At 38.2% G+C, this 72089-nt stretch overlaps 1 protein-coding gene across 1 annotated transcript; it reads right to left on the bottom strand.

Annotated features, from left to right (window-relative positions):
- Positions 1–17691: 17691 nt before the first annotated feature.
- On the bottom strand, positions 17692–67637 carry SI (sucrase-isomaltase). Its single transcript, XM_074153923.1, has 47 exons — positions 67514–67637; positions 65979–66052; positions 62629–62749; positions 62427–62536; positions 61593–61744; positions 58805–58976; positions 57360–57459; positions 56655–56767; positions 55711–55836; positions 54724–54855; positions 54430–54549; positions 53510–53623; positions 51859–51943; positions 51118–51235; positions 50557–50728; positions 49753–49869; positions 49068–49222; positions 48415–48499; positions 47109–47165; positions 46358–46482; positions 45877–45965; positions 43129–43178; positions 41573–41743; positions 40487–40636; positions 38853–39059; positions 37871–38025; positions 36451–36619; positions 35469–35565; positions 35245–35357; positions 35035–35160; positions 34098–34226; positions 33891–33998; positions 33545–33607; positions 33154–33288; positions 32549–32633; positions 31481–31619; positions 27383–27516; positions 26884–26918; positions 26676–26792; positions 25141–25289; positions 24084–24168; positions 23932–23988; positions 23240–23364; positions 22868–22956; positions 21325–21374; positions 19021–19191; positions 17692–17754 (listed from the first exon to the last, which is right to left on the bottom strand). Exons 1-47 carry the CDS (start codon positions 67635–67637, stop codon positions 17692–17694), a joined length of 5433 nt encoding a protein of 1810 aa, XP_074010024.1.
- Positions 67638–72089: the final 4452 nt, after the last annotated feature.

Raw genomic sequence — 72089 nt, 5'->3', positions numbered from 1 at the left:
GTCAGCATAATAAGCCTGCATAGATCTCTTGATCACGTAACTCAATGTTCCTGTAAGTAGATGGTTATTCCAAGGTCTACATTTCTTCTCGTGATGCTGCTTCAAACTGCGAGTTTAACCTTTTTATGAGATTGAGTTTAGGTTTATTTTACTAATTTATTCACTGATTTTCTAGCCTGCTCAGATCACTTGGCTGCTACCTTGCCTCTCACTAATTGGCCAGGAGAACTGCTCAACTCTTCATATCAGGGACTGCCCAGGAAGCCTTTCTTCAAGGGTTATGGGCAATTGACGGAGGATCTTCAGCCCTGCAAATGATGTTTCATCAACATTTACCTGCACATATTAGAAACACCCGAGGACAGCCAGGCTGGGATGGATTTTGCAATAGGGGGTAAGTGCAGTTCCCCACTTGTGTACATAAGGGATTTGAAGGATTGATGCAATAATATGTGAAAACTGTTGGGGTTTGTTGTTGTTTGGTGGGCTTATGTGTGACTTTTTTTCTCCCCCCCCCCCCCCCTATTTTTAGTGGTCACTGATGTTTGCAGTTATTTATTAACTTTGTAGAAGTTATTTGGAAAAGAAAAGTGAGAAAGGGCTAGACTAACTCAGGGTAGGCTACTGCTTAGCCTGGGCTTGGGAGTTATTAAGGGAGAATGGTGGAATGATTTTTTCCTCTTCCTTTGCCAGTGGAAAATACCATTAAACTAAAAGTGGAAATTTCCCACAAGAAAGAAAAGGAAGTTTTTTGGAAAAGGCTGGTGGAGGCGGAGGGATGTGTTATGTCCATCCAGAGAAGCTAAACCAACTTGTCACTATCAAGTGCACTTGGTTTGCATTGATTCCTGTAGAAAGGTTTGTCTCTGCTCTTAAATTAGACAATAATTTTGTTGTGGATGGTTTTGCCGTTAGGCTGTCAAATGAGACAAGTGAAATGGCGTTTGCTGTTTTCTGTTCTGATTGCCCTCTGTGGTTAATTCTGTTCAGTCATTTTCTAATAAGTATAAATTTTGAAGAGAAGGCAATCTCTGACTTGATACAGGCATATTTTTAGATACACTCAGATTGAAATTGGTTATTTGGTCTGTGCTCCCTTCTGCTGAGGAAGGCTCTGATACAGCCATGTACCCTCTCTGACTGCGGGCACATGTTCTCAGTGATCCTGATCCATCCCCTGGAGGCCCATGACACTGATTTCTCCTAAGCCAAGCTCAATCAGACTTCACTTTCTCAGTGACATCGGTCTTTGCTCATCAGTTCACCCATTCACCACAGCCACTGAGTAGCCTCGTGGGAATTCAGCCCTGTACGGGGAAATAACCTTTGTGGAAAAAGCAGTGGCTGCTGGAAGGTAGATAGGAAATTGTTATCTTGGGTGGACTTCTCTCTGATCAAAGGCATCTCCAGTTTTAAGCAGCACTTTGTACCTTTTATGCTTTGTTTGGTGAGCATTTCACCATTAACTTGTGTAAACACGCATGAAAGTCAAGAAGAGATTTTTCTTTTTAAGATGTCTCAGATGCTGCAGTAACACGTAAAGGTTAATGCTGAAGGAAATGGATGGTGTTCACCAGTCCATAAATAAACCAGTTGCTCCTGACTTTCAGAGCTATTTTAATACTATCTAAACAAGAAAAAAAAATGCTTAAGATATATTTGTTAATATTATAGCATTATAATATCAGGTTATAGAAATGAACAGAAACAATTCAGGTTTTGCCCATTATTTCTCAAAATCAGACAAGGTCTAGTTAAAAAATACCAGATACTGTAAATCTGCAGTTCAACAGCAGAAGACTGTCCACTAAGGACATCACAGGCACTACAATAAATGTTTGAAACCCAGGTTTTTGGTTTGTTTGAACAAAATTATAGACAAATAAAGATAAAAAGGAATTTTACTATTTACTCTTTTAAGTATTAGTGGTAAAATCCTTGAAAGTGTAGCTCAGTTCTCAGACTAATGTCAGGAGTACAGGTCCTTTTTCAATATCTTGTAGTAATACTCTACCTGTTTCATTAATAAGTTCCAGGATGTCACATTTATTACATTCTTCTCCATTTTCCCCAACTTCTTATTTTTATCTTCAAAAATGAGTGCGCTGGGAGGACTTTCAGAGCTGGAGATCTTCTTACGGTAAAACTGCTAACAACAAATGTGTTGGCAGGGCCTAGTAACATTCAAAATACACTTTTTAGAGGTTTGGGATAGACTTGCATCTAACGGGGGCTGTTGGAGTGAACAGCACTCTGTTTCCTCCTGCTGCTGGATGGCAATTTTGGAGGATGATCTGGGAGATTCCCAGCTCCACATTTCCACAGGAATTCCAGGACAGTCACACGAGGAAACAGTTTCATGTAACTCGTTTGGGTCTGAAATACCTGAGGTCAAATGCCAAGTTTCTGGATTTTTCTCCCAAACACAAGTCTTGGAGGTGGTTTCTGTTCCGAATTGTAGTGTCCTGAATCCAGAGTCCTTTGAGCGGCTGAGTGATGTCTTTAACATATTACTCTTCCCAACTTCCCATCTTGAAGTTATTTCCAACTTGTCTGTAATGTATGCAGCCCTGCTAAGCTGTTAAATAAGAAAGAAGCTGCAGAGCAGTAGAAATATTTAAATTGTTGCCTTTTCTGATTCTCTCGCTGCTGTCTAATGGGCCTTCAAATGTGCCTTCATTGTTTCTCCAAGCACATTGTGCCGCGAGCCCTTGCAGATAGATTTCTTCTGCTTCCAGAACTCATCTCTGCGCCCTTCCCGAGATCAAAATGAATGCTTATTCCAAACAAATAAACAGGCAGCGTTTTCTGACAGACGGTATTCACTAGAGTAATATCATAATGTATTTCTTTTGATGTGTTTGTTTCCCAAGTTGTCAATTAGCTGGGAAGAAAGTGTCACTCTCCCTCCACCATCTTTATTTCTGTGACCAGATCTTTTTTGGTACATCATTTGTCAAAATGTCAGCTGTGTAAGCTTGCTGGGGGTTTTTATGTGTCTGAAAATATTCTTAAAAGATTTTCTTTCATTATCTAGTGTACATTTAAACCAAACGCTTTTGAAGTAATGTTGTTAGGCTTTGGAAACTTCTGAAGTTGACAACAAAAAAGACAACTGGGAAGTTGAAATTCTTTGGTATCAACAATAATGTGGGGTTTTTTCCCCGATTGTTAGAACGTGTGACTTGGAATTTAAAAAAAAAAAAAAAAAAAAAAAAATTTCCTGTTTTTCCTATTTTTCCACAGTACTACATACAAACTTTTTTTTCTCCCCCGGTTTGTAGCTCTTTGGGTGCAGGGCAGTGCTGCTCCCCTTCTCATGGCCTCAGAGGTGCTGTTTCTCAGCCACATCCCTCCTGGCTGCCCTGGGAGCTGCAGGCACGGAGGGATGGATGTAGGGTGCCCTCGGGATTTCTGGACGCTCCACTTGGGCTGAACCTCCTCAACTCACTTATTGTACTGTGTCTATGCTCTTCCAGTAGGATGGCAATAAAAGCTTTAATTGTACCTGAAAGTTAAACCAAATCACCAGTCGGTCACCTTGTACTAAAAACTCATTTTATTTCATGGGTCCTGTTAAAATTAAATATTTATAAGGTACCCATAAAGTAAATAAGAATAAAAGTGTGATACTTGCAGTAAAGGGACTGAGGGATTAAAGTTTCTCAGCAGCATTTTCTCACCGTATACAGCAGTTCTCTCTGCTGTTTGGCTGCAGCTTGTTTGAGAACTGCTGCGGATTTGCTGCAGCACAACCGTATTTTCATTTACAGCAAATACCCAACACTCTCTCCAGTGAGCACCTAAGCACGATGATGATGATGTTCTCATACACGTATTGCAATAAGTGTACAGCTGCTACTTTTTACTTTAGTGAAACAAACTGAAGAGTTGTTCTTTATATTTAATTTTATCCAAAAAAGATCAAAAATGTTTAAAAAAATTATAAAATAGCAGGCTACAGGAAATTAAGTATTTATTTTGTTATCATTCTTGAAGGTACTTGTGAAAATATTAAAAATGTAGTATTTTAAACCTTGCTACTACGGATGTACTGATTTATTAAATTTTGTGATTATTTAAAATTATCTCAAAAAAACCCAGAGGAAGCACACTGCTTATATCCATACATCTACACAGCTGAACAGGTAGCTGGACAGATATGTATGTGAATACAGGGCATGTAGATAGCTGTGGGTTTTCTAAGCATAAATATCCATAAAAACAAATACACATAATCTCTAAATGTGTTAACTTTTTACAAAGTCACTATAGTATGAAAATAGTGTTCTTCACAGATGCTGGAAAGAACATTTTGATATGTTATATTTTTTATTATATACATTATATATTAAAAAAAGAGAAAAGCGGTATCTTTTGTCAAGTAACTAAGTATTTTCCTGTTGACAGAATCAGTTCTGCAGAATGTATAGATGCACGTCTGTGGTTGTAAATATTAATAGACACGTCCTATATAGGTATATGCAATACATGAATGTGAAAGCCACATTTCTAGCAGCTGAAAATATTTCCTTTCTGGGATGTTGTTTCTACACAACTGCAACAACAAAAAGAATATTATGATTCATTACCCAATATGTAAAAGAACTTCAAATCAATCTATGATGGATTTATATATAGCCTCAAAGTTTGACATTTTCAATGCGTAGTCATTTAAAAAAAATTCTTCTTTTGGTTTTGTTCCCCCTTTATTTAAGGAAAAAATAATTTCCTTTTTGACCCCTATATGTATCTGTGTTCTCATAAATATGCTTTATGGTACGGTCGAAAATATATTCCTTATCTAACATCTATTAGTAATAAATAACAAAATCTCAGAGGAATTATCTAGCAGTAGGTAGAGAATTCCAGCTTTTGTTCTTCTCTTGCAAGGAAGTATTGAATAGAAGGAAAGTATGAATTACCTCTCCAGAACTGTAATGGAAGACTCAATAAGAAATGCATTAAAATGCATTATGAGAGGCAAAAAGCCTGACCCAAAATTCTTCTCATAAGATATTAATGAATGGTTCTATTTTCTAGGTACTGAGAGAGTATTTAAATAATCGCTCTGGTCATGCATGTGGCACTGCCAACGAAAGCCTGCACTGGCTGATGGAAATATTCATTTTTTGAAAGTCATAAAAGCATAAAAATGTCTGAAGAAATATCAAAAACTTAAGCTTTTTGGCAGGGCATAAGATACATCCGGTAAGGGGAATGCTGATCTGAAAGGTGTTTTCGGTATGAAGATGAGAAACAACAAACTTTGAGAAACAGTCAGAATAATCCACAGGTAGAAAAGGCATGGACAACATCTTCTGGGAGGTTTTTTTAAGTGTAATTCCAGAGATTTCAGTGAAGTCCTACCTGATTTATACCCTGTGAGAAAATACGAGTCTGAAAAATGCTGAGAAAATGCCAAGGCATTTTTATTGATCCCATGAAAGTCTTACATTAACACCAGGGAAATTTAACTTGTGAGGCTTTAGTTTGGATATTAGGAAAAATTTCTTCACCAAAAGGGTTATCGAATATTGGAACAGGCTGCCCAGGGAAGGGATTGAGTCACCATCCCTGGAGGTATTTAAGAGTTGTGTAGGCATGGTGCTGAGGGACATGGTTTAGTGGTGGATTTGGCAGTGTTAGTTTAATGGTTGGACTTGATGATCTTAAAAGTCTTTTCCAGCCTAAACAATTCTATAGTTCTATGTCATGTCAACAAAGTAGTGTAATACTTGTGTGGATCAGTAATAATACTGATATATTTGTATATCAGTGTGGGATATATATGTGTGTGTGTGTCTGTGTGTATGCATAATAGTTTTAAATTATTTGCAAATTAGTTTTTTAATGGAAGCATCAAAGCAAAATAAAATGCACTGAGACTTAGGTTGTCTCATTAGTTTGAACTATGCAAATGTTTGTTTTCTCTGGTGGACATAATAGCCAGTGCTATAAATTATTCTAGTATGTTGAATCTCACTGTGCTGGAGTCTATTTTGGGGTTAGTTAGTTATCCGTGATCAGCGGATCCACACCAGAATCATCTACGTCCTTACTGGTTTGGCTGCTTGATGCCAGGAGGAGCTGTATGTGATTCTCTGCACCTCTGGGTACTCATCCTGGTACCTCCAGCTAGCGGGGACACCTGCCAAGTGCATCTGCGGTAGGTGACCCACCACCCAGGCAGGGCTGTCACCTTCCAGGAACCAACCCGGTCAGTGCCAGCCCCCAACCCTGCCCACACATGGTGGAGATACAAGAGATCCCCCTTATCAACATGCTTGTCTTGTCCTGTTTCTGGGGCATGCGCATAGTTGGGAGAAAAAGTATTAACTAGCCTATTTTTTTTGTCTTCGAGAATAAAAAAAAATCTGATGTATTCTTCAAGCTCCCTGTTATAAAATAATATACAGGGACTCGCAGCCTGGTTCACCTTAGCACATAACTTTTGTTTAAAATGAGCCCGGCTAAATCATGTTTACAAGCGTATCTCCAGGTGTAAAAATCACTGGGTCATGTAAAATATTTTAACTATGGGTATTTTTATAACTGCAAATCAACATTCCTCACACTCTCCTGCAGTTTTTACAGGCTTCAGTTGTATAGGCAGATTTTTCTGACAGAAATGTCACCCCGCACTGACATACTTGAGCAATGTTAGTATACTTGATTCATATTTAAAGCACACCATAAAACATTACCTGAGCACAGAGGTGTCGCCCCAGTGAAATAAGGCATGTGAACTGGCAGTCGCTTGAGCTTTTGTTGCACAATAGAACCAGCCTAAAGATGCTTGAAAAAAGGATTTAATTGAACTTCGCAGTCCCAGACTCTCCCGAGTCTCATCTCACTTACCCTCTCCACAGTATTATTTATCGTGTATTTTTAGTTTCAGTGAGATGGTCCTTCTTTATGGTCATTTTGGTAATGTCCTTCAGTTTCAGAAATAATTTCATTTCTAATTATTTTATTGAAACCATTCCTTTTTGCTTTATTCACTAGGTGCTGCTATGCAGAACATGCTGAGCTGAAAAGAGCTTGAAAGAAGCTGAGGGTCCTGAGAAACCCTGATGGTGAGGAACCAGCACAGCTTTCCTTGGTGGCAACCAGCCTCACCCTAATGCCAGCTCTGTCACCATCATTCATTAATGTTGTTGTTTCCTTGTGAACTTGCCACTCAATAGAGAGAAAATCAGGTTAATCTATGGAGAAATAGTCTCAAATTGAACCAAACTGTTGGATTATTTCAGTAGAAGAACTTTTTCTCCATGTTCATATTTCAAAGTCTGAAAACTTAGAAGCAAGCCTCTGTGTTACTGCTGCATTCACAAATAAATGCACAGGGAATAAATTGTCCGTGGGGGAAATGGAAGATGCATACAGAGAGAGGGCTGGTATCTCCAGCTAAATTCAATGTACCTTTTGAAATGAAGCATGTAGCTTTGCCTGTAACAAATTCAGTGTTAAAATACACCGTGAACCAAGGCTCTAGTCGATAGTTTTGTTCTACGTCATTGCGTCCTTCCAGGTATCTTGTCCTTACATGCAACTCTCTGATTTTCTGAGCGACCGCTCCCGATGTGGAAGGATTCGTGAGTAATTTTATAATCAGCTTTTTATTTATTTCTATATGCGCATAAGGTGAGAAAATATTTACTCTTCATTTGGGATATGATAGTGAAAGAAGTGGGGTGGGATGTGCGATGAAAAAGGGTATTTCAAAAGAAAAAGAGAAAAACCCAACCTTTGTACGTGCGCCAAGTCTGCAAGTGCCATATGAATTATAAATCACTTAGATCTGTATAGTTTGAAACTATTTGGGGAAAAGGGGATTGATAACTGTTCACTAGTCCATGCATTATGAATACAGAAATTCAATTCTCTGTTCTGAATTCATTTGGTGACATGTATTAATGAGGAAGATTGTTACCTGCATCTATCCTGAAGCAAGAAATTATTTAATGCAAACACTTAAACCAAGATAATAATAGTTTAGAACATTCTAAGTCATGCAATGTTCAGAGTAAAGAAAAACAGAGCATGCTACAATTTTTAATGTTAATTTTTGATCTATGTTAATTTAAAAAAAATTACTATTATTTGTGTAACCACATGTTCTTTTGAGTGATGCTATTAATGTGAGAGGATTTGATGATATATTTGCAAGCATGTATGTTGTGAAATGGAATATTTAAAATCTGTTATCAGCAGCTCTCTGTAGGTGCTTGACAGGGGTAGTTTAGGATTGGTGCCTACATCAAAAGTGACGTGACTAAGTGACAAAGCAGGTTGTGTGTTGCCTTATTCCAAAAGTTCTGTTTGAGCAATTTAAGAGCTGTTTTTTGCCCCCTCTCGGTGCTGGCAGTCGTCATCCAGTCACTTGTGTAGGAGAAGCTTTGCAGATAAAGGCTGCTGAAAGACAAAACAACCCACTTGTCACTTGTTCCCCTCCTGCATCACCGGGGATCGTTTGCATGATCAGAGAGAGGTGGAAAAGAGAGACATCAGCAGGTATAATGCTGGAAAAAGTGCAGATCCAATTAAACAGTACGTCATCGTTTTCTTTTTAGTTGTTATTGCTGATTTATTTTATCTTGGGGTTTCTGAATCCTGGCAGGGAAGTGGGTGTCTGTCGCCTGGAGGGAGTAACCCCCCAGCACCGACAGAGCGGGACGCTTTGTCCCTCCGTTCTCCCAGGAGAGAGCGATCCCTCCCGGCCCTGCCCAGCCTCCTGCCCGAGGGGGTGCACAGTCCTGGGGGGTCCATCTCCAAGGGCGATGGGAGAATGGAGGAGGGAGGTAGATCTAGTAAGTGACCATGGAGTGGTCTGGGCAAAGTCCATCATGGACAAATTGACTTTTCAAACGTAATCTGGAATATCAACATTAGATTCAGGGTTTCTATATATATTTTTTGTTTTTGTTTTAAATACTGACTTTAATTTAAAACTGTACAAATGTCCTACAGTATTGTATCCCAGCTCTCTATAATGGTTATATTCAAAAACAAAAGGACAAACAAAGTGACTGAAACCATGCCGGGGGTGGGGGGAAGCTACTTCACCTACAAGAATTGTGTTTTGATTTATAGGGTGCTGTTATGCAAGAGTTATGGGAGAAGTGGGACAAGGATAACAAGAAGGGGGAAGTTATCCAAGAGTTCAAAGGTAGGCAGCTGATCAAAGGTTAAATACAAGAAAAGGAATTATTCTATTCAAGTTAAAGATAGAACATTGTAACCTAAATAGATGTTTAGCTTCAATTAAAACTCTTGGAAAAGGCTTTTGTGCTGTGGGTAAGTTCTCAAAGTCAGGCAAACTTTTTTTTTTTTTTTTTTTTTATTGCTTGAAATGTTGTATAGGAAGAGAGTGAGAGATTAGGCTATCACTGAAGGATGGGATATCTCAATTTTCATTTCAAAATGTTTCTAGTTATAAAAGGTAGAGGGCAGAACCGATTAGATCCATTTAAAATTGCAGTGTGTAGAGGTGGCATGGAAATATTTCGTTTTCTAAAGTTAGAGATGGAATAGGTAGAACCCGTAAAAGCATTTTCTCAAGCCTGATAGCAGCACAGAGCGCTGAACAGAAGGCAAAGGCTGGCAGTGAAAATGAGAAAAGGAGGAGCTGCAGGAGAGATTAGCTCAATTGTGAGAGGTATTTCATTAAAGGAATCAGATGAAACTTGTAGAGGAAGCAAGAGCTGCCTGGTATGAAAAATAACAAAACATGCTTCGTGAGCGTCACTGCCGGCTGCAAGGGAAAATGAACCTGGGAATATTGGACAGCAACAAATTAATCTGAGAGCTTGTATATGCAGTGCAGAAAATTCCATTTTCTTTTCATTCATTATTTAATGGGAGGGAAATGTATAATTTTGAAACATCAGAAAAACCTTCGGCTGACGCCCTGCTGTAAGAAAGCGTTTAGCTGTGGTGCAACCTTTGGAAGTCAGGGCTCATGCATCCCAGGGATGGGGCTGCCCGGTGTTTCCAAACACGGGCCATCTGCCGGACCCACCTTTCTGAAGAGGTGGGGGGGGGGCGTTGGGGCCAAGACAGCCCCGGGGGGAAGGGCTGGGGAGCGGGGCTGCGAAGGAATATAATGTTATTACCCAAGGAGAGATTATTTAGTGGCGTTAATACAGGAGGAAAACCTTTCCCTTTCCCTGGCTCTGATTTGCTTTACCCTTTGGCAGCGTCTGGGTCAGCTCCTGCTGCCAGGTCCCTTCTTGGCATCGCTCATCCCCAGCGAGTGACAACAGGGAGGGAGTGGAGCGCCTGAATTCCCAACGCGGTGGGTGACAGTGTCACGATTCAACAGCAAACCCACGTGTGTTTCCTCACAGGACGGATCCTCCCGGAGCTGTTTTTTTCTGTCTGCTGTAATCTGAACGCCCCAGCACAAATGATAAGGTACAGGTGTCGGGATGTCGCGAGGAATTGTGTAGATCAAATAGGAGACAACAGAGAGGAGAAGAGATGTTGCAGCTGTTATTTTAAATGAACGTACTGAGTTGTGCAGTCTTTTCAGAGGCAGAAAGTGTCATTACAGATAACATTTATTAAGTATATATCTGACAGTATATTGTTAAGAAAAGCTATTTTCACACGAATCTGTTAAAAATAATAACTGATAAAATTAAATATATTAGTGAAAGCAATAACAAAATGAACGAAGCAAAGTGATTGGGCTTGACAAAGAGCCCAACTGTCTGAAATTTCCATGTCAGAAATTACAATCGCGAGTCACAGTGTGTTACTCTCAATTACATTCATATTCATGAGAAAATAACACAAGCCATCAAAGTTTTGTAATTTTTAGGCAGCAGCTCTTCTGGATTCAGAACATCACATCGTACTCTTCAGCCCTGTAGTTTTCTCCAAATATCAAAACCAGGTACAAGGTTATATTTTTTAACTGGCTGTTTCAACATGACTTGGACTGTCCTTGTGTCACCTTGTACAGGAACAATCCCCAGATTCAAGGAATCTGGGTTTTAAACTGAAAGAGAGGGTAGATTTAGATTAGATATTAGGAAGAAATTCTTTACTGTGAGGGTGGTGAGACACTGGCCCATGTTGCCCAGAGAAGCTGTGGATGGCCCATCCCTGGAGATGTTCAAGGCCAGGCTGGATGGGGCTTTGAGCAACCTGCTCTAGTGGTAGGTGTTCCTGCCCATGGCAGGGGGGTTGGAACTGGATGATCTTCAAGGTCCTTTCCAACTCTAACCATTCTATGATTCTGTGAATTAGAAGTCTGTTGTATCAACACTTGCACACAGCTGATTTAATTCCAGCTCCCTTCGCTGTCTCCTGACGAGCCCTTGGGTTGGATAGTCGGATCTACAGAGAAGTTGAACATTTCCTACGTTGCGCAGCAGATCCTCCAGCTCAGCTCTTCCTGAGACAGCAAAGAAAGCCACGGACCTGGAGGGACTAGGAGGTAATTTATGGCAAATAATGTTTTTAACAAATACTTTTTGGCCATCCTGGATGAATGTCACTTTTATTTGCCTTTCCTGCACCAAGTGCTCAATGCAAATTGCTGCAATTTTTAAAAATAGCTGGAATATATTAGTATCAGCTGCTTTATGGCCTGACCCTGAATATGGGGGTATTTCAGTGGGAGTAAATGGTGCAGTGTATCCGCCTGAAAGGTCTCATGAGATTATTAAAAAGGAACCACTGGTCAGAGAGCATTCCTAAATTGCTTATTACGTAATTATTATAATGTGCATAATGCCTCATATGCATTAAAAATTCAACTTAAATGACTCTGAATTTGAAAATAACCATATAATACGTTAAAAACCCACTTATTTTACATAATAGAATTTAAAATATTAATAATTTAAAGAATATATATATAGTGTGTGTAAGTGTATAATCTTATACATGCACTTGTTAATTATATATGTGTAGCATATACCAAATGTGTATTTAAATACTTAACCTTTCCTCATAGGATAATTTGAAGTGTTACTTCCTATTGGATTAAATTTTAAAGTTTCAATTTCAATTCATCATCATTCAAAAATTCATAGCAATTCCTGACCCAATATATTCATATTGCTAATAGCAGTGGAAACACCATCAAGCTTGACTTAATCCTCAGAACAACATGAGATTAGTATTTTCAGCAAATGTAAAGAGGAACATGCAAATTCTTCATTGCTGGTGTAGCTCCTTACCAAAATTTCCTGGTTTAGCTAAAGAAAAACCAAAAAGTGCTTAGCAATATGGTTTAGTGATGGTTTTTGTCAGTGTTATGTTGACGGTTGGATGTGATGATCTGAAAGGTCCCTTCCAACCTAGACAATTCCGTGATTCTATGATTCGACAAAAAACCTTGCATTATTATAAAAAAGAATGAAAATGTTTCTATTAGTGCCCGTCAAAGAAACTGAGAGAATCTTTAAGACACATAACCGTGTGAGTTTTCTCACCACCTCGAGATAAGTGAAATGTAAGGAAGGAAGAGAGAGCTCCTCATCCTGAAGGGGGGGTGGGAGGAGCTCCTTGTGCTGGTGCAGTGAAGACATTTGAAAACTTTACACCCCCCTCCACACTACCCCAAATGATGAATTTCCATCACTTTTCACAAGGCAGACCAAGCTCCTACTGTGTTGCCAGATGTTGCCATCCAGCTGTTACTCCCAGGCTCCAAGGAAAAATCCAATTAACTGCGTGTGTGTGGCAGCTTCATTAGAACAAGCACAGCCAAGTGTGACACGGTTTTTGTCTATTACATCAACGGAATAGTAATTTCAGGGCCACCAATGTCTCTTTAGCACCACGATATCTGCTCCTGTTCGACAGAGACACTCCACCCCAGGCAGCCCATCCACTCACTCGTATACTCACCGAGACAAGTCCTTCGGAGTAAGTCAGTCATCATTTGGAAACCCTTTGGTGTCACACTGGAGGCAAATCTGAGCCAATTCTTTATAATTTTCTTCCCACACCAGTTAGTGCTGTTTTTCTTGTAAGTTGGCATAAGTGGATGCTTCTTGCTAGCAGTGAAAGAGCTGCTTTCACAACACAATGGTTGCATGGAGGAAGATCTAAGCCAAGGGAGGAGATCTTGTATCGAGCAGCTCACTGCTAATATGCTTCACCCGCAACACGAGATGGGAGGAAGGACAATCTCACGGCAGCGTCTTCCAAAAGGCAAAAAATGTAAGCATCCCCATTACATTTTAGTCCACAAGAACCAGAAATATTTATAAAATCCAATATTTATGTAGCATACACTATAGGAAAGCTACTGCTGGTATCTGTCATCTTCCCAGATAGCAGTAATATCAGGTGTGATATTGCAGGAATTAACCCTGCGGCCTGGAGACCTGGGTCCTGACCCAGAATCATCCTGGAAGCACCCAATATTTCATTATCCTTTCCGTAGGTTTCTGAGTCAGACTCTGTTTAAAGTAAGTCGCCCTCTGGTTATTACAGAGCGCTCCTCTGAAAATGTCCTCCAGCTACTCGTCAGGCAAGGATGTAATTTAGAGAGCTGTCACCTTGAGAGCGCTTGTCACGTTATGGTTGCTGGAAAGAAAGCTCCCAGCTGTTTCCAGGCTTGTGCTTTGTATGTTGTATTATTGAAGGATTCTTGGGTTCTTCCACTTTCCAAGCATGAGGAAGGTAATTAGATCTGAATAGTACATGTTGCTACAACCATGTAACCGTATTTAAAATACAAAGATAAACTACTAGTCATGGAGGAGACTGTGAGGAGGTCTGATATACTCGCTATTTGAGAAACTGGAAGGAAAAGGAGTGAAATGAAACCCCAATTTTGCAGTTTCTCTGCTTTCTCTCTCTTTAAGAGCAAAAGCAGAGCTGTCTTAGCAGGGGATGCAGAGGTTAGGTGGGAAGTCATCAAAAAACCTCACCTCACCTTGGCCTTAAAACCCAAACATGTCAACATGACCCATTTCAGCAGAGCATGTTCTCCTGCGGGTCGGCTGCATGGGCTCAGCGCACAAGGGCAAACACGGTGGTTGCTTGGCCAGCTGATGAATTAATAATAATTGGGTATGAAATGCTTCTGTTCTGCGAGGTATTGAAGGTTGTGCTACTTGTCATTGGAAATGTAATTTCTTCTTGAGGGGTGGTGGGGTTATGGAGCTGGCCTCCAGCAGGCCCCTCGCTGGCTGCCCGATGGCCTTGTGCTCAGGCCAGGGCACAGCTCTGGCTTGTACGGCACCTTCTCTGGTGCAGTGATAAATAACCGCAACATTAACCGTTCGTTATGTGGGTAAAAAAATTTTTGATTTTACAGCAGTCAGGATTATCTGCTAGTACTGGAAAAACTGTCATCTGGAGGGGGATCCATTGGGCGTTCCTCTGTATCAGCTGCTCGCCAACAGCGGTTACACATTTGTCCATCTTGCAGAAGCACGTTGGCCAGAGCTGGGGGGGATCTGCACAACCACCGTTGGGCTTTAAGTGCAATTGCTGTATGTTGCTCAGTTTCCCAAGTCCTTCGCGTGCTGAGGTTAGAGCAACAGGAATGCCAAAGTTTCTGTTTGATTACAGCTCCTAATTACACAGCTAGGAGAGAGAGTTTCACAAAGTTCATTAACTTGTTACTTGACTTTGGTTTAATCTCTAAGCTGTGGTCTTGGTCTGCAGTAATGGATTCAAAGGCCATTTTTTCTCTGGTAAATGAAGCTGGACCCGTGCTGGGACCCATGCCAGGGGCAGGGGACACACACAGGGTTTAAAAGAAAGAGACCTAATCTTTCAGGAGTCGATCCAAAGCCCACAGAAGGAAACTCACTGATTCCCATGAGGTTTGGATTTGCTCTGGGATGGGCTGCTTAAAACTCGAACATTTTTTCTAGAAAAAAAAGTACACTCGTAATGTCCGGTTTGCATCTGGCTGTTCTCCAGCGCAGTTCCCCTGAAACCTCAACGTTATTAAAATTTTTTAAAAGTCTCAGTAAAAGGGAACCCTGAAATAAAAGATTTTTATATACGCATGTGTGTGTATATATATGTATATATACATATATTACCTTTATGTATGTATATATTATGGATAAATAGATGTGTATATACATATTTCTGTATCATATTGTATATATGCACATCACTATATATACACAGTATATAAAATGGTCATATAGATACACTTAAATATATACTTATGTATAAATACACACACCCTCAAACTATCTCTCTCTCTCTCTCTCTCTCTCTCAAAAAGGCAGATTCCAGCTGTACAGACGGCATGAAGAATCCTGCTGAGAATGGTTGGTGTTAAGCTTCCAGTTTGTTAAGGAATTAAAAATGCAAGATGACTCATTAAGAAGTGCCCTTTAAAAAGTGCCCTTTCCTTTTGTTCATCCCTCTGTGCAATAATGCAGGTGGAGAATGGACACTGGCTCACTGCAAGGACCTCCCTCGCCTGGTGTCCCACCACGGCCACACTCAGACCAGGACAGGTTCCGGGGGGGTTTTTTGGACGCACCCACCTCATCCCCAGCAGCCTGTCGGGTCTTCGGCACGATGCAGCTGCCTACGGGGGCCAACCCACAACCTAATGTAACTCTGGTATTTTAATGCTAGGGAAAAATTAGCCAAAAATTTTAATATACCAAACAAATTTATGACTTTTCACAGGTACTGTATTCTTTGGATTTATTTTTTAAGAATGGACAGGACAGCAGCCAATAAAGTTCAAAAAAAGGATAGTGAAAGCAGAACTTTATGGCTTTCGGGGAAGGTATTGTGCCTTCAGTGAGAGTTTTCTGGTGCGATGGGCAGCAGGATTGCATCAAACTTCTGGGTGCTGTTACGCTATTTTATGAGTACTTACTTTAAGTGCTAAAACGTCAAACTACGCAGAGAGTGATAATCAAAAAATCCTCTCCTCAACACAAGGACTATGTTTGTTGTTGCTCACTTAATTCTGTTGAAAACTACCCCACTACTCAGCACGGCTCGTGCCATTTTAATGCAGGAGATGTGTCACAACACGTGCACATACCTGACCCAAAGAGAAGCATTGCATGAAGAGCTACTATGGACCTGAGAAAAATGCCACCCGGTTCAGCGTGTACCTTCTGTGGTCTCCAGCTGAGGACGGCGATGCTGCGCAGATACTTCAGAAATGAGCCCTGGGCCAGGCTCAGCCGTGGGCGCTTGTAAAAGCTGCAGGAGGGGATGCTCCTTTCCCGGGCCCTTTGGAAGAGACACCGCAGGGAGCACCTGGTGGCCGAGGCTTCTCTGAAGCTGTGATTTCTCAGTCTGTACAAGTTCCTCATAAATTATTATCTTGGGGACTCGGTAAAAGCCTTCCCCTGTGGCTGAAACACGGGTAGTTCAGCTGACATGCTGAGTCTCTCAAAGCCAAGAAAACACAACAGTGATGTTCCCCAAATAAAGCTAATAAGAAAAATGATGAAAATAAGCCCTTGGAGCCTTTGGCTGTACCTACCCTTTCACATGTCAGTCGGGTGGGTGCAAAGTGGTAGGACATAACGTGTGAGGAAATGGGCAGAAGGCTTGGTGACCTGCCACCACCCCTTTCTGCAGCGATGGGACACGTCCTTGCACCTCCTTACTTACCCAGCTGGTCATCGCTAGCTCTGGGGACACAGCGCAGTTTGTTCCTTTGGACAAAAATATTTCTCAGAACTTTAGGCCTAAATGATCATCTTCTCTGGATTGCCCATTTCATTATTACTTTACGGGGAGGTTTCAGTAAATTCAGCCCTATAATTACACTGATCTGCCTGTGAGATGTTGGCTACTTAGCTGTTTTACTGCAAAATTTTAAAGCAGAGAGGAATCCTTTAAATGAATCTTAAGCGCAGTCACTGGAGATTACTACTACCTCTGACAGCAGTTTACCCCATCAAATTTAACTGTAAACATGCTTTACCAATCTGTTTAGGTCATATGCTGCACTCTTGGGATACAAAAAGTCTTTAACATGAATTACTATTATAGTAAACATACCACAACATTTCCTTCAGTGAAATAAGCACTTAGAGACCAACATTCATTAGTTAAACTTGAAAGTTCAGGTTTAATTTTACAACTTTAGATCAAAACACTGGGGAACACAAATGCCTGGCTGAAGTCATGCAAAAAAACCACCCCTTAAAATTACTTTTGCAAGTATCAGTATTTTATAGATCAACAACTTGAAACATCATTTCATGCTAAATCAGTAATCTGAAAACATTTACTTTTACTTTGTTTAGCCTTAAACACTTCTCTGTAGTAGTGACTTACATAGGGTATAATTAAAATTAAGGTGAAAGTTAAATATAGGCAGATTTATGGCCACAAATCCATGCAGGTAACACTAACTGTATCTCTTTTTTCTTTTTTTTTAACAAAATTTGTCATGCATTAAGTCAGCCAGAGATTCTACTCTGAGAAAACACAGAGTTTTCCTCTCAGTTTCGAAAGACGAAGTTACACTGAAGTGCCACTCTTTAAAATAGAGATTTTGCATCCCACAGAGACCCTGTAGTTCACCTTCGACAACACTGAAATGTGACTGCTTTATACACATAATACCTCGATATGAACTAACTAGCATGTCTTTAGAGTAAAAAGTATTCTAAGATGACAAAGAGGCACTTTTCCAGTTGAAAAATTGAAAGACAGTTCTAAAATAATGAGGAAATTCAGCAGTATGGCCAATGTTGATCTGCAGGCATTTTAGCTCCACTGCACAGTGTACTCTTTCCCTAATTCAAGTTGAAGCCCGGAAATTTTCAGGACCTGTGAAAAAAAACAAACAAAATGAACAATTATTAACTCTGCCCTGAAGATCCACTGCTTTTTTCTGTCTTCAATAGAGAATATTGTGGCTACTCATTTTAGGTTACAGGAATGTATTACTCTTCCTTTGCTTTTGTGTTTGTGTCACTATAAACATAGTTTAAGCAGCATAGGCTTGGGATGTCTGATGATGAGGCTGTGGTCCTTTCCCTTCATTCAGAGGCCCTTTTAGATCTGAGATTCCTTGTATTTTAAAAAAGAAAGGATTTTTTTTTTAAAAAAGGGAAACTTGGAAAATATTGTAATTCAGCTGTGCATATGAATTCTTGTGGTTTTTTTTTTTTTCCATCCAAAAGTCAAGAGCAGAATGAAATACATTTTTAACAATTACATTTTTAACTCCTATTTTTGGTTATGTACAGAACTTATATAGTTCTGGCTTTCCACTGAAAGACAGGAAGAACTAAGACTCGGTAGAATACTGAGTTTTGAAGGAAGGGTAGTAAGATCCCAGTAACAGAAGAGGTCAAGGAGTCTCCCTCTGCCCAAAAGCTGGCAAAACTCGATGCCTCGGCAGTTCTGTTCATGTTTGAAAGATGCTCCATAGGAGTAATGCCTTGAATGGCAATACAATTATATACATTTATTTAAGCTGCCTTTAGGAGGGCTGTCTGGGGAGGCAGGAGGGGAGGAACGTCCTGGACAGGCAGATGGAAACCCTGGTGCTCTGAAGGTGGAAGGTGCACCGATAACTTTAGATAAAGTGGGATTTGACTCGTACATGTAGGTGCCCTGTGCTGCAGTGCCTCCCGCCAAAATGGGACATGACAGAATAAGAAACGGTGGGAGGCAAACAGAGCTGAGAAATGAAAACGTTGTCGGACAAGACTGACAACAACGGGGTCATGGAGAGACTATGAAAATACTTGTAGTTGCTTTTCCTTTCTTCAAATCTCACAGGTTACCAGTCAGCTATTAGGAAGAGTGGAAACCAAGAACGGACCAAAATCCATCACTTTTCCAATGTCAGAAGTGGTTTGGGTTCCTTGACAGTAATTTCTGTGCTTAAAAACTCTGTCACACTTACTGCACACTATTTGCTTTATATTAAACAGTGCATTATCTAGTCATTACCTGATAGTAGCTTATGTATCTTGCTGAAATATATTTTAATATATGGTATTACAGCTGAGACCTGACTCTCCAGAGGTTTCAGAGCAGATATGCAGTTGTGAAGGTCGCATTACACTGCAAATGGCATCTCACCTTCTTGGTGCTATCGTAGTTCATAGTGTGAGGTGATTCAATTGGCCCGCTGTTCTGAGATACGGTCACCTTCTGAACGCTGGTGGGCACCCCCAGGACTTTAATTTCAGTAAACATTAAGTCATTCGGATCAGTGTAACCATGATGCAAAACCTTGATATCTAAAACACTCTGAAAGGAAAACGAAAAAAAAACATAATTGGAGATTGTCATAAGACTGGTACAAGCCCGCTTGAGCTTTTCACTTTCTTTCCTCACTTGCTTTTTAATTTTTTTTTTTAAATATGTGACTGCTGTTATTTATTTTCCAAATGTTGAAGACTTCAATTTTCTTCACCTTGTTAATCTGGCTAGATCCTGGGCTCTGCTGTGTTTTTAATTGGCACTCAGCTAGTGGATGTGAGGATCGAAGCAAGGAGATGCTCTTAACCCCTGACACGGGCAGCAAGTGCAGCATGGACAAACCCTCTGACACCGCCTTGTCTCCTGGCTTCCATGAGGCCTGATCCAGGCTCTGCTCTCCTGCTTTATGCCCTCCTAGAACAGCTCCTCCGCCCCCATCATCTCCCTCAGCTCTCACAGATTCCCTCTTTTTTCCAGTTGCTGTGATTTTAATTAGATTATGGGCACACTGTTTCTTTCAGGTGTGCCCAGGTCCAGTAGGTCTCCAGAGAGCAAATGGTGTGTTGAGCAGCCCAGAGACGGTGCCTGCTGGTTCACAGCCCGACTGTGATGCCATGCAATTGTGCTATGATATAATTCTGCGTATTTAGTGCTTAGAGGGTGTTACTTTTAGTGTATTTTTCACTGTTGGTTGATTCAACACCTCTTTAATTACACTTTTCCTTACCAACTTTCTGTAAGAGCAGGAAAAGGTGTATTTATTTTATAATCTCCTTGCAATTGCAAATGCTGAATATTAGCAAAACAAACTTCTTTTCCTTAGCAATTAACATTCAATTATTTGACAAAGACAGAATTAAATGAGAAGAAAGAACAGTGTGGATAAAATTAGAAGACATTCTGGCACCCTGGAAAGCTAATGAAATAACAGTGTATTTTCTATTACAATACAAAAAGCATTTCTTTTAAACCAAAAGTCCATATAATTACAGTCTCATTTAATTCCAGATACACAACTGGTTAAGATTGAAATCGAAACCTGACATCCTGGAAATGCCAGTACTTAAAATAAACACTCGTGTTCATTGATTTCGTTAGCCAGGAATGCATGCCGGGTTTTTTGTGCTGAGGAATAAAGAGAAAAAGGAATCCTGAGCTGAGGCAGTGACTCTGCACTGGCCGCTGTGCAGAGCTGTGGCTGGGACTAAGCTGCTTTCCCTGCTCTGCCATCAGCTGCCCCTCACAGGCATGGACATGGCAGCAAAACCCAACTTCTCCAACGGGATGCGAGAGATTTCTATGAAATACACTGGCTGGTGTCAACGCGCCCATCCTAGGACTGAGACTCAAGTTTATGGCTCAGCCACAAACATGTCTCTGGTTTGTCATTGATGGGAGCACGTGAGTAGGACTCATGAATGGGGCAGGTCCTGTTCTCCCTCTTTGACATTTTAGAGAGTGATTTCTTTTGTGGTTGCTGAAAGCTGTGAATTCCACTACTTCCTCCCAGAACTAAGATTGCACACAATAAATACATTCTACGATGAATATGGACAAATGCGCTACTAACAGGAATGCCCTCCTTCTAACCGGTGAACTTTTCTTTCTTTTTGGAGCAGCAACATAGCTTGATCCTTATTAGGAAGGAACAGCAAGGAGGACCCTGAACTTGCAAAATGGATCCTGAAGTATTTTATGTGCCCATTCTTGAGAAGAAACCCAGATCCTTTGCTGGGCAGAGGTATATCTCTGTAGCTGTCAGCCAGGGTCAAAGCCTCCTGTCTGCAACCTCCAGCTTCTTTCTCACCAGCAAGGGCTGGTTTTCCTGGCACAGCTGTTCTGACCCATCTACATGCTCCAGATGTTCTGCATTGATACGTCCTTTCATGTCATAGAAATCATTTATGAAATATAATTCTCAAAGTACAAATTTATCAGAAATTACAATGCCATAAATATACACCCTATTTAACAATACACTGAAACTGATATCTTCAGAATCATTCTTTAATTTGTTCTTAACATGATTTAATCATATTACTTGTAATCTATTAGATCGTGAGCGCAAATTAATGTTATGGTGGGATAACTAGACATTAGGAAGTCCCAAATTAAAATACTTATAGTTATAATAATAAGCACCTAAAGTGATTATTCAGTAACTATGATAGCATTACATACCTGATTAGCTGTAAATGATGTTAGCAGATACACACCATCTTCATATGCATCTGTTAAAAAGAAAGAATAAAAAAAAAAGCATTTGTTACTCCACTTAGTTAACACATTATCAAAATTTCAATTCAAGAATTCTCTCCATATATTATACACAAATATATGGTATGTCTATCTGTACATAAATAAAGAACAGCTCTTTATTTCCAGAAGACACATGCTTTTAGACATAGAATACTTTCTTATAAGACTGTCTGCTATTTAAATGAGGCCAAAATAAGAACATTTTAGAGGTAAGATACAAAAGAAGGCAAACAACCAGCATTAGGAAGAGCAAGGGTGTTAAGACCAGCAAGAGAAAAATGTTTCTCACTGGAGAAGGCATGGGAGTTGTTTCCCACACCCACCTCTGTTCACTGTCCAATTACACATGACCATGATAGACATTGATGCTGCTTTGAAATCACTGTTGTATATTTTATCAATCCTATAATTCAGCACTAAATGCACTCAAAAGTAGTTCTGATAATCACAAGCGTTGTAGGTTCTTGCCTTTCTGCACTGCCAAAAAGAGATCACAGGCATCCTGGTGAGATGCACCTTGTAATCTGTGCTGATTTCACTTATCATCAGACTTCCAGAAACACAGCCATCACTTCTGAATTCCAGTGCTAACAGGCAGTAGTGGGCTATGGGAAGCACCTCAAAATACAATAACACCATCCTGCAAACTTCCCTAGACATCATTATGCAAAATAACACCATTTTCTGCATTACTTGCAGTGATCTCAGGTGATGGCTTATTGCTATTACAAGGGTAATACACTCTGAGTGAAAAGGATAAGTGACTTAAGTATCTCTTATCTGAAGACAATTAAAATTTACTCATGTTGAGGAAATTAGTTAAAACTTTCCACATAATCTATGCTTTTGGTTCCCATAGGTTTGAGAACAAATCTTTGTTATCTGTGTTGCCTTAGGTCCAGGGCACAATTTCATTTAAACAACATATTAATCCCATAAATCATAGCTTTATGCTGTTTAAATCAGGAAAATAATGCTAATCTGAAGGTTTAAGTTCAGTTTTGTCTCTGAAGGCATGTTCAGATACGTCCTCCAGAAATGTGATTGCTTTGGCCAGAGTCCATCAGTTCCATCTGCTCCTATTGCTCCTCCTTGAACATCCCACCCTACACTGAGGATTTCTAAGGCAGAAGGAACCACCAGCACTTCTTTTCCAAAGTGATGGAAAAGTGATGCAGTTTCTTACAGCTCAGTTTCCACTTTGACAACTGTGTTAGTGTTATAAACTGGAGGCAGAAAAGCTCAAAACTCAGCTACTGAGCATTATTTGCTTTTCAAGGACTGCTGTAATTTGTTTCATCTCTCCCCAGTTCATATCCTTGGGTTTTTTCTTGTCTGTTTTCATTTGGGCTTTTAATATCTCCAAGAGTGGAGGCTCCACAGCCTCTCCGGGCAACCTCCTGCAGTGCTCAACCATCCTCAGAGCAAAAAAGGATTTTATGAAGGCGAGAAGCATCATACATACCAATGCGAACCCCATCGTCCCAATAAAGCTGTCCTTCTGCAAATAGAGCGTCACTCAAAGCTACAGTGAGTCCCATCGGGTTTTTCCGGCTATGGAAAACAGAATAATGTGTCCTCAATTTCCTCAGCTAATCACATTTCATATTTATCAAATGTTAGAAACTTTATAAGAAATACTGTTTGCCACTCAATTGATCTCCCGTACTCATCTTCCTAAGACCATACTATATTCTAAGGAGACTGTTAGGAGGTAACCAAAAAGGAGAACCAGCCATAAAGTTCCAGTGCTCTCATACATATAGCTTCTCTGAGGACTGGCGGTATTTATATGTAATTGTGCAAAACCAAATTTTAAATTTTCAGTTAATTTTACCTGTAAAAAGTTGTATTAGCAGGACTTTGCCAAGCAAGGATGTATCCACCTCGGATATGCAGGTTAATGTGGTCCAATGGAGCTGGTAAAAGTTTGAATTGTGCCCTAACGCCAATATCTTCATCCTATTTATGAAAAAAATGAAAATTGTCTGCTACTGAATTGCCCTCTTTTTACAGGGTTTTTTAGAATTAAATGATCCTTTTTTGCTAGACAGGTTAATTAAGAGTTGTTAATGCAAGAGTACCTACATAATATTTTTAAGAGAAACACTGTAATTCTGTATCTATAAGAGATTGGCTTGACCACAGCTGAACGAAAGGGGCCAGTCAGGTGAAATGCAAACTTGTGATGTCTGCTCTTCCTATTAGCAAAGCTTTTCTTATTTTCTTATTTCCAACATTCCTTGCAAAGACATTGTAAGACAAAGTTAATAGAAGAACTTCAAATTAATGGTATTATTTCACCTTTTAATTTACCCTAACTGTGTTAACCCTATATTGTTACACAGGATTCAAGGAGTTTTTTATCAGCTAAGATGATGTTATGTTGCTAAGAACTGATACCAAATGCAAGTATGTAAAAGGGAGAGAGAGGGTTCACACCTCACCACCCCTCTCAGCGCACCCTGCTGCTGTCTGACCAGCACTGTGAAGAAGACATATAACATATAATTTTTAAAAATTACTTACTGTGTAGTAATCGTACCAGCGGGCATTGGGTAAGTAAGCATTCACTGCAACAGCGTTCTGGAATTAAACATACATGTTTTAGGTATCCTAAATCAAAAAATGAATTTTAGCTAAAGTGACTTAAATATTTACATAAGTGCTTAAAAATATACCTGATGCATCACAGGGCTGATGAGCAGCGCAGGCCCCCAAAGGAACTGCTCATATATTTCCCAGGTTGTTCTGTCTTCCACAAACCTGCAAGTTAACAGAATAATGACTAGACGTTGGGTGGCATACTTTTCCAAAGTGTTCCTTTATGTTATTTTTGTCAGTAATTGAATCTACTATTCCTGGTAGCTACTATTTCCTTATCTTTATTCCAGAATTAATAATTCATAGATCAATTAATGCTTGCCAGGAATGCATAAAGATCCTAATGTGAAAATCATTAGAGGAATGCAAGCTATTACTTAGCTTTCTTTTTTTGCTATTTCTTTGCGTTTGCTTTGCAGTGTATTTAGATCACCAAACCCAGAAGATCCATTGTGCTTGGCTGGTATTAGCAATAGTAAGATTAGGTTGTGGACAGACTGGGAACCACTTTCTAATTTGTACCACTTTTTTCTTAGACAGTTGCTTTGAAAAAAGCAAGTCAATACATGCAAACAACTCAGTGTTCCTCAGCCAAGATATGCATGTAGATAGTAGACCACATCTTTTAATAGAAGGAGTTAAAGCTTTTGCAGGTACTGCCCCTCCTGACCAGGAACAAAGAAGGCTTTATGTGTCTAACAACATTAAAAAATATCAGCTTGGACACACATACAAAAAAAAAAAACATTTTCCCCTACAAAACTTGCATGATTTGTGGCAGAATTCACATATTTGGGGGTGGGGGGGGTGAGTGATTCTATGTATGCCCAGCATGAGATGAAACTTTTTCATTTCTTGCTCTTAAAGAGGTTAAGGGTGAGCTTTAAAATTTAAGTCTTACTCCTAGAGAAGCAAATATTCAATTATGTAAAGTGGAAAAATGAAATTGGAAAAATGAAAAATGGAAAAATAGTGCTGTTCAAGTAAGACTTGATATTGAAAGCTTGTCTTCTCATCTTGAGCTTTTTTTTTTTTAAATAAAAATTGCTATAACTAATAGAAAATTTTGTTGTTAGGAGGATCGTAAGTTTTAATGGAAATTCCTGATAAGGAGAGCAAAGGAGTCATACGTACTCATGGAGCATGGGGCGGACCACAGTGCTGCCATGGGCATGCGCATCATACATTAATGTGTAGAGATAAGGTAACAAGGTGTATCTTATATTCAACACATTCCTGGAAATGTCCTCAAATGTTGAGTTCCAGGAAACAGGATCTTGCCTCTGAAAGAGAAGAGACAGCTGTTAGTCATCCTGGATTGTTTTGGTCGAAAAAGCTAAAACAAAGAAACAAATAAAAGAAAAAAATTTGCTAATGTTCACAAGACACTTCATATTTAGCATGTCTTGTCTTTCATTTTATGTTTCTCTTCAGGCTTCATATAACCTATTAACACTAGTAACTACCAAACGCACATCAAAATCTACATAGCAAGACAAAGCCAAGGAAATTTCTCCTCCAAACTGGACCACCTTCATTAATTTATTCTTCAATTAAGGAGTGTCACTACAAACAGTAGGTATCACTGTCAGCCCTAAGGAGGGAACTAGACAAAGGGAAGGTGAGAAAAACCTGTGGGGGAGTACTGTAAAAAATGTCTAATGCAAAGTGCCCCGAAGGTGTGACACATCCCAATCCACATAATTTATTATCCCTCTTTTCTGCAGGGCAGCTCTCAGGACCTGCAAGAAGAGACCGAAGCACTAATGACTGATCTCAGGGAGCACTTCCCATCTTTATTAAATGTATTGAACAATACCTTGGCAAATTGGGTAAGACTGGAAGCAACAAGATAACCCTGCATCTGCATTTTTAAAGGCTTTAAAAGTCCTATCGAAAGGTGTGCCGCTGCAAGATAAAGCACACACTTTTTGAAAAGGAGACTTTAATCAATTAGATATATACCATATAAATAGCTCTACTCTGCTAGACCTGAAGCTTTCACTGGAGTAGAAGTGCTGTTTCTTTTTTTTTTTTTATTTTTCCAGTTATCGTGTTTTACAGCTTTCTACAATATAGTCCTTAGCCAGCACAGACCTACATTTAGGCCATTATTTTCCTTTACTCTTTAAAGAAATACAGTATCTGATGGTGGCAAATGTGCAAAGCACAGAAATTGCCGAGTCTTACTCCAGAATCTTATTACACTGTTCCATTTTCTCATTTGTTGTATAATTATGGACAATTAGGGCTGAGAGTACCAAGGTCAGTTTTGCTCCTTTCAGTACGCTTGCCGTGAAAGTGCTCTATTTTAGTCTTTCTGGTGTAGTGCGTTCAAATAAAAATGGCATACAGGGAAAAAATATGTAGGATTTTGATTCAGTCAAAGTGAACTTAGAATATGCTTCCTTCAAGCGGTCTGAATCCCAGAGCAGCTGCTCTCTGGGCATAAAACTTCCCAGGTGAGGGGGAGGCTCACTGCAGAGCTAGTATATAAATAAAGACAATTTTTATTTGATAAAGAGACAAACATGTTCTTTTCTTGTCCATTTCGTTTGGAATGTACTGGTTTTTTTGAGCCAGGCCAGCTTGTATGATGTTCTGGCTCATCTCTACACGTGTTTTGCAAAACCTCAGCTCCTAACAACCATTAAAAAATTGCGACTCACCCTTGTTCCTTTCTCATTGTGATTCCTCGAATATGGGTAAAATGCACCCAGCTGCATCCAGCGAAGACACAGCTCATACTCTGAGTCTTTGAAGAAGCCACAGATATCAGCTCCTGTCTGAAAGTTTAAAAACAATCCAATTAGAATACTATAAATTGTGGTACAGCATCAAGATAATGAAATGTAAGGTAATAACTCATTAACTTACATAAGATATTCCAAAGAGACTGAACTCCATCATACCTGAAAGGAAGAATAATTCAACATTACTAGCTGGGTTTTTTCCCCCTTTGGTATGCTAATAGTTACATAGATAATACATATTGTAATGCTGAATGAGAATTGACGCGCGGAAACAAACCCTAAAAAAAAAAAACCAAAAAAACCCCACCAAACACAAACCCCACATTTTTTCTAATGTGTCATGTTTTTCTCCTACAGAAAGAGGTGGGAGCTTGTTGGTCAGGAGCAAAGAAAGAAATGAGTAGCAGGACACAGGGCATGAAGGTGGCAAGTCCCAAAGAAATAAAAGAGCTCCCAGCACCCGGTGTAAAACTGAAGTGAAAAAAAAAAAAAAAAGCATTTTAGTTGTGGAACTAAAGGGCTTATTTCAGATAAAACCACATGAATACTAAAAGCAATTAGGTAAAGAAAAAGAAATAACTGCACACAGTAAATTGAATACAGATCCTTTTCCTTCTACATACCAATAACAGATTTAGTGAGCTGATCCCAAGCTGCAGTGTTATCACCAAGCCAGTGTCCTGCCCATTTTCCGCTACTGGGGTATGTGGAACGGGTGATAACAATCCCACGCTCCCTGGTGGCATTCTGCAAAGCACTGACATTGAAAATAGACACAAAAAACCCAAATTACTCGAGAAATACTGCACGAGAACTTATTACATAAGATTCTCTTTGAAAATAAACATAAGTGCTTATATTTTCATAGTGAAGGGCAGCCTTGCTGTATACATAACTATGCATACATCCAATCCAGATGTGCTTTTTATGGGAATTCAGTCTGATCCACACATACACAGGAAGTTAGCAGTGTCAGTCAACCTGTCGCTGGAAAGAGAAGTGGCAAAACAAGGAGGTGCTAAAATACAGATTTCCAGCTCAAACTAATTGCTGTGTGGGAAAATACAAATGTAGCCCAACTTGCACATTTTCTAAGGATTTCACAATGCGGTCCAGGGCACATCATTCCTTTCATAAAGTACATGGAAACTTGCAGTAACAGTTGAAAATAATTTAACAGAACTCATATCAAAAAGATCATAAGGGAGAAAATAGAGGTGACAGGATTGTTGGGCTCTAGTTGCCAAAAAGATATTGGAACAAAAGTCATGGATCTGTAGTGACTTCAGAAACAGCAAACTAACGTGGTATTAATATAAAATGACCAATGGATTTGTCTACAAGCAAAGATAGTAAATCAGTGTTTTTTTCAGCTCAGGGGAGGTAACAGGCCTCACAGATAAGGAGTCACTACCAATGTGTGTGACCGTGTGACCACCTTGGCATCAGCTGACCCCTTGGTCTGATCACATTTAGCTTCCTCATAAGCAGAAGAGATTTTTGACCAGAGGTTAGTAATTTTTGAGGGTGTTGGTACTTCTCTTTCCCAAATTAGGGAAAAAAACCTCCAGGGTGGGAAACATACAGGCACTTGGGTTTAGGGGATAGAAGCCAGCATCAGGCAAGGACTGTCATGGACTTTTCAAGATGCGCTGGCACTAAAACCCAATAGCCTTACTCAGGACCATTGCTGTTGGGAAGGGAGACTGTGACTTGCCAATGATTCAGAAGAGCTCCTGAGGCCCTCAAGGTTCGAGCATGAATGATTTCGATGGAGAACCGAGTCACCAATTAGTCGCATTCCCTCAAATAATTTTAAAAAGCCAATAATTTTCTTAAATAAAGCTTTTTCCATTGTGACAAAAGTATCTGCAAAGGTAACCAAGTAAGCTTTAGGGGAAAAAATAAATAATCAGCTGAGTACAGGGGAATTTGTACTTTCTCGTTGCTCATCTAAGGGTACGAGCACCTTTCCCTGCAGCATTTGCTGTTGGTCTGTGCTATGTGACTGGGATGGATGCTTTACTGCTCCACTTTCCTAGAACAAGTCCTTTGCAGGAACATTCCTTTGCAGAATGTATGATTCACATATTGTGAATCATTACAACAAAATACCAAATCACAATACTAGTTAGAAAGCTACACTGATTAACTCACAGTGCTCTCCACTGCCAGCCCCACAGTAATTGCCTAAACAGTTGCTTCAGCAAGGCACTACTTACTTATTTTTCTACAGGATTTGCAGCTTTTGTGACACTATAATTACAGCAAAAATACACAAGTCACTTAAATTACCGTAGCAATTAAACTAGACTAATGTGCTGTAATTATTTCTTCCAAGCAAACAGTAAGTTTCCTAGTATCTTTTATTTCTTTGTAACGTGCTGTCAAACATTTTCAGCCTCTGCCTGGTTTACCCCACTTCAACGATGCTTTGGAAACTACAGCTAAAATGTCAAATGTAAAGGAATTGTATGTCGCGTGTAGAACTGCTCAAGGATGAGCACGGCCCGAGTGTTTTGCTGACTTGAGGTGCCAGCTCTGCTTCAGGACTGAGTCACAGCTGTATCCATGAAAAGTGATTACTCACATCACAGAGCCTGAATTTACCTCCCAACGGTTACTACACTCCCTAGTGAGGGTTCTGGCTTTCGCGTCTATGCAAAAGGCTCATTAGGAAAGAATAGCGTTAAGCCAATATCCAGAACCTTCCTCTGTCTAATGTATGGAGAACTGAAATTACATCATTACGTAAAAAATTGCAGTTCAGTTTTAAGTTATGGGCTTTTGTGAGTTTTGTGTTCAAAACTCACAAATCTCCTTGGATGGTTTAGGATTAGAAAAAATAATTATTACAATATGCCTTCAATTGCACAATTACTCCATCAATGAGTGCCGAATATTAAATTGGAAGCTGATATATATATAGATATATACATATATTTTTAAACTCACATTTTTCTATAAATTTCACGTGTAAGAATATACGTATAAACTGTGCAATTTATCATAGATGTCTCTGTTACGGTACCTCTCAAAACAGAAGGAAATATTTCACTACATCTCAGTTCATACCTAATACACAGAAAGGACAGCAATATCCCTTTTACAGCTCAATTATTGTCTGCTTACACTGCCCAAATCACATGTGATTTGGCTGACACGAGAGGTATCAGACGTTCCTTCCTGTCCTGTCAGCAATTTTGCTCCTGCCTTGACTGGCAGAGCTGCGATGGCACGTTGCCAAATATAACATCCACTCAGTCACAAATTCAAGCAGCCCTGACATTTTCTTTCTTTATGGTAATATCAAAGTTACCAAGGGCTTTAAGGTCATTATGGCTTATAAGGAAACACGGTTTCCTTGCTTACTCGTTGAATTGGAAATGAAAGAGCACAGATATATTATCATTAGATCAGACGTTATCTAAAGCAGGCTGGGGTACTATTCAGAAAGGAACAGATAACAACGTCTGCCAGGGAACTGAGAAAATAAACTCTTAAATGTAAAGCCTTATGCACACCCTTTGCATTTAAAAGCCACTGTTTTCTCTTTTTCACTACTACTAAATTTTTTTTCAATAGAGGACATAGGGGAGCCCTTCTTAAATTAACATTGTTACAAAACTATATTCATTTTTCCTCAGTAGATATAGAGCATAAGGTGAAAACAAGATCAATCCTAGGAGTAACCCAGGCTATCCCAGCAAAACCTAGAAACAAAAAGTATTTTATTTTTTAATTACAGTAATTATGTGAGACTATCATTGAGTAATTACTGTTCCCAACAGCTGCTTAAAATGTTCAGACCTGTTCTCCATTCTGCCTTGGGAATGAATACCTGAGTGGCATCTTTTGACTGACTTCTGTCATCTACGATGCAGAGCATTGCCCTGGGACAGCCCTGGTGCCTGTCTTGTAATAGAAATATCTGCTGCAAAGGCAACATGTTGTGTTTGAACGTGTTGGGAGAAGGAAACGCTCAATGGTGAGTAACCACATCAAAATTCAACTCTATGAGAAACAGCGTCATGGCACCATAAAACAGGTCAGCAATTTTGCTCACACAGCATAACGTTTATATGGATGAAGCCCAGAACTGGTATTCCAGGCATTGCTCCCCAGCCAGGTGAACAGTACGTTTCTTTAGTATCAGACTTGGGTAAACTGTCTTGAAAACGGACTTTGAAAATTGTGTCTGCTCAGGGTCAGGGATTTTAAAGCTGCTAAACTGAAAATAAAGACTTTGCCTACTTGTGCTGAGACAGTCAGTGATGCAGCTGCAGACATGCTCAAGCAGGTGTGAGTTTTTATCTTCTAGCCAGATCCAATCTCAGAAGGTATTTATTGCAGTGGAACCATGGAAGCACAGCTTCAGCTCAGGCCTCCACAGACCCACCTCACCTTCTCCTGCACATCCTTTCCAGCAGCTCAGGTTCACACCGCCCTGCGTGCACCAGGAGCGAGGTCACTGTGGTCACTGAGCAGTGACGGGATGAAGTAATACCAACTGCAAGAGCTCTGGCACTGTTGGTCAAACTTCTGACCACCAAATTCCACTTCTGGCCAAAGTGAAAAATCAATGATAGTAAGATAAAGAAAAAGATTTCTCAGGCATGTTAAATAAACTAGTGAAAGTTTTGGCCATAACAAAGTAGAAACAGAATATTCATCTGCAACATATTTTGGAAACATAAACAAAGAATGCAAATGTCACTTACTCTAGGGTAGGTTTTGTTTGTGACCATCCATAAAGACTGTGGACATCATAGTGTCTAACTGGGGTACCATCTGCAAGGTATTGTTGACCTTCCATGCACGGTGTTTTGAAAGCTAATCCTTCTGACCGGTATCCCAAATCTAACAGGAAGGGAAGAAAATATTAATTTTTAATAACGAACAATGCAATAATCTTAGTTACTTTTTCTTAATTTTCATAATCTCTTTGGCATTCACTCTTTTTTAGACATATTTACTATGATTTTCTTATTTATAATTATAAAAATTTCATTTCCAAAATGGAATATTTGGAATGAATGGAAATGAAATATTGTTCCTGTCCAGGCATCTCTGTGTGTGTGTGTGTTACTAGCTCTGTTACAGACGCTCTTGCTGAAGAGGCTCAAAAAGTAAATAGATTTTATGCAAATTCAGAAGATATTGCAAATCATTATAAACATTGTCATAACATCCATATAAACAGAAAAATGGCTGTGGCAGAAGGTGCGGTCTGAGTTTGCATATTAACTTTCTGAAAATTCCTGAGAAACTATTCTTAATAACTGAAGACAACTCTAAGCAACATGTGAATGCTAATAAAACATTAATAAATAGTTGCTAATTAATACTACTTTACAGCAGTACTTAAGTAAAGCCAAGCTAAGAAAGCTATTTCAAGTATTTGACTGTACAGCAATATGGTAATGAGAGGAGACACAAGAATATTTTCTAAATTTTAAATTAATTACATTACTCAGCTGAGAAAACTGCAAAACAGTTCTCCCCCATGCATAAAGCAAAGCACCTAGATGTAAAATAGGTATCAAAATCCACATGCAGACAAGTAGCTCAAAATAACTTTATTTTTAAAAAGTGCCATGCCGTTACTGCTCGCACTGAAACAGATGGAGTTGAAATGCACCCATAATCTCAGGAATAAAGGGCCACTTTCAGTTAGGAGTTGTGGTTTTATAAACATAACTTTAGGCATTTACGCCACATATACCATATAAGAAATTACGTAGTAACCAGAATGACTTAGAACTGTTTTAAAGAGTGATCAGACTTACAAGGTATGTATGGTGGCATATTTAGGAGGTCATTTCTACACCCACCAATGGCGCCATTCATAAAAGCTGCCGGTTCATTCATGTCCTAAAAAGATAATAGAGCAAAAACCTGATGGCATTTGCTACACATTTATAAAACACACTTAATTCTTAATGACAAACAAGCAGCATTGTAGAAATCCTCAGGAGCCCTTGCAGGTACAGTCTCAGGCTGCCATTTTATGTGTTCTTGACCCGTTCATGTGTGACACAGTGCCAACAGGGGGACAGGGAGCCCCAAAATGCTTCAAGGGAAGAACAGCAAGTCTGGACTCTGTTTCCCCAAGCAAACAGTGTCGCAGTGGAGGAAGAAGGTCATGCTACACCAAGGCAGTGCAGGTGTACAACCTAGAGCCAAAGTGGTGCCTTTGGCTGGGGGCTCAGGTTCTGCCTGGTGCTCTGCTTGCACCTCCTGCCGGGTTTTTTATTTTACTTAATGGCAATTTAACACCGGATACCCTCTGAGCTGCAACAGCAGTACATACACTGTGAAATGTGGTGCACTCCGCTAGTGTCTGGCCAAGGAAAAAAATTAATTCAGAAATCAAATGCATTGCTGCACTTACAATCCACAGGCCATCAAACTTGATGCTTCTCAAGGAGTTGGTGGGATTGTTGTAGAACTCCAGGATTTCTCTCTTCCACCACTCCACTGTGGAATTGCGGAAGAAGTCTGGGAAAGCAGCATGTGCCCCATAGAGCTGTAAAAATAGTAGGAAATCAAAACAGATACAGGATTGAAAGCAACCTCTTGTTAAAATGTTGGAATTTGTTTAAAAAAATTAAAAAAAAAAAATTACTTGTTCCCTAACTTTTTTATCTCTATTAGAAAGGCTAGCCAGTTTCTGCACCTTATCCCCCCCACTAGAATTATCAACTAGTTTGCTGCTATTTTCCTTAATTAATGTGCTGCTCTGTCTATATTTGAGTCCATAACCAAAGCGTATCAGCATTTACCTGTATTTGGGTTTGCTCAGGCAGTGACTCATTGACTTGTACATTGGGAAGAAATGGCCAGACCTAATAGGACAAAGGAAATTTTAAAATAATCAAACCACATTGAATATAAACTGAGCATCAGCAACAGACAGATATAACCATTCTTCCCCGATACCTATGTGAAAGACAATAGAAACTAAAGACAATTCAGTTTATAGCATTTATTCAATGTGTCATTTACAGCCAGGCATGAATATACCATTAGCAGAGTTTCCCCCTATGGCTAGCACTGAAGTCTAGGCTGACATGTTGTTCGCTTGGATACACAGTGCCTCTGCTGTCATCAGCTTTTTAAGAACAGTACCTTGGAATAGATGATGTCATTGGTATTGGGCCATTTTATGAAGACGTCGTCCTGCACACCTCTTGAGAAGGTAGGATAATTGGTTTCATTTCCAGAGATGGATGGATCCTACAATAAACACATTTACCCAAGTTTAGAAATGCTGTTGTATATATGCTGCATACTGCAATGATATATTGGAATTTAAAAGCAGCATTCAAAACTGACCAGGATAATGATAAATCTCATTCCTTCTCCTTTTATTCTGTTAACTAGAGCAGGTAACCCAGCAAAGCGTGTGCCAATGGTGAAGTCCAGTTGCCTTTCCATGTGGTCAATATCTACATATTGGACATCCTGCAGTTCACAAAAACAATTAATGTAAAACAAATTTTTCCTTTTTTCCCAAATACATATTTATTGAAAATCTGCTAAAATAAGTAAACTACTGAACTTTTGAACTGTAAAATTGGAAGTAGTTGTAAATTTAAGGTAAAGCTATTAAATGGATATTACATAACCTGTTAACAAGTCCAATACAAAATAAACCTTTCAATACTGCATCTAGTCTGAGGGTGGAAATTAGTACATGATAGACAAGAAAGTCCTGGATTTATACATATGTGAATGTACACAGAAACTGCCCATCTGTTACCATATCTATAAGGAAACAGTGGAAACAGTGGTTCTGCATTGAAACGGTAATGTTAATTACATTTAAAATGAAGTCACATTAGTTTTACAGTATAATTTTTTTAGATCTATGTGCTACTCAACTTTCCCAACAACCTGTGCCAACTCACAGCTGACTTTACACAGGGCAATATACCACTGAAAAGATGCTGCTTCATTTTCTTTCCTGCTCTTTTTCTTGTTGATCACCTCTCCTTCAAGCCATCACGACGAGAGCACATGACTGACTAAGGCATCTCGGTGCTCATTTGGTATGAATGATAAGGAAAATAAAGCACCCTAAAGCCTGCGTTTAACATGGCCCAGAGTGTGCAGAGATATTCAGCTCTGGCATAAAACATAGTCTGCTCTACTCTACCATGGTGGTGGGTTTTTTTGGTTTGTTTTTGATTTTGTGTTTAAATGGTCTTAGTTAATACACTGAAGTCAGAAGTTCAGGCTTGAGCTCAAATGCTAACTGCTACCAGCGTACATAGGGAATCCCAGCTGCCTTCATGTCCTCCACCAGCTGGGCAACTTCTGAGTCATTCCTGTATCCATAGCGGCACAACTGGAATCCCAAAGACCAGTAGGGTGGCATGACTGGTCGTCCAATCAGCTAAAAATAAGAATGGATATTTGTGATGAGTAGGTGAAACCAAACAAAGCCCAATATTAGTTAGTAACAGAGTAAGAATCCTACTGCAGTGTACTCCTGAACAACAAGCTCTGGCGTTGGACCCAAAACCATGTAGAAGTCAAGAATTCCTCCAGTGGTGCGGTATGTCAAGGCAGGGGTTGGCTGGAACGTCACATCTGGAAGTGGAAGAAGTAAAATGAGAAAAAGATGCCTCGATTAGCCACCATTGCAAAACACTGACCATAAAAACAAAACACATTTAGAAAGTAAAGTGAAGATTTTCTTACCCATTGCATTGCTGTTAAGCAAGAGAACTCCATGGGCATTGCCATCTTCTTCCAGAGCCATGTAAAATGGCTGGTAACCATAGGAATTCAGCTTGTACTGCAAAGTAAAATACATTTTACTGGGGCAACATCATAAGCATTCACTTACTTACATTTATTAATAAATTTAATAAAAGATCAGACATAAAACTGTCAAACATACAGCAAATAAACTCCAAAAATATATACTTACACCCTACATCAATACAAAATGTATCTACAGAAGATCACTCTCAACTTCACAGTTTGAGTTTGTCTTGTTCAGACTGACCAAACAGGGAGGAAAGCAAAAGTATTACTGCCTTTAAAACGTGTTAATGAGAAAGTGGTTCCTCAGAACAAAACTTTCCCTTCTTTTCAAAAAGGTGTCTATATGATCAGGAGATGCTGGTGACATTCTGTTATGTTTCATTTACTCCGAAATATATTGAAACCTGAACTGGAAATTAGAGCTATAATTAACCACCACTGTTTCGTTGGTCATGCCCTGCAAATTGCAAACTTTGTGCTTTCTCATAGGAAATTACACAAGCACACACATAGACATAAGATTTCTGGTTTACCTCTGTAAGTACAAATTTAACCCCACAGTAGTAGGGGTGGTCCTGACTCTTATCTGGCTTTCATCATAATTAGCTGAGAAGAATTAAAAAAAAATGGAGGAACGTGCTGTTGTTTCTAAGCCGTTTGTTGTCTTCTGATATCTGACTCAAGACCTGAGCTCCAAACATTGGTCTTGCTTGTTGCAAAGAACAGGTTTAGAGAAGATCATTGCCATTGAGACACTCATCCAAATTATAAGCCACGATAAATATATAATATATATGACCAAAGCCAATAGGTGTGTCCAGTACCAGCAAACATCCACTGGACTTTAAAGTCTTGCTGAACACCTTTGCACATTTGGCTCATTGGTCCAAAAGCCACATTTGCTTCTACTTACAGTAGGGGCCTGGTCCCTTGTGAACATTCCCCAGGTGTGCCAGCTCATGTTACGTCGAAACATGGTGTGCTCAGTTTCTCCAAATCCATATATATACTGGGATGCTAAGCGGGTAGAAATCTGAATGAACATGTCGCTGAACGTGAAGGTGGGTAGTTGCGAATCCCAGCTAAAATGGAAAGAGGAAAACAAAAACAAGAATATAGCGTCTTCAGTGTTGTGTTTGGCTGGCAGACACTTTTTTTAGGCTACTCTTTTTCTCTGAAAATCTCAACCTTCAGTAAAGTTGGAATAAAACTGTTACAGTTATTCAGAAAACTTAAGACGTGAAATGGGGATGTCTAAGAATTTGATGCACAGTCTAGAGACACAAATTCCTCTGTCCCCATAGAGTCCTCAGAGAGGGATATATTATGCACAGGCATCATATACGGCAAGTTGCATCATATTTTGGCAATTTAGTGAGAAAATGGGTTTCAAGAGAGAGTGATCATATTTTCCTCCCAGACTGATCCTTGGTGCCACATGGAATATAGTAAATAAGGTGCTTTTTACAGTTCACTGGACTTTTTGTGCAGATTACACTGAAACTGAATTCATAGGTCTCATTTGTTGTAAATCAGCATCTTTACAGTTGGAAATCAAACTGCAACCCGATGGTGCTCTGCCAAAGAATTACATCATTACAGGAGGCCGAATTGCAGTTTGAATGATTACTCTGGTTGTCAAAAAGCAACTCAGCTTGCAATTAAGTTTTGAGTACTTTAAAAAATGACAAAATAGTGGTTTTTTAATAAAAAAACATAACACACACAAGTGCTAAGATAATTTTTCTCTGTTTTCTAGCTCTGACTTAACCTTAATCAAGGAAAAAAATGAAGCTCCTGTGAGACTTATTAGCGGTTATGTTACCAAAATCCATTTGCAAGCTAGTTGATACACTAATTTCTTCCATATTTTTTCCTAGGCATTCCCCAAAATTAAACCAAATGATCAGTCCTTAATGATCAACACTGTGGTTACCTAAGGAAAATTTTAGGAAGTGTAGAAAATTTTTATGCATCCCAGAGACTTGAGAATTACATAAGAAACAGCTTTTGGAGATGTCTATGTTCTGGACTTCAACATGTTGTAGAAGGACTTTTAGCAAGTGTCAGACTACGAAGTGACAGGGGAAAAACATTAGATAATGACAAGAAAAAATAAGATATTGGCCAGAGCACCTCCTCCATCCTCCCCCTGGTCAGTGCTCTCATACAATGCAATGGCGAAGCAGCACCTGGCATTTGGCAGACAGAGCCATTTCATGGGAAGGATACAAAAGTCTTGAGGTATTTAAAAAGCAGTACACAAGAAAATGGTTTGGCTTGAGAAGTGCTAACAAAACCAAGTGAAATAAAATAAAATTATGATAGCTTACATGACTGTTCCTGTGCTTTTGCGCCGCACCTGTATACCAAATGGTTTTTTCTGAATGGATACTTCATAGAGTCTTTCCTTGTCTGTGTTCGTTGGGGAGCTCGGGAGATTTAGTGGTACTGGAACCTCGTATCGTGCATTTTGATAATCATAAATCTATGAAGTAAAAATCAATTCATCTCAATGAATGAGTTGTTTGAAATCTTACCGACAGTGATAGAAATCTGAACTAAAATGAATACAGAAAATTGTTGAAATCACTTGCTGAGTGTTTTCTTTCAAGATGTACTCTTTAACCAATTCTGTATTTGACTTGCAGGAAAAAAAAACACCCCAAAACCTTAAGGATTTATTTCGGATCAGGAATGATGAATTTAAAGTATATATCTATACTTAAAATATAGGTGTGTATATATATAAGCATGGTAAATACCTTTCTGATTAATATTTTAGCCAACTTTAAGATATTTTTTTTAAAGTTTTCTGTATTCTGAAAACTGACAGAAGTTAGTTTTTGATGCTTGACCATTTTAAAGCATCACACATTTCAATATTATTAAATGAACGGTAATAAATCAGTCTAAACAATAATGTATTACAAATTTTAGAATAGAAGTAGAACAACACAAAAAAAGCCTGTGCAGTCATGATAACACTTATAGACAAATTTACCTGTATACTAATAAAACATCTTTAGTTCCAGAGTTTCTGGTTGACATTATACATATACATCGACATTATACCTTTGATTCGTATAATTTCATTGTAAAATCAAGCACAGAATTACAGGACAAAAAAAAAAAAAAAGATGTGAGCTAAGAGCAATTACTATTAACTGATTAGAAGGAGAAACATATTTAGGCAAGGGTGCTACTGTCTGTGTAATATAAAATTGACTATAAAAGTCCTTATAATTTCTGTAAATAAGACTATTGTTAACAATGGGACATTACATACTAATAGAAACTCTGAAATGACATTACCTTAAATTGCAGCATGTTGTTGAGATGATATTTCACCTCCAAGCATAGTGTACTAATTGGTGTAGTGAAATTCTCATTAGCTCTGGTCCGGGCACTGTCTAAGGTGAGGTTGGCTGTCAAACCTGACGAGGTGTATTCTACTTTGTCTACAGAGTAAGCGTTGTCAGAGCCATAATAGCAAGGTGGAATATCCTCGTTTGATGTTACCTGCTGCAAATAGAAATTAATTCCAGGTTAGGGAGCTACGCTGGCCTGCTGTATTTTTTGTTGGTTACTTGCATGAAATCCAAAACTCCCATGTTTATTAGATGGCTGTAAAATGTAGATTTTTAGGAAAAGCTTAACGCAACTAGTAAACAATAAAGAAGTAATACAGAGCCTACTGATCTCTATGCTAAACCAGATATAATCAAACAATCCAGCGAAGGCTGTTCAAATAGTTTAGTCAGGAAACTGAATTCTCACAAAATGAAGGTGGATTTAATTCTCCTGTATCTGTGATTTTCAGCTCAATCCCACAACATGGCTTAATTTTGGCCTGTTAAAATTCCTAAACGTTCCTCCCTTTTAATTCCATTGATCTCCAGTTTCTGGCTCATACAAGGGGATGTGCCCAAAACTCATTAGATATTCAGGCAACATCAGATGAGACCTTTCCATTGGCTTTATTCACACAAATTATCCTTAAAATATCCACTGAGAATTACATCCTAATTATCTAAGATCTCCTGACAGCAAGATCAAAATTACTTTCAGTTTCCTGCTACAGTTGAACATAAACACTCCAACTAGGTATTCTGAGGGTAGACGAGCTGATGTAGGTTAATGCATTAGCCTTCCACCTCTGGATACTTACCATCAATCCTGCCTAGTTGTTCAAATGAAACTATGCTTGCTCTGCACATCTTAATTGCTAATAAATATTTATTCATCTGTCGTCACCAAATTCAAAGTGCCTTTCAGTTTGAGCAAGTGTTCAAAACATCTCCAGTCCATAACAGGACCAGAGTTTGATTTCACATGAAAAGCCATTTCCAAATATCCCAAATTACAGAAAGTATTCCTAATAGTGCAACAAAATCAGGACAGTCCATCAGCCACTTCAGCTGTTGCTGGTTGAAGAGTAGCTAACAGAGAATTTTGGTCTTCGTTCCTTGAACATGTGTCCAAGCTGTAAAATTTACATTTCATAGAATCCTAGAATCCTAGAATACCAGGCTGGAAGGGACCTCAAGGATCATCTGGTCCAACCTTTGTTGGCAAAAGCACAGTCTAGATAAGATGGCCCAGCACCCTGTCCAGCTGAATCTTAGAAGTGTCCAATGTTGGGGAATTCACGACTTCCCTGGGGAGAGCATTCCAATGGCTGACTGTTCTCATTGTGAAGACTTTCCAAAATACTACATTTTTCCTTAATTTCTGGTATACTTTGGAAGAGCTTACACATTTGCCAACTACCTTAGTTTTAGTAAGGTAAATAAAATCTGCTAGTACAGGCCTGCTGCTGTCTGTGCCCCCATTTTATTTACATCTGACAATCTGCCAGACTACTTTTTCCACTGTAAACTATAACAAGAAAGCTATGATTCTGGAAAATTTTGTCTCATTAGTTTAAAGAAATCATTTTTGCTTACGTCCCAGATGCAGCCAAGTTGTTCACATTTTTCTTGTGTTGGATTGGGACTGGGATAACAATTAAACCTTCCATTGACACTCGGTTGTTGAGTCCATTTTACTGTGTAAGATTTTCCCAGTTCAAGCTGAAGTCCTGTTATATGAGCAACCTATAAATATTGAACAATAAATAGTTATTAAATCCCACATCACATCCACCTTTCCTTCAATGAGGAGAGATTCCAGTCCTCAGGAGCAATACATTTTGCTATGTGACAACTCACAAAAAACCCTGCCCTGTGACACTTCATATAGTCTCACTTTTTCAAATAACAAATACCAAGCAACTGATATCCTTGCAGACAAAATCTGAAAAATTAAGAATCTAAAAAAATTGAGTCAATACCACAGCTTCCTTGGAAGCAAACAGGTATAAAGGTAATGGCACAGCTCCTTAGTTTTGAAATATGAATGCAAGAGGTAAGAAAAAGTTAAAATATTTTCATTTTGATTCAGTAACTGAGATAACAGGTAGCTCAGGTGCTAGTAATAACTAAAGAAGGTGTACAATGCAAGTTGAAAGCAATGCCCGACTATCCTTAGTGTGGGAAAGCACTTTCATGAAAGCTTCCCACTAGCAGCAGCAGCATGTTTTGCTTGCTTTGCACATAAATGCACTTTGTTACTGCTTTCCTATATTTATTCTGTGAAAAAACCTGTATAAAGTGATAAAAGAGGTTTAAACAGCATGCTTGATTTTGTTTTATAAATCAATGCGTAAATACTCATCTAAAACATAAATATTTGTTACCCTCCTCCAACATCAAACAAAATCACAAAGCTATTCCTCCTCTTAGAAATTAAATGTTGCTATATTAACTGCACAACTAAACTTTTTGTTGCACTGAGGGTCCGAGAGCAAAACTTTCTTGTACTTTCTGTGCAGCTGAGTTGAATGTGATTGCACTTTTGTTCTGTAATAAAATACATGATGTATTCTGTTGAAACGTTTGTACTGAGTGCTGTCCTTTGCAATATATAAAATAAAGGTGATGCAATTTCAAAGATGTTTACTTCTCATTTTTCCAAAACATTTATTGTTTTACCTTTTCTAAAGGATTATAGGAGATGTTAGGCGCAGAATTTTCCTCAACATTGTTCTGGGATACAGTAACTGACGTTATTTCCTGGGATGCTCCCAATATCTTGATTTCTTCAAATTTCAAGTTGTTTGGATCAGCATAATTGCTGTTTATAGCATTCATTTGTAGAACATTCTGGAAAATAATATATTGATCACATTCTTACAAAAAAAAAGTGCCAAAAATCCTCCTGATTTAATTTTTTTCTAATTAGATCTTCATACTGTAAAGTAAGCCAATGCCTTTTTCCTAACATATTAATTTATTTATAGCATTATTAATCAATTTATTAATTATTACTCTGCTTGTTGTTATCACAATAATGCTTTTCTACCATGTGTATAATATGCTTCAAAGTTGTGTTTCAGACTCCTTTTTTGCTTGTTTTAGACATTAGAAAAGGCTGGCATATGCCTGTGACAGGGCAGCTAACTTCTACTTGACTGTGGTCTCACCAGGATCTAACAATGAAGATGTTTCAGTTTTCAGTTTTCCTGAAATAATAATAATTCCGTTTTCTAATTTCAGTTTCCCTGAAATAAAGATACCAGTTCTTATTTAATTACATTAGTTATTATTAAAGAGTCCAAAGAGCAGAAGTGTACCATGGCTGTCATACATATGCCAGTGTATAACTTCCTGGTTATTATCCATGTGAAAATTTATGTTAATTTTTAATTCAACGTCACTACAGCTAAAAGAGTTTCAAACTCTAGTAGTAACTGAGATTTCTTACCTAGAAATGATTATATGATTACGTATGATTAAAAGAAATTTCATGCACATGCTTCCACCTTCTATTACTTTGCTTCCACTATCAGGCTTCTATGCATTCTCTCTCAGTTGTTGCCCTGCTGTTTCACCACAGCAAGGGAAAGAATACATTTATCAGATATTATTATTATACCAAAAAAAATGTGATCCTACTGCCTGAAAACCTTGTGATATGATAACTTCGGTCAATTTTGAATAGGAAAACTATCTGGACTCCACCCTGCAATAAATTAACCCTGCCAAGGCAGTTTCAGTTTAAAAAAAAATTAAAAACTAAAACTTAGTCAGGAAGTAGATTCTTTAGGTTCAGACAAGGCGTAGGGCTTCCTCACTCTCTTTGGGAACATTCAGCTATATTTTTATAGCGTACAGAGACTCTTTTTCAAATTGCCAATAGTTTGAGAATCACAAACACTACATTCACCTCCTTTCTGACTCTCTGTTTTAACTGCCACTGACGCTTTATAGTTCTTTGGCTCAATAAATATTGCTGCTGAGTTGGTTATGTGGAAGGAAATAGGAGTTCTTTGGATACTTATATTAACTGGGAGAAGAAAAGACAAATAGCAGATTTTCATCCCAGTTAAATTACAGTATTTTGAACATGACTCCTCTTTGACTTTCTCAAATATTTTGCTTCTCAGAGAATGTCATAGGAGAATAAGGAGGAGGAAAAAAGGCCCTTTGAAGATACTATTGATAAAAACTGAAACTGAAAATAAGGTAGTTTAAAATAAAATACTTACATTGGAAACTTTAAACTCGTAGTAAATGTAGGCTTTCTTCTCAACCGTACCTAAAATGTAAAGAAAGAAGTTACACTTGTAGTGCAGAAAGGAATGGCCTTGAAAGCAGGACTGTGCCACTGCTAGAGACCAATAAATTGTTAATTATTATCATTACTGCGTTCAGAGGTGGCTCTGAGCAACTCAAATGTTTACTAAACTTTTGTAGAGGAACTGACATTTCTCTTTTCCTTATTTCCTTTGGACAGCCTCCCAGGAGAACTAATTTTCCATTTTTTTCCAAAAATGCACTGAAATCAGCTTTCTAAAATGTACTATTTTTTAATTTGACTGTTATTCCTTCTTCACTTCTCTTAAAAGTAGATGTATGGCTCAATGTTAATCCTTTAAACTACCTTAAATAAATGCTTTTCATGCAAAAATGACTATACTATTAACAATACATGCCATAAGAGAGGAGGGAAATAACACACCACCAGGACAAAGAATTACAAAACTTGAGTCAATCTGGCATTTTTTTCCACGTACAAAAAGAAAAATACTGTCATTTCAAGCAAATTGTAAATAGTTTCCCTGAAAAGGTTCCAACTTGTAAGTTTCGGGCAGGAAATAACATCATAAGATGTTTTATTGTTTTGTTTCTCAACAGAAGTGAGTACAATAATAGCTTTGTTATTTTAGGCCTTGACAAAGGAGTACATATAGCTGTCATATCAGTAACCACCCAAGGCCTTCCCTATTTATGGCAGCAATAATCAGCCAAATCACAGCTCTATTTCTTAAAAGCATCCCAAACTTTCTCACAATTTAAAAGTAGTAGAGACTTGAAAGTTTTTCCAGGAGATATGATTGGTATAGTTAAAATGAAAAAGAGACTTCTATGGGTCAAATGCGTAACATAGAAGGGCAATGTAGCTATGCAGTTAGGAAAAGGGGATGCAATGTTGAACCCCAAGAGCTGCTTGCTTTCATGGAAATTTAGTCAGAGCACCAGGCAAGTGAAACAAACATTGTGTCTAAGGATAAAGGTAGCTTTTAGCAGCTGGAGGATACGCCAGCAAAATTGGACAGCCTAAGTATCTAGAAGAAGGTGGTTAAGTGTATCAGAAGACAGAGCTAAGAATGCTGCCTGTGGCATTCAGACACCACCTGTGGATGGACAGTGGCGAGGTTAATTCACATGGGAAAATCTCTACCATATCCAGAATATCTCCTGAAAACATGCATACATAGTGAGATGTCTCGTGTATGAAATACCTCCGTGAATCACTGTCTGCATGATGTGGACCTAATTTTCAGGATTATAAATTAAAAATGCACATAATATGGTAGCACTATTTATTTTTAACTCAATGGTAATATTACTCCAACTTCATTCTCATCTGTACATTCTTACTGTTGCAGATTTTCCTATTTTCTAACCTAGACTTTATTCCAGTGTAGCTAAAGAAAGCTCTGACAATTTTGCCACTGGCACCAGTATATAGATACAGTAGGATATGAATTAGAGAATATTGGATCTATTTGAAATGCAACAGTATTAACTGGCATATGTCATAAACCAAAGTCATTAGCTCTGAATGTTATGGTTCATTGCAAATAAAACAATAAAATCTGTCAAATACAAGTCATTAAATCATTTTAATACAAGCTTGTGTATTTTGTAAAAGTTCTTCAAAAAAATCATTTCAGAATAACCCTTTGAACTGCTTGCTGACTCTTCTAAAAAGTATGTAATAAAGGACAAAGGGTGCAAAAGCAGCCTAAACGATTTAAGTACCCCAAATCCTTTTAGTTTAATGGAAAGAGGGTGCCTAACTAAATCCTCAGAAATCCCACAGTTCAAGATACTTCATTTTTCAAAATTCCCTACACCTCAAAACTAAAATGAGGAAAATATATAATTTTTGGAAAGTTCTTCCATTGCTTTAGAGTGACCTCTGCTCTCCTTAGACAGCATGTATTCAAAAGCAGGTTTAACCTTAAATTAGAGGTTTGTCTGTTTCTTTTATTTTTTTACTTCTGTTGAATGAAGTTGTGACCTTAAACTTACATTACACAAAAAAGTATGTGTTTTGTAAATTGTTTGACAGAAAAATCCTGGTGAGGTAAGTAGTATCGATGCCAGTGCATCACAAGAGACGGGGTTGACAGCCCTTGGCATAATCATAGTGACTGTCCCAGGGGGAAACAAGTTCTCCAGTAGCTTTACTAAAGGCGAGGTTGGCAACATGACAAATAAAGCCCCTACACACTTACTCGCGTGCTTATGCACCAGGACGCTGCGGAAACCAGATGGCAAAAAAACCCTTGGCTCCAACACCGTACTTTGGAGTTATCAAAATTTCTACTGTTTTCACAAGCAATTTAAATAATTCCAGAGAGTTAATAACAGTGCGAGTTTTTCATTTTCTACTGATTCTTAGTGTCGAATACTAATTATGTGCATTCTTGCACCCGCTGAAACTAATTTGGATATATACCAGAATATATATCAGTCTTGACAGCATGGTGTAACAGTCAGCATGCTAATGCACCAAACCTTTCCATATTTAAGGCTACAGTGAAAACTGAACAAGCCAAAACTAAATTAATAACACTTACCCTTTTCCACTTTCAAGTGGTGAAAAAGGAACGATCAAGTATTAATAGTGTGGTACTTGCTCCATGAAATCAGCAGGAAGATTGAAACTTGTACATATTAATGTTTTGTTAATCCTACTTATTTCACTATTGATAACTGCTCACCTGTAGATTCTCCGTCATCCCAGAATAAGTCTCCAGAAGCCATATTGTTGTCATCCAGGGCAATTATAAGTCCCATGGGATTCTTGCGGCTGTAGAAGGAGAGACTTTCCATCTTACATGTGTATCAAACATCTAAACAGTCTAAATACATCCTTGATGTTCACGTTAAGAATGTGACACTCAACAAGGTTGCCATACTTGGAGAATTGCCTTAGATTAGTCCCTTGGTTGCCTTTCATTTTCATGTAAACAGATTAAAATACACAGCAAGTTTACAAAGTGCCATGCTAATAAACCTGTAATTAATCACAGAACCTGTACTGTAAACAGTTGTGGAAGTGAGGGGTGGCTCACAGTTATTCCCATATTTCAAAGTGAAAATGACAAATTCAATGGGCTGCTACGGATTTGCAACCTGAAAGTCCTCAGTCCAGTCTTGGAAAAAAACCCCAAACATAAAGCATTTGATTTTGAAGCATACCTTGCAACTGTTGTGTTAGCTGGTTGTTGAGTTGGGTAAATATAGCCTCCTCTCAAATGGAGCCCCATTTTGTCTGCTGGTAGGTACATGCTGATCCATTGTTTTCTCATTGACATTTTTGCCCCCTAATTGACAGGGTTGTAAAAGAGAATGGGTACATTGTATTACTCACTGCTGTAAATGTTTTTTTTAAGTCCTGAGTTTCATCTTAATGCTCCCTTTTAGAAAAGGCTTAAGTTATATAAATATCTATGTGCCAATGGGCACATAAACATAAAACAACTGCATATCACTATAATCTAATGTTATAAATCAACATCTCTCACTATTTGGTTTTGGCATCCTGCCTTTGGAAGTCCTGCTGGGACTCTGACATGAACAAAGTCCTTTTTCACTCATCAAAAGGATCATCACAGCAGCAGAAACTTATTTGTAGAAAAGAGAGTAGTAAATGGTAATTGCAGACTCTTGTGTATTGTAATTAGAATTATTATATTTTTATTTACTTTCAAATATGGTCTTCATTAAAGTTTCCACTCAACCTGTCTTCCCATCCCCTGGACTATATTCCACATCTGTGCCTTTTTCTTGAGGTGCTGATTCAGGCACTTACACCACTACCCTTCATCCATTGTCTCACTGTTTCCTTCCTATGGCTTTACTTTAGGGCTCTGTCACCAGAGCCAAAAATCTTATTTTGTCACATAGCCATTTAGAAAATTTCCCCATAGTATTCTCTGCATTTACTTACTGTATCATACTCATACCATACTGCATCAGGAATATATGCTTGAATTACATCCACACCCTGAAAGGTGAACAAAAAAATTACTTTCATATTTGAAGGCAACTTAATCAAATAAACTAAGTTTTTCAATAAAACTAAAGTCTACATTGAGGAAATAATTGATACTTCTCCTCTTTGCTGTTTTCTTCAATGGTTTTTATGATGTTGTCCACAAGGGAAGATAACAATCCAAGTATAATTTCTGCAAAGCTGCTGGGAGACAACTGAATCACTGCTCCACAACGCGACAGCTCATTGTATGCAACCCAAAGTCACAATCGCTTCAAATGCAGGGATCATATCCACAAGTATCTCTATATCTTAATTTTCACATTTTTCTGGGCTGGCATCTTTCAGGTTCTTGCTTTCATTTCATGTATTTAACAAATGTTTTGTGTTTCTCCATGGCATATGTCATACTTGCATTAATCATTATTATTTATCAGATTCTGCCTCAGAATAAGCCATGATTTATTTATTTCCTTGTTGCATCACAGACAAGCTGAAATGCAGCAAGAGAAACTGATTCCGAAGGAAATGCAGAGATAATGCAAAGTCGAGGTGAATCGGAGTATCAGACCAGATGACTGACTCCCTAGAGGACTTTAAAATAGGAGTGGGATCTAATAGCACAAAGTGAAGATTTTCCATTTCGGCAGTGATAAAAATATGCTGTGAACACTATCACTGGGAGCAATAAATGAAGGGGAAAAAAAAAAAAAAGAAGCAAAACGTAGGCTTGTTAGGAATCCATCAACAGCCATAAGTCAGTAATGTGATGTACCCAAGAAAAAAATAAATACAATCTAAGTCTCTAGCAAACCCCACATTGTCACTAGAAATAGAACCGTGTTAATGCTAATAAACAAGGCCCTCTGCAGTCGCTTTGCCAATAGAGTTTACAGGTCTGGTCAAGACATAAGAATTCAAAGTAGAATAGGACCAAAGCAAATTTCTGAGGTCTCTGGGGAAATGGCAGAGCCTACTTTTGTGGTTCAGCTTGTTGAACATAAAAAAGGAGGGGGAGTGTGAATTCAGCAGGAAATACATATATACTAGAGGAGCTATAATCTTTGAGCTGAATAACACAAAAGCTCAGCACAGGAAGGTGGTTTCTAATCAGAGCAATAAAGGAGCGACAGAAATAGTGTAACTTGAGGATTTTATGTTGCAGTCCCCAGGCAGAGAAAACAGCTGGAATTGGTGACTCAACATGTCCCTGTGTCCCATGAAGTAGTTAGGAGATAGATACCAAAACAGCCAAACCTACCGGGTCAAGTACAGGGGAAATAAGCAGCCCAGGACCCCACAGGAACTGCCTATCGACACTCCACGTCACTTCATCAGAGTAGAACCTGGGCAAGTGGGAAGGATATAGTAGCAACTGGTTTTTTTATGAACTATATCATCAGCAATCCCAATATTTCAGGGTACCGATTGTCTAGGGCCATGACTGAAGAGTATGATATCAAAATTGTTTTTTTTTTTTAATCTGAAGCAATCTGAAGGTGAGAAGGTAAGGTCTTGCTAGTTTAGTTAATATTCTCTACATGCGCGTCAAAGCATTGGTGTGCCTGTATTCTTGACACAGGTTATTCAAGAGTATCCAGGCAAGGAAACATATATTTTGATATATAGATATGATGGTGGAGAATAATCTGATTAGCTGACAATAACATCTCATAGCAACTCGCAAGAGTGACTGACAATAATATATGCGTATATGCAGAAATTACAGGTGGATTCTGATTACTCTTCTGATTACTCCAAAATGGTATTTCATTAATTAAGAAGTTGTCTATATATATTCCAATATGCATTTTCACAGACTACATCAGTGTTTAGAAAGTCCCTAAGAACATTAATGTGTCTTATTTTTTTATCCCTCATAAAGCTATCAAAAAGGCTGATAAGTCAACTTACTCATGCAAAACTGGCCGTACAACAGTGTCTCCTTGAGTATGAGCTTTATAGAAGAGTGTATACAGGTAGGGTAGCAAAGTGTAGCGAATGTTCAAGTAATGCTTGGAGGTTTTCACCAAGACTGAATCAGGTCCAAATACAGCTGGATCCTGAGGCTGGAAACAAATATCATATTATTATTATTTTCATCATGCAGAAAACAATTTGCCAAACGTGAAAACCGGTTGCTGTTTCAGAGAGGCTGAAATTCAGTGCTGTGCATCTGCACGATGTTTGCCTTCTGGGTGGTATGACCTGAGATCCTGCTCCTCTGGACTGCCCGTGTTTTGCACTGCATGTCCCTCCTTGCCCATCTGCAAGAAGGGCACATTAGGATTAGCCCGAGTTTCACCCTGGCATGCAGTCAGGCCTCTGCTAAAGAGCTCCCAAGAGTCAGTCTGATGGGTCACACAGCAGTGAGTGCTTGTCCTTGTGATGAAATTGTTGCTAAATAAGTGTAGTCTCAAGTACGTGCAATTAACCCTTATGAAGCCAAACCTGTCATATCTAAGATTTCATAAAAGAGAGCTTGCCATTTTCAAACTGGTTAACTACATAATTGTCATTGATGGTAATGACTAGTGATACTATTAAAGGAATGTAGTAGTGTAACTCAAAGCATTTTGTAAGAGAAAGCACAACTTACTATGAATCCTTCGCAATTGTGATTCCTTGAAAATGGGTAAAACGCTCCTACTTGCATCCATCGTCTGCAAAGTTCTTCTGTGGTGTTGTCAAAGAAACCACAAATATCTGCTCCAATCTTTAAATGAAATCAGAAAGTGTTGGATGTACAGTACACCACACCTCTAATCTCTACACAAAATGCTTAATTCGATCTTAATTACTAGCCAGAGTGACTGAGCCGTTCAAAATGTTTGAACTTTTCTTCTTTCAAATTCAGTCTATGATGTCGTACAAACTACATTGTATGCAAAATTACACTGATTACTAGCTAACACTGCCCATCATTCTATTTCTTCCAAACCTTTGCCTTCCTCTTTGGTGCTAAAATGCATACATTATGAAAAAGCTCAAGAGTCATATAAATTTAAATCATGGCAAGGGTAATTTGGCTCTATTTCCCTTAGAAATAGAAGTCTCTATTTACTTTGAAATGATAAGGAGAAGAGCTTAGTCTTTCACGTCGATCACTATTTTAAAAATTACTAGAAGTAACAAGTAGCTTGGGATATATAAGATAATATGTTTGTTACCCACATTTTTCTCACTATACACACAGAGCCACAGTAATCAAAATAAGTGACCTAAACCAAAAATCAATAATTGGAAAAAAATGTTAAAACCAGATTCCTAAAGGGAATTAATTTGGAGCTGAAAATGTAAGGTGGTTATCTAGATAGCATCTGATTAGATGATCTGTTATCGCAGAAGTAGAGTTATTGTTTATCCGTAGGTTTTGAAAGGATGTCACAAACTAATGTCATACATAAGGAATTCCAAAGAGGTTGAAATCTAGCATTCCAGGTATTGCCCATTTTAAGTGATCCCATGTTGCTGCATTATCTCCCAGCCAGTGTCCTGTGTGCTTTCCTGATCCAATAAAAGTAGATCTCGAAATAAGGAAGCTTCGTTTTCCGGAAAACAGTGCTTCGATGACTCTTAAAAAGAAATGAGACTGGAATTATGCAAAGGAAAAAAGACAGTCTGGACATCAATAGTTTTATATAAGGCAGATTTACACTGACTGATTTACAATAATTACTAATCCCAGCGGTGTGGACTCCTTTACAGTAAACCAGGTGTCTTTTAGTGAAGTTCAAGACATTAATTTTAAATAATCTTTCTGTACAGCTTTGACAACCAACGTGTGGCTTTTGCTACCAACTTTAGTTAGTAGATTTTGCATTAGCTGCATTGTCTTAAATATAATGCAGTATTTTCCAGGAATTGGGTTCCTATAGAAGTGGAATCTCTTGCTGTTTTTGAAAATGCAGGCCATGTACTGGTCTGAAAACTTTTTGTAAAGATTTTAAGATGCATTTCTTACTTCTGTGTTGATATGGCCATGGAATATCCATAAAGACTGTGGACATCATAATGTTTCCCCCATTTCTGCACTGCATCCATACAAAGGGTCTTGGAATACATGAGTTTATCAAGAATACCTTCAATAAAGAAATACAAATATCACTTTTAAAGTACATTTTTATTATGAATATTTCCAATCTTTTCTTTAATGCACATTTATGGCATTTAAGGCCTTTTTTTCTCTTTAATGTTTGCACTAAGGCCCATATTACTACTACAAAGACAAAATGCTACTGTTGGCTGCTGGTTTGATTCATCTTTGCTCTGTGACCTTTTCTACTCTTTAGCTTTGCATCCATGCAAGGACTAACTGAGAACTATGCTCTAAATTTCTGAATCATTATCTGACAGCACAATGGTAATGCTTACTTTAATCTACTGCTTAATACAAACTATGAACACCATTTTAGTTCTGCATATGTCTCAAAAACTACTGATAGTGAAAGAAGATCATTACATTATCAGACATAATTAAGGCAATGATGATATTCAATAATAATTTGAAAAGGGGAAAAAAGCCAGTTATATAAACCACACCACCTATGAGGGCCAAAGTGCACCAGTATTTTCTGTCAATAGTAATGTTCAAACCTCACCCATAAGAACTACACTAAAATCACTTTGCATCCTTGTGGCCATTTGCGCAGTAATTCATAAACTCTTTGACATTTTGCGTTTTGGTTAAAGCAGGTGGACTTACTGGGAGTGAAAGGAGGATAGTTTAAGTCATTCTGTGCACAACCGTTTTTCGAGCCTTTAACGAAGCTGGATACTTCATTCATATCCTGAAAAGATAACATGCAGAATGTAATGAAGTTTCCTCCAGTGCATTTTCCTAACAAAGTCTTAAGTTCTTACCCTTTAAGAAGTAATTACTTAGAACTAGTACTATACAATTAGGCAAGAATTATATAACTCTGACCTGGTCCATTCCTTTATTAATATAGGTCTCAGTGTTGGACAGACTTATATATGCAGGTGAGTGTCATGTTGCAAGAGCTACATCTTATTCTTCCACAGAAAGAAATTGCAAGAGGTGATCACGTAAACATTGTCCCTGCCTATGGTCAACTCCACACATTTCTCAAGGAAATGTCTTTGGTACAGAGCATGTGTTTGGAGAGAAACGTAGAACCAGCAAATGTACACTGTTACTTTCTGTCAAAATACACGAGGTGACTTGATATTCTTAAACATCCCCTTTATAATACTTTCTGAGCCATTATACTTTCAAACTTTGCAGTCTCTTTCCATGAATATTTTATTTGGCAGTGCTGCAAGTGCATTTCTATGCACATCCCTGAATGTGCTGCAGGAAAAGCATGCATGGAAGAAGAAAGCAAATTCATCATGAGGGCACTGTAGTCTAGTGACCAATTTGCTTCACTCAAAGTATTTTCTCTCTGTAAGAGAGCTGTGCAGTCTTACACTTCATAGCTTGGCTTGATGGAACCAAAGAATCAGCAAAAATAAGTGAGGAAAACCTCATTCTATCACATAGCAGCAGCAGGACTGTATTTTGCCATACAGATTAATTTAAAATTATTACAGCTTTTTAAAATGTATGGCAAAATATTCAGTAGATTCTCATTTTCTTTCAAAATATTTATTTATTTTTAAGTAAAAGGAAGTAGGAAAAACACAAAAAGAAAGGGAACAATGTGCTGAAACAGGGATTGAGAAGTTTAAGCACAGATTTGCTTCAGGTGCCCACTTTTAGAAGCTTTATAACAAGACACTACCTGAAAAACCTATATCTGGTAAATCAAAACGGTTCTTAATCTCATTTGATTTCCAACTGTACCTAAAATCCACTGTGCCAGGCTGTATTTTACTCCTTTTTCTGGGAGAATCTGTCTAAGGAGCCTGATTTTTCCAAATCCTTACCTGGAATAGCAATTGCAAATTCACTGACTGGAAATTCCATGAGATATTTGGAGCATAGATACATTGATTATATGTATTATATCCTTTATTCAGGACCTGTCTAGCACACACTCACTGAGCAGGTATGCAGATATCCAAATATTGCCATTCTGAATACAGGAGTGTGCTAACATTTGCCTTTAGCAATAGTTCATCAACTGAAGCATTTTAAAGTGTTACTGAACATCCAAAAAACAGCACACTGATCATTTAAATGATGTGATTAATGATTTCAATTAAAATTTAAAATTCAAATTTGAATTGCAAAGTCAACACCAGAAGACACACACATCTTGCACCAATTTCAGGTTAGAAATAGTAAATGTCCCTTTCAAATTCAGTGCAAACTGAATTTGATAAACATTCATCCTTGCCTATTTTAAAAAATAAAATAAAAATAAAAATGAAAGTTCTGAATTACTTACAATCCAGATCCCATCATATGGCACTACATTATAAAATAGTTTGCATTCTTCCACCCACCAGGCAGTGCAGTCTGGGTTGGTGAAGTCTGGGAACACAGTTTCTCCTGGCCACACCTGTAATATTAAAAGGAAAATAATTAAATAAGCTTTTAATTATATTAAAAAGAGTTCATAGAATCACAGAGCAGCCCAGGTTGGAAGGGACTGTGAGAGATCATCTGATCCCACCTTTCAGGGCAAAGGGAACCCAGATGAGATCATTCCGCACCCTGTCCAATTGCATCCTGAAAACCTCCAGCGATGGGGACTCTACCATGCTCCTGGGGAGGTTATACCAGTGATTGATTGCTCGCACTGTAAAAAATTTCCTTTACAAATTGTACCCGTTGCCTGTCATATTCTCCATGTGGCTCCTTGTGAAGAAAGAGCCTTTCTCCTCTTTGTAACTGCTCTCTAAGTACTAGAATGCTGTGATGAAGCCCTCCCCAACCCTTCTCTTCTGCAGAGAGAAAAGACCTAACTCCTTCAGTCTTTCTTAATAGAGCAGGTTCTCCAGCCCTTTGATCATCTTTGTGGCCCTCCTTTGGATTCTCTCCAGTTTGTCTCCATCTGTGGGAGCTGTCTCTTCAGTCACTACAGAAAATAAATGGGAGCTGTCTGATGAGTTCTCCCTTGAGCCTTCAAACTGCCTTAATTTTCCTTTTTGTTTAATGTAAAATTGCAAAAAAAAATAAATAATCAAGAGAGGTTGAGAAGTATCATATCCCAAGTGAGACCTTATAAACTTAGTTCTCACTGGCAGGTAATTTTACTGAAAAAAAAGGAACTTAGAAAATGAGAGTTTAAAAGGAGCTCTTTGGCTTAAATTAAACCATAACAGTGACAACAGACCAAAATTAAATTCATAAAACTGCGATTACCTCCCCAATTAATGCTGTTACTCCATCTGATTCATTAACCCAGACTTTTTTGCTCTCTCCCCTGACGTAGCTTCCATATGGACTACCATCAGCTAGACTTTTTGTGCTGATAGCAGGATCCTATAGAAAAATTAGAAAAGAAAAATAAGGAGAAACCAGGATATACTGCATCAATTATTATAGACTACTAGAATGTTAGACAATAAATGTAATAATTTCATAGAATATGCAAAATACAATAATAAATAGTTATAATAGTATTTACAAGGGGAAAAGCAATAGTTAAATGCTTACCAATATGAGGATATATTTTTGTCCATAGTCATGCATATAAGCTGCAAAATTAGGGAGATCTTGAAATTTCACTTTGTCATAAGTAAAATCTTTCTTTTCCTCCATATAGTCAATATCAGTAATCTGAGCATCCTGCAAGAGAAGGCAGTTCAGCTTTAACATCACAAGCGACATGTAAATATATTATATTAGTCCATTAGTATATTAGTCCAACACAATTTCTTCTGACAATTCCCGTTTGTCCTATAGCAAATTTACTGTTGGGACTTTACTGCAGCCTGACAGAAAGTGTGCTGTCAGGACCACTTGCAAACAATGCGCATCTCACCTCCTACTTACAACCCTAATTAATGGTACTGACACATCTTTTGTGCCTAAAAAGAGCTGCATTTAACATTAACAGAATTTAAATGACTGTGTCTACTGGCATCCTTTCTAATAGCCCCTGGACATGTGGCTATTTTGTTGCAGTTGCCTTACTCCAAGAGCTATCCCCTTAAATCCAAACCTTTCTTTCTCAACTCTTAGCTTAACATTAGGGTATTTTTAGCCTATTTAAGGCATGAGGCTAATGTAATCTGAAATCTAATTTTAAAAGTTAATTGTACTTTACCTTTGGCTGTCAATTAAGAATAATATATGGTTCCATAACTTTCCACAGGACAATTTAAAAAAAATTTCATGGATTAGGCAATATGAGAAGATAAGTGAATATGGTTGGAAAGTATGACTGAAAGAGCATTACAATAAAGTGCCCAAATAAAACTTACTGTAGTTAAGCCCCACCATGTCCCACATACTGATAATGGTCTCCATTAAAATGCACAAAAAGCTTTGACACCAGAAGCCTACATATTAGAAATTTACTAATTTAAACCCATGTGAAATGAACCAGCTGCAGAACACTGTAGTCAGGATCTCTGGGTCATTTCTCCTGCAGAACTCTGCCTTCACAGGGTTGCTGCTCTCCTCAAACCCCATACTTACATAAGGGAGTCCAATCGCCCTGTTCCTCTCCACGACTCTCTTCACCTCATCCAGAGATCCGTAATTCCAGCGGCTGAGCTGGAAGCCCAGGCTCCAGTAAGAGGGCAACATTGGCAGTCCTACGAGCTGCAAGTTGAGAGCAAAAATCCCATGCACTGTCAGTGGACACTGTGTGTGTCACCTGGGTGCCCATTTCCCTAGATCCATACTCCTCAAACCTATTTGAATAATATATACTAAGATAGAGTGTGTGAAGTGAGCAGCTCAGTCTGTAATGCAGTATTTTTCTATGATTTTTTTATTTATTTTAAGAGATACAAATATTCTGGGACAATGCCCATTCTTTAGGTACCACTGAAACTTAAGTGGACCACAAGAAGTACAAAAGGTATCTGTGATATCTTATGACCATAAAATCATGACACACCTGTAAGCACTATCTATCCTATAATATTGCCATATGAACAGGAATTTGCCCTTATAACAAGAGTGAGCCCCAGCAAAGAAGCATAAATTACTCCACGTAGACCATCTCTAGCTCCAATGACCACTGTGTAAATCAGTCAGGCCATACAGATTGATGAATTTAGCAGCTACAGACTTCTCGGGCCTCAAGTTGCTGCGTGGCCTCTTTTCCCAGCATCTCCAGCCAAAGTTTCTTAAGTGCTTAAGTTTCAGCTGCCCATAACAGGCCAGCCAAAAACATCTACATCTCAGTTTAACCCCAGCTAGCTACTCCTAATGACAGCAGTCACATTAGGGACATACTAACAGTTATTCTTAGTTAAATACATACTGAGTTGTATTTTCAATTGTTCGATAACATAGTGAAGACATAGTGTCATATAAAGATGTGAAAAAAATAATAAAAAAAAAAAACAAATGAAAAAATCCCAGCACTTTTCAAAATCTGTTCAATGCATAGTCTCTCTAGCTAAACATACCTTCAGGTACTCCTGGACTACTTGCTCTGGAGTGTTCCCCAAGAAGATATAGAAATCAAGGATCCCACCAATGGTTCTGTAGGTCACCGCTGGAGCAGGCTGTACCACAAATTCTACAGGACAAGAATGCACAAAACCAATTTTGAATATCAGCTAATTCTAAAATAACTTTGTAATTTTCTAACTGATGATTAGAAAATTTTCTTAAGAAAAAAGCACAAACTAAAAATACCTAAGGAACCCAAACCCACTAATTGAACTGGCAAAGAAGGGGAAATTTATGCAGATGACTTTTAAATGCCTATATTTCCATTACTTTACATCCTACAGAGAAGAGAATCAGAAGAAATCCAATGGCTCAATCTTTTCTCTTTAAATTTTTCGTACAACTTTCCAGCTTCAAGAGCTGTGAAGAGCTCTGTAAAGCATACATATATGCACACTTATCTAAACAGACTAAAGGGCATTTACTTTCAAGTAATGCTCACTCCAAAATTAGGTTCTGATTCCAGTGTCCTGCACACCTGTACAGGCTTTGGATAGGTTTCTGACCCTCAGGTTTCCAGTGCAATCTTCATGTTAATTGTGAACTACTTATTGCTTAGATTGTGTACACTAAACAATACAGTTCTGATCCCAATCCCACAGATCATTTAAAAAGATATTTAACTGCAGTGCTCAGACCTACAGAGAAAGCTTTCTTACCCATGGCATTGCTATTCATTAGGAAAACACCAAAGGAAGCTCCAGTGCTGTCTTCCAAACATAGGAAGAAAGTTTGAACTCCATATAAATTATGCATTTCCTTAAAGGATAAATTAGAAAAAAATAAACTGATTAAAATCTAATAATAGCATCTGTTCTGGGATATTTCAAAATTAACACAGGTAGAACTTGCAACTTCTCAAAATATAGCAAACAACAAACACACAAATCCTGACACTTTCCTACAGTTCTCTTTTCTCTTTCCTGGCATTCTTCTTCTTTATGACAACATTTTCCATTATAACAAAAGTTTCCCCAAATATATAGATAACATAAGCAAGCAGATATGATGGATCTTCAGGCAAGTTTGCATATATTGCAATACTATTTCTGGGTAATATCTATGCACATCAAGCTAACAATAGAACTTGAAAGGTGCTTTCATCACCTTTCAGCCTAGATTAGATTTTACATCCAATCTATATTTCTATTAATCCTGCAAGGTAATCATTTTTATGTTTAATCTATGGAAATAAGAGAGTGCCTTGTTTCTTTTTTATTTCGTTTCTAATTTTTTTTTCCATTTTTATTAGCAACAAAAACCTTAGAAATTATAACATCTATTATCATAGTTGTGCTTCTTCCCCTGCAAAAGAAGACTCGGAACAAATTAACAAGAAACAGAACTTAAGCAATTTGAAAGTAGCCTAACTTGATGCTGTTCACTGTTAGTTTAACTTAATGAGTCTACAGTCAATAGGGCCCTTCAGGTAAGAACTATCTTCAAACCAGAGAAGATAGTGTAAAAGTGTCTCAAGGTAAGGGGTACAAATTCCAAATTATTAATTAATTACATATGGTTGTCTTCCCCCTATTTCAGCAAAATGCTGAAGTGCCCTCTCAAAGAAAAGCTTATGGTTTCTTTATAAAACTGAGGTAACAGTAACAAATAATCTTACAATTATAAAAAAATGGATGCCCTGGAAATCGTTTCATAAAGAGACAGCCATACAGACTATAGAAACAAATAACTGCTGACAGACATATTTTATCTTGTAAAGAGACAGCTGTCAAAGAGAACTTTTCCATCATTTGCTGAGCTATGAGAATGTTAACTGTAGAAGCATGTGTCATCTGCACTGAATGCTGTACACAGCAGTGCATTAGGACATATTGTTATTTATTTTCTTTATCAGTAGAAAGTGAAGTCTCTCATATATTAATGTTTATCAGCTGGTTTTCAACTGCACCTCAACACAAAAATCAAAATATTTATAAAAAGCTATTCCCCGGGGAACATTCATCAGTACCGTCTAGCTTTTAGTAATAACAAGCAGTGCCTGACAAGTCTTTGGGGAAAAACTCAATGGATATTATTAATCCGTCTACTGCATAAAAACCTTGGATTCCAGAAGTCATCTGCAAAGAATAAAACCAGTCCTTACTCCAGAGGGGCCAATATCTCTGCTGAAGATGGGCCAGGTTTTCCAGTTAACATCATGGCGATACTGCTTATGCACGTGCTCTCCCACACCATAAATGTTGCTGCTGGGTAGCTTGATTGATAGCTGTAAAAACTGGTCAGCATACTGCAGTGGTCCTATGGTAGTGTCAAACCTGATGAAACAAGTTAAAATAAATTTTTAAAAAAGAGTATTTCACTAAGACTTGTTGCAATAATTGTTTCTACTCCTTTTAGTTAGAACTGGGTAGTAGGTTCAGGGCTCCATCCAGAGACCTGAAGGAGAGGCAGGTGGGATGGTGGGGCTGGACAAGAGCGACCCTTGGACAGATGAGGAGATGAGCAGTGCCTACTGATCCTACAGAAACCTCTCATACAAATGACTCATCTATTTGCACTCCCCTCTTCCGCCAAAGCTGCCCACCCTGCAACTGTTGCTGTGAATCCTGAATCCACTCTCCCTGTCCACCCACAGCAACAGGGCAGTGTAGTGGAGTTAATCAAAACATTAAATTTCATTCCTTTTGTATGTAAACATGTTCATTTTCTGTTTTCGTTCCTCTATGACTTGGAACATTTCCAGTTGGCAAATGTACCAAAATTGAGCCCTACCCAGAAGTAGTTTGAGTTTCCATCAGTCATCACTTTTTAAATGAAACAGTCATAAATAGAACATAACTGTGAGTTAAACCAGATTTAAAGCCGAGAGCAATTGGAATGAAGCTGATCCTCAGATTTGAAGGCTATCTTCAGCTTCATTAGACCAACAGCTTACAGGGAACCACAAAAAACGCACTCTTTCCTCAAAAGTAGAGAAAATGACTTATTTACAGGTGGCAAACTACCTCGATGTGTATTAACATCATACAAAATTTCAAAGGAATATGTTTTTATCTACTCGCTTTATGTAGTTTTAGTTAGAAACTCTTTTAACAGCTGTTTTTTTGTGTGACATTTGTGACATTTAACAGTCATGATATTCATATAGAGGAGAGTAATGTAACTTTGTCTTGACTTTACGCAAGCACAGCCACATTAATTTTAAGGGACTTTAGCACTTTATATGTATTAGTACACTATAACTACATTTATCACCATAAGTATGTCATTATCAGTAAATTCTTTTACGCATAAAGAGGCCATTAAACTATTAAATGAATACACAGTGCATTAGTGATTACAAACACTGCACGAAAAGGTGACAAGACCAGAGGAGTCTGGGCTTGCTGCAATTTTAATCTGCTCAGATTTCCTTTTCCTTTTCTTTTTTTTAAGTTAAAAATACTAACACTTGAGGGAGGCTTCACAGGACAAATCCTCATCTGCTGTATTTCTGTCCTGTTTTAATGATTCCAAGGACTATCTTGCCCATCTGCTCACAAACTGTATTGAAAATAGCTTTTTTTTTTGGGGGGGAGGGGGGAGAGAAGTTTGTATTTCCAATGAAACTATGGCAGTCTTCCAGGTTTTCTTGCAAATGATGACGGTAATAGGTCAATCAGAGTTCTGACTCTTTTGGAGGGCTCAAGTGTAACAAATGATGATGGAAGGCTTTGGGCTTTATAACTGCCTGGATAATTAGGATTTTTGTAATGAACTGTAATAACATATCGGTCCCCATTTTTCCAAAGAGGCCTCCTTCTTCTTTGATTGTTTAAGAGTTTGGGAAAGCACTCATCTTGTGTAAACAATTTTATCAAGGACCTTTCTCTGAGGGGCTGCTCTTATCCCATGCTCACAACAGCTTACTTTGAGATACTCAAACTCAGAGTCAAGCATCATTGTCATTTTTTTCTTTAGAGACAGAAAGTGCAACCACTTTTATCAAATTAAACAAAAGCCTAAGGAAAATACAGACAATCTTCCAGAGCACGGTTTCAACATGGCTCTATTGGACTAGTTTTCTTATTCCCCCTCCATATACCTGTTTAATCAGTCATGCACTACTGAATAGCAAGTCCCTCTTTTGTGCTCTCTATAATTGCAAATCAATCATGACAGAGGATTCTAAGCAAGACAACAATACTAATAAGAGCACAAAAGTAATCGCTAATTAATTAAACTTGGAGCGTTGATGGTCCAACTGGCCTAGCACTCTGACAGGTAATCATTCTTGGACTGATTTAATAAGCATGTTCATCCTGACACTTCCCCCTTCCCTTTTTTTTTTTATTTATTAATTTTTAGAACCCAAATGGGATGAAAGCATTCAATGTACAACTCCATCAAATATTTTGCTTACGGCATTACATGAGAAGCTTATCAGTGACTTGCACCAGCTTTTCTTGGATATCACAGGTCTAAAGGGCAACCTGGTTTTGGTGATTCAGGGCTTCACCATGATTGCAACAAATAAGATAAAAGATGCAATGAAGAATGTTCCCATGCAATTTGAATGACTGGCAAAGTTCTTCAGATAATAATAATAATTAAATTATTATTATTATTATTTTATTATTATTATTATTTCCTTAATTGGTGAAAGAAAATATCTATAAAGATTTCCCTAGTATTGGGGGAAAGTGAACAAGAGATCCAGACCTAAAACCTTTTAGGCAGAGCTCTCCATATCACAGAATTTGTTTCTAAAGGCCTCGCAAAAGTCCTTGCCGAATATCCATCAGTCAAAAGAAGAGAAGAAGTAGACTACAAGTCCAAGAGTTCATGTCACATATGATGCGTTGGACATACGTTGTTTGCGTGGCAACATGGGTTTTCAGAGAAAACCAATGACATCAGTATTACACAGAAAAAGCACCAACGTTACTTACAGCACTCTGCCGTTGCTCACTCTGGTCACCACGATGCCAAAGGGGTTCTGTTCCACAACCACTTTGTAGTTTAAATTGGAGGCTGCAGATCCAGTGAATGATTGCACATGCTCGTGAGGGACTTCAAATCTATTTGTTTTAGGATCAGTGATCTGCACATATTTTAATGACAGAAGTGTCGGGCCTTTAAAAATTAATTCCTAATTCAAACACTTTCCAGCATTAACATATAGTTCTGACTTAGGTTATTCCCACCCGTATCCCAGTCACCTCTTCTGCCTTCATTGTTATTCACTTCCAACTTTCATCACTCACTTTCAGCCCTAATACATGACCCTGTGTTTCCCTGGCTCAGCAGAAACCCACCACAAGAGGAAGGTCTCCCACAAAAGAAGCCCTGCTCAGCCCCAGAACCCATCAATACCCCACATTCACTGCATGGACTGTTGAGTTTTCCACGGAAAACAGAAATCATTGCAAGAGCTAATGTGTACGTCAAAATGATTGAGAGATATGGCCATGCCATAAATAAAATTAAGTAAATACATTTATCCCCAAATTTTTCCTATGATGAGAAAAAAATCTAGATAATATAAAAACTGAGCTTTTCAAAGGTCTCTGTAATTTTTCATGTTGAAATCCCACTGTGCTAAAGTCTTGTTACCCTGATGTATTGCAACAACAGAGAGGACAAAGAAAGGAGGAGCAGAGCACTTCAGCAGGAGTCACGAGAGTGCATCAGAGGGATTAATCCAGCTCACACTGCACAGCAACAGCCAGCCTAAAATCTTGCACAGAACATGAACTTTAAAGCAGCATAAAAAAAAGATTAACCTTGAACCGGAAGCGATTTGGTGTCTGATACTCTCCCGTGAGGAGGACAGTATTGATATCATTTCCAAAGAGGGAAGGTGATGGCAGCCTTTTTAATGTAGTCTCAAATCCTTGGGAAAAAAAAAACATGTTGTTGTAATGTTATTGTGTTGAATGGAACACCAGCACGTGCATAAATTGGGGAGCTCAGCCTGCAATTTACCTGCTGTAGTTGATCGTATCGACCCATCCACCTTGTACCCATGGTTTGGGGAGAAAAAACACCAGGGCACACTGGTATCACTCTGGGGACTCCAGCAGCAGCCACGCAGGGTGCAGGTGCTCTGATTCAAGGACATGAGGGACACAAATGAGTTGATTTTACACAAATAAATCCTCTGTACTAAAACAGTTAAAATACACATGGAGTGTATTTTACCCCGAACAGCAGAAACCTTAATAATACCTACAATTGGACCAACTCTTTCTCTGAAAATTTATCAGGTCAACTCAATGACACAGAATACATTAAATAGAAAGGATTTTTCTCTTGATTCACAGTAGAAACATGCTTATTAGACATTCATTCTTTCTTAAAATCACAAGATCCACAGGCAAAATGAACATTTAAAAAGAATTATTGAAATATTTGAGCTGTGACAGATGCATTATATTCTGACCAAAAGTCACACACTGGAGAGGGGGTAAAAGTTCTAATTGGCTTAACATCTAGTTGTTAAAAATCTACATATGCATAATTGTTCATCATGTATAACATTTACATTTTAATGTATTTTTCACATAGCAGAAATTTTCAGATTGCTTCTGCTGAACCTCAAATTGAGATACATTAACTATTTTTTAAGAAAAAAACCCAAGCAAATAAACCTATTGTGTAAAACATACATCTCAGCATAGTGGCACCAACCTTTACACTACCTTTCAGTAGTCCAATAAGCTACAGTGCCTTTGTTTTGCTGTTAGGAATTAACTTATTCATGTGCTGTTTGCGTGATTTTTATGTTTGAAGATAAGATTTGGGTAATACATCACTACGTTTCCGCACAATTTCTCACATTAAAAACCCAATTAATTGCTTCGGGCAAAGGGCAGTAGTAATTCAACAAGCTTCACTGAGGGCAAAGGGCAGCATCCATAAGTGATCTCAGGTATCCAAATCCAACATGTAGATTTTTAAAACCTTTCCCTCCACCTTCCCACTAACAGAAGCTGTTTCTGCATTCATCTGGTTGTGCTCAAATGTTTTTGGTGTTTGTGCCATGTTTCTTTAGAATATTCTGCAGGCTGAAATAGGTGAAAAATGGCCCAAAATCTCTATCGTTGCTGTCCTGGGTGGCACTTCTTTTTTGATTACAGAGCCCAGCCTGGTTGGTGCGGGTGAAATGCCGTTCTCAGCCTCTGAACAGAGCAAAGATAAGCCAGGCTCCAGCCCAAAATCATGCACATGCTGAAGGAAAGCACAGAGGGAGCTCCCAGAGCCACTGGCTTGGGAAGTCTTAGTGCATTTATTCAGTAGTAATTGCATGGAGCGCAGAAATCTCTGCAAAACCACCCAAGATGAAACCCATATACATCAAATAGATACATTTTTGTCTCTCTGTCAGGGACTCATCACATCAGAAAACATGTGTACATTCATTTTCATTAGGTTCCAAGAAAAAAACATGGTTGGAGGAGAGAGAGAGTGACTCATTTCCCCCATCGATCCACAAATCAATGCACGTTCTAAGGCTGAAAAACCCATGCTCACTTTCCACCTTCCCAACTCTCACCACAAGACCTCCCTATTTCCCATTTTATAAACTATTTCAGAGTAAATATCTATTTGGTTTCCATACTTCTATCCTCTGTAATTCTACTCATTTTCAGGATTCATCTAGGACATCTTCAGTGAATAAAAAAATCAAGATAGGCACTAACCTGCTATATAAGCTTAGGAAAATCATAATTTTCCTAGCTGCTGCTTGTCCCGAAATCCACTAATGGAAACCACTACAGAAGAGTTAGGTTATTCTAAGCAGGTACCTGTAGTTTTGCAGCTCTGCTGGTTGCTGTATTAGAATAGCCTAAAGAAGGATAACCGAAATGCTTCCAGGAGTAAATTTATACAGGAATGAATGGAAACACTGGGGTGGGACTCTGGCATGTGTCAGGCATGCACCTAACAGCTTTCATCAGGGCACAGGTTAAAGGTGATATTTATTTCTAATCCTGTGAAATCTTCTGCCTGGTCTTCACTAAGGGAAGAATAGGTTCAGGAATCATTTATTTTACCTACCTAGTACCAGAATAGGTACTCCAGTGTTCAAATCTGGATCTGGCCCTACTTCTCTGCTGGTATCTATAATTTGATTTTTTTTTAATTTTTTTTCTAATCAGTGATAGTAAAAATTAAGGACAAACTTATAATAAGGCTTACAGTTGCAACCAGAGCAAAACTATTTCCCTCACTGTACAATGAGTGCAGCACTTAATGTGGGGTGAATGGTTCAAAGGTAGTAATTAAAGATTAAAGTGATCTGCATGACTGCTCCTACCATGGTACGCTTGCTCCTGGGGGGGCGAAGGAACCAAAAGAGTAGAAAAATAGACTGTGATTTGAGCCTTCACTAACCTGTTTGCCCACAGGACTTTATCGAACCATATATCATAACAAAACCTATGGTATGACAGAAGCTTTGACAACTGTCATTTCTGGAACTAGACTGCGAATTTCCTCAGAGATTGAGAGAGCTGGTTAATCACTTTTTATACCTCTATGAACGACATAAATATTACATATCATAATATATTCACTATTTTTTCTCTTAAGCTGCCCCCCAAAACAAAAGAAAGACATCAGGCATCCCCCAGCTTCTGTCAGAAAATGAGAACATCCATAGTAAAGATGAAAAAAATAATGATAATTAAAAAAAAATTAAAATAATAACCTTTCAAGACCAACCACTACAAAAAGGTTCTGAACGTGAGAGCACTGAAAAATTAAGATGATACTTTTCAATGGGAATCTTAACTAATTGATTCTCAAGCTAAAAGGTCACTCTGTGCTCTCCCAGATAAGAGACATCACAACCAGGAAAGGAAGACATTGAGATTCAAATTGGTTCTGAAAGGAAACTGTGTCCACGTCTCTTATGTTATAAGTCTTGTGCACCTTCACCTGTTATTTCTGAACTATTATAAATGCTAGTACCTGACCATCAAACAAAAAAAAAAAGTTGTTAAAAGAGTAACTTTTTTCAACTGCTTGATGTCTGGCTAATTTTCTTTCCATCTATCCCAAAATCAAACTGCTGGGGAGTACTTTGGCAAAGGTCTTCAACATTTGGCAGCAAACTACTACAGTGGCTAGAAAAATCAGGTGTTCTTTCAATGGGCTGAAATGGGTTATACAGGAGTTAAGATTCCTTGCAAAGTATTCAGGCAATCACAGAATAAAAAATGTTAAGAAAACAACTGTTATAGAAGAGACAAGTTACTTTTTTGCAATTAAACATGAGGCTGTATAAGATAAAGACTATTTTTTGATTTTTTTCTAGAATGCTTTCAGACCTTTGTTGCTATTTGATCCGGGATGCAGTCAATTCTCTCTGCTACTAATATGTTCCGACATTGTGGATTAAATTCTGTTAGGAAAATAAATTAATGGGTTATTACCAGGATTTCAAAAATGTATACTTTAACTATTAACATATATTTAAATGAGTGTAAACTGTTGCTAGTGTGATTTATCTTACCTTCGAAAAATTACACACAATAATTTCACATAAAGCTTTTTTTTAAAGTTTTTGAACATATGAGTGACATTGATTTTATTTAAGTTATATACGTACAGGGCATTCAGTAATTCCTGTAACTCAATATACATCTCTTCTTGTGAAAATATTTGCAAAATTAAAATTGGAAGGACTTTGCTTTTTCTTAAAGAGTACTGTGCTGCTGCTCTCACAGGTGTTCCTTTCCTTAAAATAATGTTCTTCCACAGGAGCTTGAATTAGAGCATCAGGCAAAAGCCCCTTAAAGCTCCATTAAGTTGCTCCATTAGATTTCAGGTTTGTCAGATCAAATTTAAGGAGACCTCTTGGCAACTTCAGCTCACAAAAGTTTTCTTTGACTGCTGTTTTCTTTGTTACTTTACACATATTTTGGAACACTGAATACGCTTGGAATGAGAACTCTGAAGTGTACAAAATCTCAGGCTGAGATGCACACAAATACATGGACTGCCTGTTTGCATTATCTGCAACACAGAAACTTAGACGTTTTGCACAGGCAGATTTATACTTATTGTGTGGCAGAAACAGGCTGAAAATATGCAGATATTAGGCTGTAAGGGCAGTTTTACTAAAACACCAAGATTTTTGTTGTGTATAAGCAATTATTTTTCTTTTACTGCTATTTTCACCTCTAAGTTTTTTGCTTCAATCCCCATGCGTAAATGGGATTACTCACACAAAATGGAACTGTATATAAAGCAAAGTTTTATAAGACACTCTATATCATATCCCTGTAAGACAAGGGGTTTCTAATGTACCAATACATTAGTAGGAAACACTCTAGGTTTTTATGGTGACAATGTATGTTCCACACAATTTGGCTGCTCCCACATAGTCTCACTGGTCCCTTTTCTTTTTTTCAGTGCTATCTTTTTTACATTCAAAATTTTTCAAATCATACCAGCTCTATGTTTTTATAAAACAAGTCCAGTCTTGTGAGGAAGGGATAAAAGTTTTTTACATGACAGTAAATTATGAGTCATAATATTTATTACATTCGTGACTGGCAACTTTACTCATCTGTAGGAAAGATTGAAAGATTGACTATCATTCACCTTTGGGTAATGATAAGAACGTAACAATAACACCAAGAGTCAGTACTTTACAGTGGTTGGTTTTTTTTTTTTTAAGAGCACTTACACTTGAACATCCATATTTTTTGAAAAGTCTGAATCCAACAGTGACAGAAATGATGTCAGCAGTTACTTCCTGAAGTTCTGTGGCATTTCCAATAGGGTCAGCAAGCAGAGAGGAACAGTTCCCACTCAGGGTTTTTGCTCTGGTCTTAGAACAGCAATGGGAAGGGCTTACCTATTGTTTTGACTCCAGAGTGTCCTGATGCCAAAAGCCCAATGAGGATACAGCTTATGATCAACACCAGGCAGAAGATGACAATTAGGGTGACTTCCAGCCCACTGAACTTCCTCTTGCCCATCTAGACCCAGAGAAACACCATCGGTAAAAGGAAAACAGAAGTAACAGCTTTGAAAACTCTATAAATTACATGACTAAATTGAGAAATTGGCAAAATGTATAAATGATTCAAGTTTTAAATCATGTCCCCTAATCCCACGGCTTAAATAAAACACTCCTTAAGGACTATGTGCAACAAATCTCAAATTCAGGATAATTCACACAGCGCAGATTACCGTATTATTACACTAGTGGGCAATCCCTGGGAAATGTATTTTGTTCCCTGAAAACCATTTTATAAACAAAAACAATTTTCTCCTGAGATTAACTACTGAAGTAACTTATGTTACTGAAATTCCTTAAATGGAAAAAAAATAAAAATCCCCTTTTTATTTTTTTTTAAAGTCTTCTTTCCTTCCTTAGAACAAACACAAACTATGTCCTGTTTTATAAAGGTGAATGTTGAGTTGTTAAAAACATATTTGACAAAACCTCTAAGGAGCTCTGATTGCATGCTCGCGACACATAGGAAAGGCAAGACACAGGCAACAGGGTAAGTTACTTATTTGTAAAGTGGAAGAATATATCATGCCTGTAAGCCCATGGGATTTCATGGGGGTTGCAGTTCAGTGAAGGCAGAAGAAACTGCCTCTCAGGTACACTGGTTGCTGCTGAAATCACAACTGAAAGAAGGGAAAGTATGTAGATGGAGTCAGTGCCTTAAAATGCCGTGTAAAACTCATGCTTTTCCCAGCATTGCTTTTTTTGAGAGGCACACTGGAGCAGGGCATGCAGCGCCAAGGGGGCTGTGCTGGCTGCAGAGCCAGCAGCTCAGCCCTGTGTGAAGAACAACACCGTACCATTTAACGTTGAACTGCGCACCAGCAATAAAACTAATTAAAACTAATCTCCAGCATCCAGATCAATATACATTGGCAGCAGTTACTGCATTTTACATTTGGTTAAGAACATTTAACCTTATAAAACAGCCTTAAAGACAGAGAAACTAGTTCTATTTAGTCAAAGCCAGAAAGTGTGTGAATTCGTGTGCATTGCACTGGCATATCAACGCACTTTCACATGTTTTAGTGATGACCCAAAGGAATGAAAAATACTTTAGAATAAGCTTTTCTTTGTGTGAAATAACAGTTTAAGTCTATTGTATATTCTTGCCTCCCATTTCTTCCAAGTATAACCTAGCACTCCACCTGCAACCCCTATTCATGGAAATCCCACAGCAACAGGAATGAACGAAGAGTAAAAGCAAGACTGGCCCACCAACAGTCCCCAGAAGAGTAAAGCTATTACTTAGATAACTAAGTGCTTTTCAGCATGGTGATTAATAAAGAAGTTTTTATAAATAGCATAGTGCTATTCATATATTCTCCGTTAATATCAAAATTCATAGCCATTTTTAATATTATATTTATTGTTACTCCCCAGGGAATATTGTATTCAAACTCTGCAACTACACTGTGTACTGAGAAGCATACATTTTAAGGCCTGTTCTTTACAATGTGGAAATGATACTCCAGCAGTTCTTCTCCTGACTTCCCTTTAATATTGCCTGAATACATGTTGACTAGGAGTCCTAAAATGTAACATTCATTTTTCTGAAAACTAGGATTTTCTTAAAGTTCTTATCAACAAGCCCTACCCTGCCTCCCCCATTCCAACTATAATGTTGCATTTCAGTTTTTTCCTTCTCATGGTCTCCCCCAAGACAAGAGATTTAGGAAATAAGACTTTACAGTTTATAAATATAAGTTGTGTTGTGTGGTGTGTACTCAGCAGTGCGGTAAAGGTCTCCAGAAACTTGGATGCAATAAAATGAATGACATACCTTAAAGCCCCTCTGCTTCCTTCATCTGCTGCTCTTGATTGTAAAGCTCAACATCAAAATCGATGTTTTATCCTTTGCTGTTATCAGTTATTGCATTGTTTGCTAACCCATCTACCAATGGCAGGCACATACATGATTACAGGCAGATTGCAGAAATTTTTTGGACTAAATATAGTTACTGTGCTTATTGCAGCCGAGGAATGGCTGGTTAATTAATAATATTTTCGTTGAATATGACGCATCAGAATCTGCAAATTAGAGAAAAGAGGCAATAAAATGCCAATAAGCTTATCCATCCTGCATGACTAAATGTGTTTTTTTCTTTTTTTTTTTTTTTTTTTTCATATCTTTGTTACTAGAACCTTCATGGAACCTTTACATTCTTTGTCTATCATTTCTGCTTTAAGCACCGCAAAAAGTCATTAGGTGTTTCCAAATAAGGAAGAGTTTTTAAAATAGTTGCAGGAGATAATTGAATTTATGACCATTAAAACTTTTTAAGGAATGAACTATAAAGTATTCAATTTAATATTAACATAGATTTCATGGGGTACTAATAATAAATGTCAAAAGCAGAAGATGAAAGACTAACATGGAAAAGAGTCAATAGGGAAGAAGCTTCAAACATAATCTTAATATGAAACCTTCATATGTAACTGGAATTTGTCTTTTTCTCACAGTAGGTAAATAGAGTCTTAACATTAAATCTTTATTTTCAAAAAGCCTTCAATTCATACTATTAAAAAGTTTTCAAGTTATTTTTCAGTAATGTAGAAATGGCTCAGAAGTGCCACTTGTATTTCTTGAACTGTTCACAAATTTATTCAATTTCCTGAACATCCCACCTCCCACTGTGAAGTGCAGGAATGAGATGTGTTCCCTCTGAGCACAAAGGGAATGGTTCTCTTTTCCTTAGTCAGCACTTAGAAGAAAGAAAATCAATCATACATATAGAGCACTGGGGCTTTCCTGCAACCATCCATCTTTAAACAAATCAACGCCACCACTCTCAATGACTCCGTTTTTGAAATTCAGTCTGTTATTTACCTCTCTCACCCTCTCCATTTCATTGTAACATCATGCATGTCTGCATGTGTGCAAGTAAGCTCTGGAAATGTAATTCTAACATCCCTCTCAATACTGCTAATATGCTGCTTTATGTGTGTACGTTGAGAAATAATGGTTTCACAAGGATTATGAAGACATCAATAGTTTGGGAGGCCTGGGAGTTTTGTTTGAGGTATATCTGCTTTCCAAGGTTTATATCTTCATTTAACTGTTCAGTCCAGCAAAGCATATGGCCATGTGTTTCATTTAAACATGTCTGCAATCACCCTCCCATCAATATAACCATTTACTTAAGTGCTTTACTGAATTCACGGTGCTACAAACTTATATTATCAATCACTACTGAACATTTTCTATGCAACTTGAGAGCATAAAAGCACTGAACAAAAAGGTCTCACAAGAGGTTTAACCAGCAGGTTTCCTAGCTGAGTATATTTTCGTTAGACTACAAAGGATATCAACAACAGGGCTTTCAGGTCAAGGTCTGCTATTGAACTCCAAGAAGCAGGAATGGGGAAGTCTCTTCAGTCAGGGACACTGAGAGACCATAAAGACAACCAAGAACTCTATTAAATCAAGAGCTGGAACAGCATGGTCTCTACTGTGTCCTGCTTTGGTTTCCAGGAATTAAGAGCTGATTCGCCTCTGACAGCTGGTAAGCAGAATTACTAGAAGCCCAGGAGTATAGGCTAGACCGCAGAGAATAGTATAGTGTAGGAAAACAATCTAGAAAATTAGGTAGTGTTAAAAATGTAGTAATTTGAAAAGAGACATTTATCTCGTAGTTTTTAACAGATGCATTTTTAATTAAATCACATAACTTGAAAACCTTGTTAGCTGGTCATAGCTCTCTGGTTGTATTCATTCAGACAGTTGTGCTAATAATTGAGTTTTCAGTGTAGGAACCAATTTAGGAAAAAGAAATAGCTTACACTTTTTCTATGGTTTCATGAGATGTGTTTTTTTCACTGTTTCACTATCAAACGTTTACTTTAGATTACAGTTTGGAACCCTTAATTCCTGCAAGAAGCTGCTTGCAGATTACCGTTTCAGTCAGGAAGATAATCATTAACCACCATGGAAGGACAACTATCACAGAGCACACTCCTGTACTCCCCACATGTGATGTTTGCACAGCTGAAACCACTCAGCGATCGCAGTTCAGCAAATGGGAAACTTTTCAGTGCATCTACAGTCATACTCAAAGGAGGAAGGCGGCTGAGCCGTTTTTAGAGGCAGCAATGGGAACCCCATGCTCAAAGACTCATCTCTCAAGCCTAGGAAAAAGAAACTATCTTGATTTACCTTCTGCACATGACAAGGTAGCTGCCAACTGACGTATCCTCCTTCTCTGAAATACTAGATGCAGCCCTTGCTCCGTCAGAAGAAGATGGAGATATCAACCCTTATCACCTTTCTGTGTACTGAAGCGCAAGGGACTGTTCGGTGCAAAGAGCCGTAGGTGTGTGCTCCACTCCCAGGTCAGCCACTTGGTAACAATATCAGCTGCCTGTCTTCACGCACTCATCTCCCGCTTGCTTCCGGGTTTTTCCATACCAGTAT

The sequence above is a fragment of the Numenius arquata genome, chromosome 9 (genome assembly GCF_964106895.1).
Source record: "Numenius arquata chromosome 9, bNumArq3.hap1.1, whole genome shotgun sequence".
In the NCBI taxonomy this organism is placed as follows: Eukaryota; Metazoa; Chordata; class Aves; order Charadriiformes; family Scolopacidae; genus Numenius; species Numenius arquata.
Note: the sequence above shows the minus strand (reverse complement) of the source record. Positions and strands in the feature narration are given on the sequence as shown.

Bases quoted from the DNA above. Each gene is read 5' to 3' on its own strand.
- SI (XM_074153923.1), bottom strand. From the start codon at position 67,637: ATGGGCAAGAGGAAGTTCAGTGGGCTGGAAGTCACCCTAATTGTCATC. The intron at 38,026-38,852 runs GTAATGTCATTT...TTTACTTCATAG, and splicing joins ACAACATGCTGCAATTTAAG to ATTTATGATTATCAAAATGC. The intron at 35,161-35,244 runs GTAGGATTCTTA...TCTTATTTTTAG, and splicing joins TTGTTCAGGAGTACACTGCA to CTGATTGGACGACCAGTCAT.